Source organism: Hesperophylax consimilis, chromosome 3 (genome assembly GCF_061612785.1).
Source record: "Hesperophylax consimilis isolate HC1 chromosome 3, BYU_Hcon_1.0, whole genome shotgun sequence".
NCBI lineage: Eukaryota > Metazoa > Arthropoda > Insecta > Trichoptera > Limnephilidae > Hesperophylax > Hesperophylax consimilis.
Window position 1 is genome coordinate 37,279,649 of NC_142838.1, and position 72,089 is coordinate 37,351,737.

The 72,089-nt window shown below is 34.8% G+C and overlaps 2 protein-coding genes and 3 non-coding genes across 5 annotated transcripts; all 5 read left to right on the forward strand.

Annotated features, from left to right (window-relative positions):
- Nucleotides 1-588: 588 nt before the first annotated feature.
- Nucleotides 589-21,109, forward strand: LOC149425419 (myrosinase 1-like). Its single transcript, XM_089650779.1, has 8 exons — nucleotides 589-737; nucleotides 9,802-9,902; nucleotides 13,150-13,737; nucleotides 15,150-15,244; nucleotides 17,855-18,160; nucleotides 18,459-18,697; nucleotides 19,189-19,387; nucleotides 20,912-21,109. Exons 1-8 carry the CDS (start codon nucleotides 706-708, stop codon nucleotides 21,107-21,109), a joined length of 1,758 nt encoding a protein of 585 aa, XP_089506905.1. The 5' UTR covers nucleotides 589-705.
- A 10,368-nt stretch (nucleotides 21,110-31,477) lies between these two features.
- On the forward strand, nucleotides 31,478-57,888 carry LOC149425420 (myrosinase 1-like). Its single transcript, XM_089650637.1, has 8 exons — nucleotides 31,478-31,731; nucleotides 41,786-41,886; nucleotides 42,970-43,557; nucleotides 44,229-44,260; nucleotides 50,165-50,227; nucleotides 53,594-53,899; nucleotides 56,224-56,462; nucleotides 56,891-57,888. Exons 1-8 carry the CDS (start codon nucleotides 31,700-31,702, stop codon nucleotides 57,192-57,194), a joined length of 1,665 nt encoding a protein of 554 aa, XP_089506763.1. The 5' UTR covers nucleotides 31,478-31,699; the 3' UTR covers nucleotides 57,195-57,888.
- Nucleotides 38,430-38,548, forward strand: LOC149425421 (5S ribosomal RNA). The gene has a single exon (XR_016305762.1). It is a non-coding gene; the product is annotated as a 5S ribosomal RNA (ribosomal RNA).
- LOC149425422 (5S ribosomal RNA) lies at nucleotides 38,872-38,990 on the forward strand. Its single transcript, XR_016305764.1, has one exon. It is a non-coding gene; the product is annotated as a 5S ribosomal RNA (ribosomal RNA).
- Nucleotides 39,312-39,430, forward strand: LOC149425423 (5S ribosomal RNA). The gene has a single exon (XR_016305765.1). It is a non-coding gene; the product is annotated as a 5S ribosomal RNA (ribosomal RNA).
- Nucleotides 57,889-72,089: the final 14,201 nt, after the last annotated feature.

Here is a 72,089-nt window from a genome sequence, read left to right on the forward strand (position 1 = left end):
ATCACGATGTACTGTAATGTATTAAAAAGAAAACAAACTTAATGTAATGTAATAACATGTAATTGTAAATTTAATATTAAATAAAGAAAAAAAAATTCAATTAGGAACAAATTATAATAAAATCAAAAAACAGGTAAATTGGTCAATTTATAATATACGTGATTTGAATAAAAAACTTGTTATATTTTGTAAAAAAAAAAAAATTATTTATTAGGAAACTGCATTTAACATGATTTTAATAAATCATTGGTTTAGGGCCTGTAGTCTCGTTTTTAACACGATTACGAATAATTTGAAGACATTTTTAATAAATTAGCAATATTTTAAATAAGTAAGTTTTCACCAGGTCATTTTACATTTTGAAACGTGGCGGAAATATACTACAAGATTATTATTTTTAATAAATTATTTGCGAAACGACACAAATACTGCGCGGGTATTTGAACTCGCGACCTCCAATTTTATAGTCGAGAGCGCCCCTTATCCCTTGACCTGGGAAGCCATCAGTGATGCACTATTATACAGGTGTTAGTTAGTATAAAACATAGAATATGCAATTCGACAATAGTCAGTCCTCATGCAGTCGCTCTGCGGCAAAGAGCTGCTCACGCAGTTATTACTTTGCCGTCCTTATATTGGACTGTATAATCCTAATCCATATAAAATAAATACTATATTTAAGGAATATTCAAAACAAAGTGCACCATGAATTTTTTGAGTTTACTTGTGGTTATTGGGTGAGCATTTAAAAAAAATTATTCTTCTTTTAAATTAATTAAAAAAAACTTTGTTCATACCACTTTTAAATTTATTATTATTTAATTCAAAGTTTCTTATATTATTTAATTAATATGACACTACAGAGTGATTTTTATTTTATTGTACAAGTTATAACCATTTACTAGTTGTATATATACAATTTTTAATGTAAAACTAATGTTTACGAGACAGAGTTTTTACGCATAGCATTAAGGATAACATATCATATATTATAAGCAATAATTATTAGCCCGAGACACCTGTATTAATTTAAAAAATCTTCCAACATTCCGCTGACGGGATTTCAACCCTAAGGATTCTGATTACCGGTCAGGTGCTTTACCTATTCAGTGCGGGCTCAATTCCCATTGGCGTCATGAATTTTTGGAAGGTGTTTCAGGTTTAAGTGCTTAAAAATAATAAATTTGTTTATCATAATTCTTTGCTGGTAAAAATAATACTATCTTCATTAAGGCGAAGCTTAATGCGAAATAAATATTTTCGATTAATCTTTACTACGAAATAAAACACTATATATTCAAAATAATATATGATTAGGATTAATTGAGGCTTTTTCTATCGCTTAAAAGTAAAAGTAAAACTAATTAAATTACTTTATACAAAATGTAAGCATAAACTACTTAAAAAAAAGTATTTTTTTATTAGAAATCTATGAAAGCATATAAGAATCATCTTTAAAAAAATACAATTGCATGGCTAAGATTATCTGGGATAATTTCCTTTGATTCACTTTTTTTCTTTCTTATAAAATTTTTCACTAAATATATATATAACATCTTGACTGTTTTTCGACTAAGTTTGCCTAGAAATTTTTATACCCACTACCAAAATTCATGGTGATACAAGGAAAATTTAGAATACGCTCATTTTCGGCTTGGTTTATCTCAAAAGTAACAGCTGCGCGGACTTTTTCTAACAAAACAAAATTTAAAAAAAAAATACCCAACTAAACTGAATATATTTTTATTAATCGAATACAGCATATGTCAAGTAAGGATGTGAGTTTTTCTTTTCGAATACAGCATATATCAAGTAAGGATGTGAGCTTTTCTTTAATTGTAAGAGTTTTCTATTACTAAATATAGACCATTAAGGAATTCGATTTTTAAAAATATATTCAGTCAAGTTTGGTATTTTGGACTCAAATCCAAATTTGAGTTTCGACATTGTTGTAAATTAGGCAATTTTTTGTGAGTTAATAGTAATTATATTAGAAAATACTTTTGCCCAATGTACACGCAACTATAATAAAAAAATATTTACGACATATTCATGTTTCAGCGTGCATGAAGCGGTCGTTACTTATTTAAATGAATTAAAAACAACTTTATTTTTTATTTTTAACTACCTTTAAAGGTTATAACCATAATGTAATATATCACTGAAGAAGAATATAATACTAATAAATCTAAAAGAAACACGAAACAGAACAACACAACATTTCTTAAATGATAAATTAATTCAGGCTATGAAAATGCTATTTTAATCTTTTTTAATATTTATTTATTTATTTGATTATATTTATATAGTAGGAGAAGCAAAACTTTTCAAAAATAATTATCGTTAACTCACAAATGTTGCCTTAAAAATCATTAAAATAGAATTCTTTAATACCGCAACGGCAACTACCGGCAACACATGGTAACAGTGGGTAAAAAAACTAGGACAAAGATTAACTTAGTTAATAAGCTAGCGGGATCTAGCTGGGGATGTGACGCCAACACGCTCAGAACAGCATCCATTGCCCTGGTTTTCTCAACGGCTGAATACTGTGCTCCAGTATGGGCTAGAAGCGCCATGGTAGACGTTCAGCTTAATGCCACAATGCGAACCATCAGCGGGACTTTAAAATCTACTCCTCTCCCTTGGCTCTCCGTACTTGCAAACATAACCCCGCCAAACATCAGGCGAGAAATTGCAACACTGAGGGAATACAAGAAGGCGCTGCAAAAAAACGCAATACCTTTGCACGAAGATGTCGTCGCCCACCCGGTATGCCGCTTGAAGTCCCGAAAGCCCTTCTGGGCGGAAGGAGAGAGGCTCCTCCGATTACCTCTCACCCCAGAAGATAGGTGGAAACTTGAGTGGCAAACTGTCAATGTGGGAAATGCCCATCTCATACAGGACCCCACCGAGAGACAATCTGGGTTCTCATTGCCTCGCAAAACCTCGTCCGCCATCAATAGGTTAAGGTGCTCCCATAGCCGCTGTGCCCACATGATGCACAGATGGGGCATTAAAGAGTCGGCGATGTGTAAATATGGTGCGGTGGAGACTACCGAACATGTAGTCAACGAATGCCCGCTCCATTCATTCCCCGGCGGGATTGATGAGGTCCACATGGCGACGCCTGAGGCCCTAGACTGGCTCGCAGACCTAGATATCCCCTTCTGACCCCCCCACCATACGAAAGAAGAAGAAGAATCTCTATATCTGTTTGTGCGCTTACTTCATCTAAACAACGCGACGGATATTGATAGAGAGTTTATTATTTTATCACATTTAGGGAATTTCTTTCGAGAGGTTTATTTTTTTATTTGAAATACATACGTATAACAGATTTACAGAAGAAAAACATATGGTTCTAAAAACTAATTACAGTCAAATGTTTTTTTTAACGTAACTACCCAATCTAATAGAGAAAAAAAAGTAAGAATTTTTTTATGTAGCATGATAACAAAAGTATAGATATTGAAATAGACTAATATAGCAGTTATTAAATTATATACACAGTAAATGTAAATAAATTTAAGAATATGGATGTAATAAAATAAAAATTATATTATTACATTTTGATTAATAATTAGGAGGTAGGTTGTAAGTACATGGAGTTATTCTATTCATTTGGAATGTATTATAATACATGCATATTATATTTATAGAAAGTAGAGAAAAGTGAAACACAAATTAATAAAAAAAGCTCGCTTTCGTGATAGATAAACTTTTTGATTTAAAAAAAATAATTTTTCTTACTATAAAACTTGTATTTTTATAAATGCAAAAATTTTTTTTTTGTCTGAGTATTGAACCCTCCTCCCCAGGGACTGCAGTAAACTGCACTAACAACTGAGCCAAATCCTGATTTGTTAGGACGGACATTAATTTGGTATATTAAATGTCATCCAATTTTGAAAAAAGCTCTATTTCTTTTGACTACTAAAAACATGTAGAATGACCCCCCGAAGTTAGCGCACTTTACCACCGGACACCCTGTATGTGTCTGAATTTCACAAAATAAAATAAAACGTGTTTTATGCGATGTTCTTTTATGCTTAAATCAAAACATTCGGTTGGTGTTAACCAGGAATTTTAACCTTATTGCCATTTATTTAAGTTGTGTATGATTTATGTTGGTGTTAAACGGGAATTTCAATCTTATCGCCATCTACTTAAGGTCTGTGTGATTTCGGTTGGTGTTAAACGGGAATTTAAACCTTATCGCTATCTTACATATATTACTTCAGGTCTGTTATGCGGGAACTTCTGCCTTGTCGCCATCTACTTAAGGTCTGTGTGATTTCGGTTGGTGTTAAGCGGGAATTTAAACCTTATCTCCATCTACTTAAGGTCTGTGTGATTTCGGTTGGTGTTGAGCGGGAATTTCAACATTATTTTTCGCTTGGCGAGCATTATTATAGATGTTTTTTTTATTTAAGCCAAACGTACGTACGTGATTTAAACAACTAATAAAAAAAACTGTTTATTATTATGTCAGAACAACGCGCATCCAAAGACGTAAAATTATCCGTGGTTTGAACGAAATAGATATTAAAATGCATTATTTTCCATTTGCGGTTACAGAAATAGTTGATTGTCATTGTTATTAAACCGATACAAAAAACCGTGTTTTAAATTTCTTTTTTCTTTTTAACCGAGTGCAGTCATTCTATACAATAATAGTAATAAAAAGTTTTTTTTACGTTAGCTTTACACGGAAGGTCCAGAAGAAAGTAATTTCCATCAGGGCCTATATCATTGTTTGGGATGCTGTGTGGGTTTTTTTTTTACGTGAAGGAAGAGGAGGAAGATCTAGAAGGAAAAATGCGAGAGGGGTGGGTTGGAATCTGTTTGGTGTTTTTTTTTTTCATAAATAATCATAAATATATTATATATATTTTTTTTATGAAATAATCATAAATATATTACATATGTTTTTTTTTCGGAAATAATCAGAAATATATTACATATGTTTTTTTTCTGAAATAATCATAAATATATTACATATGTTTTTTTTGTTCAGTTGAGTGGTTTCGGTTTCAGTCTGTATTTATTGTTAGTAAAATATCTGTTTCTTATTTCCCTATGTTTAGTATCCAGACTTTTATTTGATATTTCCTACCAAAGAGGCAAGTGAAATGATAAATATTTTTTTTAAATATACCTTCATAGGTAATATACACCCATTTAAAAAAATAATAAAAATGTATTCAATAATGTTCCCTTTTATTGGAGCCCAGTGGGTTGATGGATGTTTCACAAGCCAAGTGGATCAAGTTAAATAATATTGTATTGAAGATTACTGCATGAAAGCTGTGCAATATGAGGCAACACAAGACTCTAATAACGGGTGTTTGCTCGAGGCTCACACTTTAATTAATTCCGACGAATTCGTATCGATAATAAACATATACATATGTTGAAGAAGAATATAATACTTATAAATCTAACCGAAACACGATATATAAATACAGGGTTTTCCAAGAAGAGGTGTTATTTTGATATTTAATCGTAAAAGATCAATGTTTTCGTTGCTTGTGTGGCACGTAGCGCCGTCTTGTTGAAAGCAAACGTTGTCCAGATCAATACCATCCAATTCTGGCCATAAAAAATCATTAATCATCTCTCGATAGGGCAATCCATTCACCGTAACTGTTGCTCCAGCCTCATTTTCGAAAAAGTAAGGTCCAATGACTCCGCCCGACGATAAACCACACCAAAAAGTAAAACGTTGAGGAAAAAGAGTCTTTTCAGCAATAACTCTTGGGTTTTCCGAGCCCCAGATGCGACAATTTTGCTTGTTGATGAAGCCACCGAGGTGGAAATGGGCCCCATCACTCAAGATGATTTGCATTTGATTCACTCAAGTGAATTTTAATCATTTTAATGCATTGTTGAAGCGTATATCGTTCCATTTTTTTTTAATGGCGTAGTTTCTTCTTGTCAAATGTCAAAAAATGACAGCTTCAAAATTAACATCTACCGAAATAACGGGCTATTAAAAATAACACCTCTTATTGGAAAGTCCTGTATATTTAAGATATCACTCTAAATATATACAGGGTGTCCGGGGTCAAAGTGCAGTAACTTCGTGAGGTGATTCTACATGATGGTAGGAGCGAAAAAAGATAATTAAATTTTTCCGAAATTCCAACTTTTTTTTCCATACAAAAAGAGATATCTACTAAAAATCCTCTGTGGAGGTACATACTTACCCGATAAATTCGCTGTGTGCTTGTCGAGCGCCAGACTGGTGACGTTGTTTATTATTTGCCAGTGACGCGAAAACCGAGAGTTCGAAGTTATAACAATGCGCTTCAAAATCGTCTGCTTTATGATGTTTTAAGGCGGGTTAAGGCGATGCATACGTCGTGTTATATTTTAAATTGAGCCGCTATCAATAACAACCCTTACGTAGATGGCATGGCCAACAAGTGCCTTTTATATTATATTGTGGATGTTCAGGCATAAATATTTTTTTTTCGTACATTTTATAAATAACTTATTTTGCCACATTATTCAATAAAATCATAAACGAAAATGGGTTCGTAAGAAGGAGATTTTGAACTTTAAAGGAGTTTTCATAGGCCTTTACACTATTTTTTTCTGGGCTTATAAAAAGATTTATCTAAAAAATACTCGATTATTTCAAAGGCCAAGATGTATTCTATTCGCAGTACTTAATTAAAGCATCTGAAACATTTCTAGGCGACCAAATTTTCAAACCAAAAACACTTGATTTTGCATTATTACGTATGAGATCGCCTTAAACCAAATTCGAAGAACAAAGAGAACTGCACAAAATTAATAATACGAATTTACACTTTAACGATAAAATATATTTAAAACTTATTGAAAACTTAACTAAAATCATCGCTTTTTTACTAATTTAACAGATTTTCAAAATGTCCACCTTCAGCTTGCATGCAAGTATGTAAACGTAGAGTGATATTATTTACAACTCGTACGTTGTTGCGTATTTTCATCTGCAGCTTCGTGAATACGTAACCGGAGTTCTTCGACAGTATTTACTTTTTTGGCGTAAACTTTTTCCTTCATCGCACCCCAAAAGAAAAAATCTAACGGCGTAAAGTCTGGAGACCGCGCCGGCCATGGCGAATGACTCCCACGTCCAATCCAACGATCTGGGTATTGTTCGTATAGGTATTGACGAACGGTCAGTCCGAAATGTGGTGGTGATCCATCCTGTTAAAACCACATTTCACGTCTTGTACGTAAATCAACGTCTTCAAAAAGTACGTGCAGATTGTTCATCAAGAAATTGATGTCCAAAGGATATTCCCAATGAAGTCGGGGTTCTCAAGTTGCTTACGAAGAAGCCACTGACAATATGCAATCCTTGATACGGGGTCACGTTTAAGAAAGCCTTGCACGCAACGATATTGTAATAGGTGCAGTCTATACTTCTTGAAAAGATCCCAGTTAGAACTCTTCGGGACACCAGTCATTGTAGAAATCCTACGAAGTGACAGCGTAGGGTCATTCACAATCGTGGCCATGATGAAGTCCTCGTCCGCCAGTGGTAAATTAGCAGCACAGAATGGGGATGTCTTGTCAAATACACTAAATACACGTTGTACTGGACACCTACGCCAGTGACATTGACTGTAAAAGTCCGGTTTCCTCTCGGGGGTACCTTATAAGGAAGGATTTGCAATTGAAACACAACTTCACGAATGTCATCGGACAACTGGCTGATTGGGCCAGTTGCTTGCATATTTATTGCAGCAATTATCCTTATCTATAAACAGGATGCATGAGAGCATTAAGGAACCAAGAATAATAACCGAAATTTAATTACTATGGTTAAATCCCATTTGTAAGTCTCATAAAGGATTCGGCGTCGTAAAATGTGTGATTACAGAAAATATTAATTTCCTTAATTATTTCAATAATTATTTACTTATTCACCCCCAACGTGAAAAAGTATTTTTCACCAAATAGTTTCCTCGGACAGTAAGGTATCTTCAACAAAGGGTTGAACACGATGGTTTTCACAGAAAGTGTGTTGGTGTCTTCCAACTGTAGGTATTCGTTGAAGTTTCCGTCGTTGACAGGTATGTTGTCGTAAATGTGGATTAAAAATCCTTATTTTTTTCACGGCATGAAACGATCATTGAAGTAATCAGCTTTCAGAAGAATGAATGAATGAATCTCTTGTTAAGTAATGGGCGGCCTTCAGGCACTCGTTATCGAGTTATGTAACCCACATGTATGGTAAGTACATGTGAGGTATTTGTTTACAATATTTCTTTAAAGAAAACAAATCACAGCTGTTCTGTTACCAGCGGGGGTAGCGGGTGTTAGTTCTAGAATCAGCCGGTCGATTTCAAATGATCCAAAAGCAATAATAATGTAGTACACACACGCCTGCGCAATTTTTCGTTTGTAGCTGAAAAGTACATCTAAAAGTTGAAATTTCAACAAAAGTTATTTTTCGTTTTTACTTCTACCATCATGTAGAATCACCTCCCGAAGTTACTGCACTTTCACCCCGGATACCCTGTATTTATTTAAAATGATCCCTGCGGGTATAAGTTATTTATATTAAAGATTAATAAAAATAGTATATACCATTAAAAATTTTTATGTAATTGATATTTTTGTAGCTGAAAATATATACATATGCCGATGCTGCGTTTTCCCAAACTGGAATTTATACATATGCTGACACTGCGCTTTCCCAAACTGAAATACATATATATGCTAATGCTACGCTTTCTCAAACTGTAATATTTACATAATATGCTAATGTTGGTACCTAGTATCGTATTACTTACACCTTTCTTTTTGATCTGCTTTATGAATATTATTGTTGCCCACCGACTCAATCCCTACATCTCCTATGCCGACTTAGTGTAACTTTAGTTCAGTTGAAAACTTCGTCCTGTCAACATCTTACCTGTGTTTGATTACGGAGCCCCCTTTTTCGACCGTGTCGAAACTTGAAAAGCCATCGTGAGCTCGCGCAATTTGGCGAAAATTGGTGTGTTGTGTATGAACCAGCACAAAGGATAGAAAAAAGCGGAAGAATAGAAAAAAGGTAAGTCGACGTATCCGAAGTTTCTATTCCTATTGCATTCCGCGGTGGGACGGTGTTTTTCCGTCCCCAACACTGCGCTTCCCCAAACTGGAATAATCCTGAAATTCTTGAAATTTTGAAAAAAAAAATTCTATTTGCTACAAGAACATAAAAAATGTCTTATTTTTCAATCATTAGCACTCTAACTCACCTACGTATTATTCATTTTTATGTTTTCTTTCCTGTCCATACTGTCTGCCCAATATGCACTACATTGAAGGCAACGTTTACACTAATAACTCGGGTAGATTGACAAGATCATAATTACAACGCACATTTCACCAACCTACAATGAAAACTACTTTAGGACAAAGAAATATGCAATATTTATATATAAACTTATTTAATATTCTCCCTCTTGCAATAAAAACCATGAAAAAGTTAACCGACTTCAAAAGTAGTATTAATATATGGATTATGGATACGGGAATGAAGTACATAGATACAATGTTATAACCTTACAAAGATTAACAATATGATTTCTTTTTCTAGAAACGGCTTTACAATTTTCCTCGTGTAATATTTTAATATACTTACTTACACAAATAATATTTTTAGAAAAAAAGCCTTCATATTTTATAATTTACACACAAAACCATGTACAATGTGGCCTTAGAATGGGGTACTCCAGTAAAGTGAAATCTTTTCGAAATTTGTAAAAAATAACAGAAAATAAATATGTGAATGTGTTTTGTCTGCAGGGTGACGTCAGCAACTCGGCGCTTACGGGAATTCCCCAAGAATTTCAAGTTCGGTACAGCCACTGCAGCATATCAGATTGAAGGAGCCTGGAATGTCAGTGGTGAGTTTCTGCACACTCATACGTACCATTCCTGGACAAACTGACCCCCTGATTCCTACCCAACCCTAGTTCCTTTTTCCTTCCCAAAAACCCCCCCACACAGCATCCCCAATGATCAAATAGGCCCCGAGGTGACTTATTTTCCTCAGGGCCTCCTGTATGGAGCTAATTAAAAAATGTAAATAAGTAAATATCATCATAACTTTACTACAAACCATGTATAACCCCGAGCAGCACCGGGTACACTTTAGCTAGTATAATTTTTTTATTAATTTTTCCTTTATTCAGTGTTTTTATTGGTTTTTACAGTTTTTAGGTATGTTAAAACCACCAAGCTATGCACATGCCCGTGTTGTGGTGGTTCATTAAATACAGTATAAAGAAAATAATAAATCAAGTTTGAAATATAGAAGAAATTAAAATAATTATAAAAAGTATACAATTTAAAAGAAAATAAAGAGTAAATAGTTTAAGATAGTATGTGAAATATATTAAAATAATTTGAAAGAATATAAAAAGATTGAAATATAATAGAATATTTAAAAATAGTATAGAATATAAGACATAGTAAAAAGTAAAGAATTTAAAGGAGAAAAAAAAATATTTACAAGAAGTTATTGAAATTATATACCTATAGCATCAAAATGAGTATGTATTACGAGGTAAGCAAATGTAAAAATATGGTAAACAGTTGATAAATATGTGCGAGTTACAGTGACATATATGGATACATTATTCTTCATCATTTTAAGTATAGATTTTTGTTTGAACTCCGGCTAACAATACTAGAGTGAAATTTTTTTTGTCACAATATTGTTCTTAACGGTTCCATGATAACTCAACACAGTGACAATTCAACACACTTTTAAAAAGTGATATAAAGTCATTAGAAACGACGAAAAAATTTTTTTTTAACCCGACCTAACCTAACCTAACCTAACCTACTTAACCCAGTTAATAAAGTTTTTGTTTAATCACTTTCCATGACTTTATATAACTTTTTAAAGATGTGATGATTTATCCGGTCACCGTTCTTAACAAATACTGAAGCGATCCTAAAGTACATGAAACATTTCAGTGGTGTCAAACCATTTTAAATAATTAATGCAAAAAATATTTAATCTTTCTGTTAATATTATGGTAATTTAAAAACGAAAACTTTTTGGGTGGTATGGATTCATTTTTTCCTTAAAGAAATTTCGCCCCTATTCAGATATTCATTTTTGGACACCGGTTTTAAATTGAGTAATTGATCTTGATGTTTTGATGTCTTTATTTAGTGCGATATATGAGTATTGTCTCTCTGAGAAGGTAGTTTTTTTTTTAGGAATTTTGCATTTTATATGCGTTGAGTAGCGTGTGGTGTATATCTTTTTGTGAAGAGTTTATCAAACCATTTTTCCAGATGTGGATTAGAATTGTATCGATGTATTGTTTGCGAATGTCTAGGACTGCGAGTTTCCTAAAAAGTGGCTCAGATGGATGAGAAGAGAAACTAAACGATTTTTTCAGATTCATTACTTGTATTAGTTAGTGAAATGTCTCCAATGTTGATCATATTGCTGGGTGTTGTCGTTTGTTTGAATAAAACTCTCTTTAAGTTTACCCGTTTTTTAAGCTTCCACCAGAAATTGGTATGCTCAACCTTTTGCTTCTAGGAAGTGTTTAAGCATGTCTTGGGTCTTGAATTAAACATAAGAAATTTTTATTTTTTTGTTCGTTTTGCGAATCTAAAATAAAGATGATTACTATTACCAAAGCAAAACAGGCGCATTCTATTTGTTCGTGAAGATAACGTCGAATTCCGCTACATGCAAAGGCTCCTGAAAAAAACAAGGGTTTTTAGGGTTTAGTTTGAAATATTTTAATAATTAATGTGTATTTCCAAACCTTCTAACTCAACAATAATTGAAAAAAGAGAAGCATTTTAATGCATCTTTTACCATCTCCCACGACATAAATAGTTTCTTGTAGTAATTAAGTTGAAACCAAGTGCTATTTTTTTTGCGTATTAAGCGTGCTTATACTTCCAACAACTGGTTATTTTTTTTATATATTATTTTATTTCTTTTTCGATTCATTAACTTGAAATTATTCTAAATTTGTTTTGTCAATTTTGCTTTTGCTCTTGTTATAATGTATATCATATGTTCGTAGTAAATTTAAAAGCCACAAAGCTTAATAAAAAAATGCTTTTCATATTTTCTATTGTATATTTTATTGTTCTTTATATATTTTATTTTTATGAACACGTGTCCGTATCGACATCGCGATAATACATCCCTCTTTTACTAAAATTTTAACAGGAAACCTATCAATTTGTTCGTTACGGGCCTACAGTCTCGTTTTTTACCGGATAACGAATGATTTGAAGAGATTCTTAACAAATTAGCAATATTTTACATTAGTACGTATTCTCCGCGTGTTCATATTTTCCAGCATCATACTATCTGAATAAAACGTTAAGTAATGCTGAATATATTATTTCAATAAGTTTGTTTATATTTAGTACTCCATAGGTTAAATAGTTGGCGATTGGTGCCATTTAGAATTTCCCTTATATGCAAAATCACTGTGCATTTCGATGCGATTAAAAACTGCCACATAAAAAGACGAAGATGCGAAAGTGCCATTCATATTATTTACTGCAATGTTTTGGCTAAGTCTCAGAAATTGATAATTCTTTTGATGTGTGTGAAAGTACGGAATAGAAAAATTAAAATTTAAAACAAAAAATTATAATAATTTACGAAACAAAGGAAAAACGTTATTATTCGTGACAATTGCAAGATGTGTAAAAGTGTAGTGGCAGATTTGCTTTTTTGCCCCGTCATATATGTTGTAAATATATATGCGCACTGAGAAATATATGGCATTGACATCATGCTTCTTTTAAACGTTGGCAGTAAATTTAAAAAATCCGATGTTAGAGTACAATTGTTGTTTAAAGCATGGTTTATTTGAAAGTTTTCAGAATACTGAAGTCTAGGGACGGGTTGTTTCGGAGTATTTGAACAATTCATCAAATTTCAACGTTCATTTTCAAGTTCTGTGAAAGATTTTTTCAAGTTCTGTTTTTATTTCAGTTCTGTCGTGCAACTAGCCTACAATGATATACTAACAGAACTTGAATTGGACTTTCACAGATCCCAGAAATGAACGTTGAAATTTGATGAAATACTTTGAAACAACCCGTCCTAACTCTTTATCATCAATTCTATTCAATAAAATTTCTCGATATTTTCAGACAAGGCGGAGCAGGTTTGGGACCACTATACGCATTATGAAAGTGAAAAGATCAAAGATGGTAGCAACGGAGACGTGGCTTGTGATTCGTATCATCTCTACAAGCGTGATGTTCAGATGTTGGTGGAGCTAGGAGTGGACTACTACAGGTTCTCCATATCCTGGAGCAGACTTCTACCCGACGGTTACGGCACCAACGTGAGCCAAGACGGACTTCGATACTACAACAACCTTATCGATGAACTCATCAAGTACAACATCACCCCGATGGTGACTCTCTTCCATTGGGATACGCCTCAGAAATTAATGAAGATCGGTGGATGGTCTAATCCATATATCATTGACTACTTCGAGGACTATGCAAAAATGGCTTTCCACCACTTTGGAGACAGGGTCAAGTCCTGGTTGACCTTCAACGAACCCTATAACATGTGCTTGCCGGGGTACGGAACCAACATTTACATGGTGCAGCTTGCCCCGGATCTGAACGTCCATGGAATAGGAGAGTACCTGTGCACACACAACGTCTTAAGAGCTCACGCCAACGTTTATCATCTTTATAACAATACCTTCAAGCCAACTCAACATGGTAACTATGGTTTTAAGTGTTTTAATTTTGCATTCGTTCTTTCTACTCCTACAGAATGACAGGTCAGTGCAATTGTTTGCACACGGATAGCGGAAACTATCACGTCTTCAATCATTACTCAGCAGTGTATAAATCAGAAACCAGCAAATAAATGCTCTCCAGCTTGCTACAAACTCCTGTGATTTATCTCCAGAATATCAGCAATATGGATATTTTAAAACATAATCTATGGCACTATTAGAAGCAGCTGGAGTATGAATGATTGCATAAGCTATAAGATTGGGTGATTACCGCTCGGTTGTCGAAGTGTATGGAGATCTATCCATACACTTCGACCATACCATAAATACATACATTCACACGAAATCGCCCGGTTCCGTACCGCACGGTTCAACCTAAATGCAATGTGGCCATATTGTGTGTACCAAAAGAAAGAAAGATCTCCCCTATTTCAAATACATTAATTTAGTGTCTTAGTCCAAATTCACCTGGAGCGCCGCGCCGCCCTATGGTGTCCGCAATTAAAAATATTAAGTACGTGTAAAAAGAGGTCTTTTACGTAGATCCGTACTTAAACTTAAAGAAGCCGTATCTCATACAATCGGTAAATTAAAGATTATTTAGGTTTGGAGTCAAAATTGTATATAGCTATAAAGTAAAAAGGTTCTATATTTTTTGGCGACAATGGCTGCCATTCAAATTTACATGGTAGACACTTGTATTATGTATTACTTATCATATTATTTATTTATTAATTTACGGACAATATTATATTACGAGTTAATTTTGTTTAAATCAAAGGCTTACAAATCTTCGGTGTCGCTGCTAGATAAAAAAAAAGAATTATATTCATTACCCAAGATTTTCATCGGCAGTGACTGAAGTTTCCAAATTTTGCATCGGTACATTATTGCTTTTGTACGCGGTTTTAATTCTTGTGAATTTTGTTTGGAATTTTTATTTATCAGTTTTCTGTACGAAAGCTCAAAACCCAGTTTCGCAGCTATATCAAATAAAACGATAAACGTAACAAAAGTGGTAGAGCGTAAGTGAAAAAGCCATGCACAAAAATATTAAATCCGCGGCCCGGCGTAATGGACGGACCTTCTGTCGAATTTTCCCTAGCAGGCCTAGAAGATTCCGTGGGGTTTATTTTAATTATTTCTGATGAACGTATAACTAAAATCTCAGACGTTTCTAGAGGAATATTTTGGGAAGTTACTAATTCATCGTCTATAACTATAACAATAAAATCTGATGCTTACAGCTAATTTTATAGCTGAAAAATTGTATCGTAGGTATCGGTCAAAAAATATATATTATCATTACCAATTAATTCGGAATTAATGAAAATGTAAGCCTCGAGCAAATTCCCGTTCTTGTGTCTCTTTAATAACGTTTGTATCTTTTAGGAATAATTGGCATGGCAACTCTAGTGCTTTGGGCTGAACCTGAGACAGATAGCGAAGAAGACAAAGCTATTGCTGAAAAGGCCTTAGAATTCCAGGTAAGAATAACAAAAAAATCACTTCAATAATTCAGAAAAGAAATAAGAGGCCAATTCAGTTTTTTAGATTTCACCAGGTTTACGTAGAATTTGCTCTTTTTAGCAAATTTATATTAATAAATGAGATTTTCTAAAATCGACAAATTCTTTCTTGAAACCGAAAGGTTCTTTTTGATTATTATTTTTTGGTAAACTAATGTTTAGGACAAGATTTTTTATGCATAGCACAAAGGGTAACAATTATTTTACAAGCAATAATTATTCGCGTGAAATACTCATCCACATTGAAAAATCTCCTGATAAAAGATACATGACGCCAACGGGACAAAAAAAATGTAACAAGCAGTAATTGTTGAATGAAACACTAGTATATATTGAATTATTTCGCGGAAAAGAGGTAAGCCGCCATAGCTCAGTGGTCAGAGCTGTCGACCGGAAATCGAAAGGACACGGGTTCGCGTCCCGTTGGCGTCATGTATCTTTTATCAGGAGATTCTTCAATGTGGATGAGTGTTTCAGGCGAATAATTATTGCTTGTAAAATAATTGGTTCTTTTTGAATTGGGAAGATGACACAATTTTGATGTAGCGTTGCAGCGGTGCCCCGGCAAGGCAAGGGTTCTGGGTTCGAGTCCTAGATGTGACCGTATCCTTTTCTGATTTTTCTGTTTCAGATTTTCGTTTAGAAATCGCTAATATTGTCTTCAATAATTAAATATTACAATTTGAGATTTACTCAATAAAGTTATTCCAAAAAATAAAAATTTGTTATCTCTTTCAAATATTTTGTCTCTGTTTAGTGATTGTACGTAACATTTTGTCTCTCTCTGTTTGTCTACATCAGAGGTTCCCAAAATAGTCTATATGGACCCCCAGGGGTCGATATCGGCTTGCTAGGGGTCTATGTCAGCGAGAAAAAAATTGGGGGTCCACGAGATTCAAATGGGGGTACATACAAGCGGACCCACATTTACCTTAAGTCTACATTTAGGAGTTCAATTATAGGAGTATTTTGGAGTAAAATTATACGTTCCTTCTCTCGTCAGTATTAATATATTGAAGCAAAACATTGCACATCGGAAGCCTCGAATTTTCCTAGATTCCCAACTTGTTTTTGAAAAACCTCCAGGGTAACAATGACGTTCAACATTTAAATGAACTTCACATAGGCTTCAAAACTAAATTTGAGGACATTTTGACTGTGGAAGTGGAATGTTGAAGAATCGGATATCATATGAAAAGAAGAACTGATCGGAATAAGCACTAACAAAGAACTTAAGGGGCAGTTCTGTAGGGCCAGCCACAGAAAAAAATTCCCGTTGCTTATCCTGCTCCATTTTAATTTGGTGTAATACCTCACAAGGGCGCCCCTGTCTGCACAATGTAAAGACAGAGGAACTATACCGCCACCCGGTTGTTGGACAGGCTAGAGAAGGGAATCTTTTTACGACAAAATAAACGATTATCACATGGGACTTTAACAGTTTTAGGAAAATTAAATATTCGGCAGGCGAAAAAAAAATTAGGCAAGTGGTCTTCGGGGCAAATAAGTTTGGGAACCTCTGGTCTACATATATATACTCCTTAACTGTCTTAGCGTTTATTTGTTATTATATCCTGATGAAGTTTGGTTTATGCGAAACCGGTCACTATTCCAAACATTTAATAAAGTTCGTGGTTTTATAGTAAGTATTAGTTTTATTTAAAAATATAATGCCTAACCACAAGGTAATTGCTTCGTACAAAAATAAAAATATAAATAAATTAATACGTAATACAATGATGTGACTGGTTTAAAACAGAGATGTTTAGCGACGCTAGCGACATCTATTGAATTTACTACAAATTAATTATACTGTCAATTAGCATTATCTTTGGATTTAGTTTTGAACCTTTTCAAATTTATACAATCTCTTCTAATTTTAATTCTGGTTCAAATACTAAATCTACTCCTTCAGTCAATTCTCTTCTGGAGTATTTTTGGTTGATCTTGTAATGACCATCATATCAATGAAGATTGAAAAATATTAAACATCACTGTACCGTCATTCTAGTTCTATCTTGCCGTACGGACAAAACAACCGCATTGAAAAAAAACTTTTAATGTTTTAAATCGATTATCGATTTTTATTAATGTTTACCACGTCCAATATCAATTTGGGAGGCGGGTTTGGGTATTGTCCTGGGAACCATTTATTGAATAACCAACACTCCTGCCAACACTCCCCAAGTGATTCGCTACGTTTGGTGACTTAGCAGGGGTGCTCGGGTTCATTGCAGAACTACTGCGTGGTGGGTCGTATCGGGAGATACTGGTTAAGGGAGACCTTTTGACTTCTACAGCCGGACTCTCTCTTGACCCATCGCATTGCACTGCAGAAGGAGGAATGGAATCATACGTCTGTCCTTCTGGACATATCGACCCCCAGATTCCTACCCATCCCTCGTCTTTTCCTTCCCAGAACCTCCTTTCCTTCCTTTCCCTAAAAAATTCTCCTACACAGCATCCCCGAAGATGGAAATAGATAGGATAGATGGTTTCCCATGTGGAAAATATCTAAAAATGTAAAAATATTTTGATATTGTAATAATTGAAGGAATATATTTTCAGACCGGCTGGTATTTGAATCCGATCCACACCCCCGAAGGTGACTATCCCAGGATTATGCGCGAGGAGATCGACAAACTGAGTAAGCTGCAGGGCTTCAAGCATTCCAGACTGCCTTACTTCACGCCTGAGGAGGTGGAGTCCTTGAAGAACACCGCTGACTTCATAGGGATTAACTACTACACCGCTGTGGTGTACCGCAATGACGGCAAGAGGGCCGACAGGCAGGTGCCTTCCTTCGAGAACGATATAGGACATACTGCCTACCAGCCTGAGAAGTGGGACAAGGGATTTTCTAGTTGGTTAAAGGTATGTTAAATAATTTTCATTCTTCAATAATATCTGTTAAAAATCACTTTGTTGCATTTCACTCTCTCTCTCATTATTTTCTCTCCACATGAGCTTAAAAAAAACCTCCCTTTAACTGGCGCTGAGGCAAAATGATCATGACTCCCGGCAGTTCTGGCTACCTCTAAAAAACGCCTCCATTCTTGCAAGTCTCCCGCTATTTTCCTTCAGTTTTCTATGCCTAAGGCTGCGATGTTTGCCTTCAAACCAAACATTTACTTTAGACAGTCTTAAACTTGTCGATGTTTTCTTACCTTAGCTCCGCCCTGACGGTCTCCGTGACACTCTGAACTGGGTAAAAAATAAGTACGGAGATCAGGAAATCTACATCACGGAGATCGGGTACTCCACAGGCGGGGGTCTCCTGGACGAGGGCCGGGTGGACTTCTTTAACAAGCATCTGGCGGCCACCCTCGATGCCATAGACGATGGAGTCAACGTAACCTGCTTCACAATGTGGAGTCTCATGGACAACTTCGAGTGGATGAACGGATACTTGTATGTATAGATTGATAAATTAAAGCTTCAAAGAATTTAGTTCCACTAAGGTTCAGCATTGGATTCGATCTCTAGCCACTCGCCTCCAGTCCTTAAGTCTTTCCATCCAGCCACAGTCAGCTTAACTCTTGTTTGGCCTACCCCTGAGTCTCTTCTACTCGGGCATCCACTTTGTTAATATTTTGGTGGTTTATTTTCTGCCATCCTATCCAAATGGCCAGCACATTATAGTATTCAGGATCTAGATATTATTATTTAGATAGCTTCATGCTCAGTAAATAGACAAATGGTTCATTCTAATTCTAATTCTAAAGCTTTGGTAGGACAAAGACCAAGCAATCGATAGCACTGATTTTTAATGATTATTGTGCGACTAATATGATTTTAGCTATAACATTATTTCCTAAATTCTCAAACGGTTAGTTCTGCTATAAAAAAATGTAGAGCTCGGAAAATTATTTGTCATTGATATATTAATTCCTTTCCCATAGAGACCATTTCGGACTTTACCAAGTGGACTTCACCAGCCCCCAAAAGACAAGGACACCGAGAATGTCAGCCATGGTGCTGCGAGAACTCTTCAGGACAAGAATATTGGATCCAGACTATCGTCCAGAATTTGAGCTCTCCATAGAATCCATTGAGGTGTTCTCCGTGCCCATCTTGCATATCACCCTCGGCTTATTTACAGTTGTCTCACTCATTCTATTAATTATTTTCTTTTTACGTAAGAAAAAAACAACACGATCTCCCATAGAAGAATGCAAAAACGGATCAACTTTACTGAATAAATAGTTTATTTATATAACTGTATGCTGTTTTTTTACATATAAAAAAGTTAGTTCACATAATATATAATCTACATAAAATATAAGTACTCAGTCAAAGGAAACATGATACGGAGAGAGACACACACACACACAATGTCAAGTATTATGTATGTATAATATTGATAGCCCAATAATTGTTTTATATTTTTTTCTTACTATTAAACATCCATTAAAATATCTACATAAGCACACTGTCATAACAGCATCATAATGCAGATCATAACATGCTAATTATAAGTTTTTTTTTTTTTTTTTTTTTTTTTTTTACAGTATTACCGCACAAGAGTCCCAACTGCTCCCGTCTGGAGCCAGTGAGACTATGGCATCCCCAATTGGGGTATGTTGTGAGGCTGAGGGTATTGGGGAGGGGAGGGAGATGGGGAAGAGGAAGGTGGGGAAGTACCTGGCTATTCAGATCTGGTCACCAAACACGGCTAAAGCCATTTCAAGCAACGTTTCAATTCTGAATGGTGGTCTTACACCAGGGCGATACTGAGAGTATCTTCCACTCTCATAAGTAAGAACTATTGTTGATAGAACGAGTGGATATTGTTTATGTCGAGAGGTGGCAAGAGAACGGGCGTCTATGGCGGGCACTCTGACGGAAACACCGAAGCGGGAGGGCTCTCGATCCGGTGGGTCCGCGATAGTCAATTGGACGCGTTTCTAATTAGGAAAAAAGTTTTAATATCGCGGAGTAGACAAAATGATCTAAACAGAAATACGCGTGGCTGTGGATGTCATTGTTTCTTAAAAACCGGGTATAGGAAGTGTAACGGCCCGTGGAGCCATGTTCCTATTGAATCCGTCGGTCGTGGCAAAATTCCGACGTTAATCCCGCCATCCTCGTTTGGATGGGAATGGCGGTCGCCGGCAAATAATCCATGAGTCCGTTATTTTTGGAGTAATACATTCTCCGGGCTCGTTATTCCGTAATACCGCTAAAATCGTGGTTGCAAACCACGTGCTTTGGTCCGCCTCCTGCCACCTCTAGCCACTCTACAGGACGAGGGGAGCTCATCGGTAACCGGACATGGAATGTCCTGTTTCCTTATGATTGTCCGAATGCCGTCTTCAGCCTTTGGTCAGAAGATCTAGTGGTTCACCTAATGTTACCCCTTGGCCACCACGCTCATCGGTGATGGGATTGAGCTAATAATACTGGGAGGAAAATGGCCCTAACTCCGAAATCGGGACCGGCGACCCCACGATATCGGTTACAATATAAGATATCGATTTGTTCTTCAGGTCTGCTGTTTCTACTACTCTCATTTCATTTGTGTGGTTAAAATTACGGCGATTCATCAACCATTTCTTCATCTAAATCTTATTTTTTTATATAATTGTACGCAAGAAAGCGCCAGAGATATCCCCATTTTTCCAGTTGATTGACGAGCACTTGGCTGCAAAATCAGTTTTACATTACGGCCGGGGCGGGTGTATAAAGAAGACACCAATTTTATCCCCACGGCCACTCTCCCTATATCGCCTTCGTTTACTGGGAGGTGTGCAAGGGCCCCCGCGCACTAAGCAGCCTGGATGCGGCAGCCTGTCAGTGGCAGCCAAAATATTGTGCAGCTAGTTTTAACAATCAGTCAACGGCCAGTATTTTGACGTCGAGCAATAAAGATATAGAAGATATTACAATTCTTTACCTTTTGTCTCGTAAGAAACGCAAAGCGAATATTCGATATTGGATTCATCACCTTCTTCTGGAACGGCAATCAAAAGGCTTATTTAATAATTATTTTAAGGATCTTCGTAACTACGCACATCGTTTTTTTTTACTATATAAAAATAACATTGGAATAATTTGTTGACCTCTTGGAAAATACAAGAAATTCAATTATGGGTACTGATTCTCTTGAGCGTGTATAATTCCAGAGGAAAAATTGGTAATTAATTTGAGGTGAGTACTTTTTATTTTTTTTTTATAAAAAGTTTACCCGAGTTTTGTTAACACTTCACTAGGAGAACCTGTGCTGAGGAGTTTGTATGTATTGGGAAAGTTTCATCATTGTTCGTTGTTCTTGAGGTACTCAAGGAGGATGCTGTGGTTTCTTCCATGGCGGCAGTAATTTATACGTATTAGTCTAATAGTTGTTACATCATAATGGTACATATTATATATGCATAGTTTCGTGAAAAGAAAAGGATACTACATGAAGTGTACTTAAAGATATAGTAAAGACGAAAGAGAATAAAACATAACAGAAGTAGATGATAAATAATGCAAGTATTTAAAATACCAACATTACCAAATTATAATACAACAATAATCTATTTAGTAGAACTAAAAACATAATATATATGCTAATTAAAATGTTTTGTGTTTGGTTTGGGGTGAGTATGTTTTGAAAAATTTTTGTACCTTTAGTTTTTATCCATTCTGTGATCTTTGTGTATTGGTGAGTTATAAGCAGATGGTTTTAGATTGGGTGGCAAGCAGTTATACAGTTTGATAAAATAGTACTTAAAGGATTTTGGCCCGTGGGTGGGGTGTTTTATCGGGATGTTAAGAGTTAGGTTTGTTAACTCTTAAACCCTACCACTCTGGGAATGTAATTATTCCTACCACGGGGTACTGAAGTACCCCGGGCAGAAAAAAATTAATAAAATAAAAGTATTTGATATTTTTTAAAATATTATTTGTATTATGGCAAAGTAATAAGAAAAGACAATAAAATTTATTAATAAAAACTAATAGACATTTTTGTCGTCACATGAAGGACAGATTTTGTATTGATGGTCAGCACAAATATGGCGGCGACAAGTGTTACAGACAGATCGAGATTTTCTGTCCTTTGTGCGCGGACAAAAACAGCAACGACCAGGTTTGAGATTATCAGGGACCGGCCTATGATCTTCACTATGAATATTCAAGACTGCACGTATAGTTTCTCTGATATCCCGGGTAAACTTGGCCATTGAAATTTTGTTCTCATATGAGAATATATTAGTGCCATTGACAAACTCTTAAGAAATTCACGCCGCTTAGTGATTTTCTCTATATCAATTTTTTTTTTTTTTTTTTTTACAGTATTACCGCACAAGAGTCCCAACTGCTCCCGTCTGGAGCCAGTGAGACTATGGCATCCCCAATTGGGGTATGATGTGAGGCTGAGGGTATTGGGGAGGGGAGGGAGATGGGGAAGAGGAAGGTGGGGAAGTACCTGGCTATTCAGATCTGGTCACCAAACACGGCTAAAGCCATTTCAAGCAACGTTTCAATTCTGAATGGTGGTCTTACACCAGGGCGATACTGAGAGTATCTTCCACTCTGGAACGTGCCGCAAATATACTATATATTATTTTAAATTAATTAATTGTGAAATAACACAAATTAATCAAATAAAATTTATTTGCGCACGCCGGGTTCGAACCCGCGACCTTCGGATCTGTAGTCAAAAGCGTATACCACTAGACCACGCCGGCCGTCAAAATGTTAGTTAACAGCTTGAATAAGACCCAAGAGTTGACAACAACGGCATTTAGCAACCGGTAGAAGAGACACATGGGCTACCTTTTGGTCTTCCTGGACGTTGAGTACTTCTTACAAAGTTGGTCGAACACATCCACCCCGCATTTGGTTTTATTATAGAAATGTATTATTTCTGGATGGTACACTTCATTATCCTTGTCAGGGCTGTCATGCATGGTGGACAGCATGATTACAGCTTTCTTCTTAGCTGACTTCAGAGGACAATACGACAAAAGTGTGAGAGATCCGTCGTAGGCAAACATTGAGGTGAATCTTTCTCAATTTTTAGTGTCCAAGTATACACGAGGAATTTCTCGTTTATTCTTCTTTACAGTTTCAACTAATGTTATCCATTTTTCCAGTAACTTCTTGGCCGTGGGTATAGACGTGAACCAATTGTTATATGTCAGGTTTATGTTAAGACCTTGTACGGGAGCAGTCAGTTCCATAAAATTATTATGACATTTTCTGTACAGAACTAATGGAGAATCTAGCACACGAACCAAGCGCCTATCTTCTTCATTTGTACCAGACCCATCATTGTCAGGCACTAAATACTCTTCATTTCCTTCCACTTGATCACCGTCTTCATGAGATGGGACTTCAGAATGGTCTAGAACTAGGTTTAGCTCTTCGTCGGCAGAAACCAACACAGCAGCTGCAATTTTACCCCTCCCAAGATTTCGAGTCTGGGATTCCATATCTGAAAACAATACAACACCTCATTACACTGCATACACTGTCATTACATTCATAACACATTATTAGTCCATGAATGTCTCGTTACTGGGCGCAGGCCCTCTCTATCAATACTGTACTCTAGCCATTATCACAAAGTAAAGTAAATCATAAATAATGTGTAAACTTACCAGAGAGGTGTCGAAAAACAACTTCAGTAATTCAAGTATAACTGGAAGGAAGAACTAACACTATTCCTACCACGGGGTACTGGGGTACCCCGGAACACCTGTGGACGCGACTGCACTTGCCGGGAGGTCACGGCTTACCGACGTACTTACGTGCCATTTATCGAGAGTAGATTAGCTAGAGCGATTTTTGCAACAGTGCAATATTGTCAAAATTGTTGATATTTTAAACACCAGGGGGGTACTCCAGTACCCAAGGTAGGGTTTAAGAGTTAAAGACCTGGTTATTATTTTAGAGTAAGATTGTAAGGGAATATGTAGTAATTTGAGAGGTAAAGAATCGACGCTTTGGCTTAGAGTTGTCTAATTGACCAATCGTTGAAGATATTTTCAGAGTCAGTGTCGTATGGTACTTGAAGAATTAGTTTAATAGTTAACTTTGTGCTTTTTCTAGCGGATCCAGGGATTTATTCGTTGCATTTACCCAAGACAGTAGACCATATGTGATTTAAGGTTGGAAAAGAACAAAATAAATCGATCTTAGTATTGTGCATTGGAATATATTTTTGAATTGTTTAAGAGGTACATAATTTTTTAGTTTGGATGTTAGTGTGGTCAGTCCATCGTAAGTTTTCATTAAATATGACGTCAAGATATTGGGTTTGCTTAAAATTATCTATGCTTGCGCAATGTCATGTTGAGGATGGGTGTGAGCAGTCATGTATTTTCAGAACAAAGATTCGAGGAGGTAGATCTCTTTGTGTTATAATGTGTGTCATAAATTTTTTTTTTTTTTTTATATATTCAGACTAAGTCAGCTTAAAGAAATGTGTTGAGCAATGTATCAGCTTGAGTAATACGCTATCATCAGCGAACGTCACAATGTTGCTTCCTGTAATTAGTTCGCAAAGACCATTGATGTAGATGAGAAACAATAGCGGACGTAGAACACTACCATGGGGCACCCCGTAACTGATCGAGAGGAGTTCACTTTTTACGTTGTTGATAATAACTTGCTATATAACAGTAAGTTAAGTTCGTTTCCAGTAATGCCGAGTTAAGTTAGTTTCTTAAATAGAATATAGTCAGATATTGTATGGAAAGCTTTACAAAAAGAAAAAGGAAGGCTTTGAAAGGTCTGAAGTTGTTGAAATCGTTTTTTGGTGCTGACTTTTGAGTGTGATAGAGTGCTAAGGTTAAAATTTTTTTTTAACCGGAGATGTGGGTCCGGTTTCGAGTTCTTGGGTACGAACTGTATGACGCACGGTTCCGGCCCCGATCTCGGTCCGGACCCGCACTGGTGAGTGTCACTAGTCACCGAGAGCTGGCACCAGTGACGCGAATGTGGGGGGATGCGGGAAGCCACACTGTCGAGCGCTGAGTACATACGAAGAGTCATTCGTGTCCAAGTTCGTATCCGAGTTCTCTGGGATTGGTTGATTTGAAAGAAGTAGGGGTGGGATTCACTTCCCGCAAAGGACTCGGGTTCAAGAACCTATTCCGGCTTAACCTAAACACCACCCACGCAACTTTTGGGACCTATTTATCAAACGTCATATTAGTAGACATCATACTTCAAATTCGGAACTAACACTATCATCTTGCAACTAATTTTTTGCGTATTTTTGGCAGCTAATTGTTTTGAAATTTGAATGTAAAATTTCTAAAATAATAATTGTTCAAAATAAGTTAATAAAAGGTTGTTCCTAATATATTTAAAACCAACTGAAAACATGGCTGAGCAACAAAGTCATAATCAACTTCCAAACGTTATGACAACAATTTAAAGACAACTAAGACGAAATAAAAAAATGTAAAACGATAAGGTCACCTCCGAATAAATAAAAGGTGGGGAGGACTGTGAAAACTGTGATTTAAAAAAATATTATGCTTAATAATTACATCATGTGCCTGAAAACATTGCCACAGCGATCATATTTATGCAAAAAAAAAACAACCTATTGCCAAAATACTTTTCGAATAAAATTAGATACAACAAGGACATTCACAGATATAACATAATTATATACAAGGACATTTACATACATAACAAATTTATATACGGAAAGGACATTTACAGACATGACAAAATTATATACTGCAAGGACATTCACAGACATAGCAAAATTATATAAAATAAGGATATTTCATTTACACACATAACAAAATTATATAACACAGGGACATTTACAAACATAACAAAATTATATACAACAAGGACATTTACAGACATAACGAAATTATATACAACAAGGACATTTCCAGACATAACAAAATTATATACAACAAGGACATTCACAGACATAACACTAGAAACTCCTACCAAAAAAAGGCAAAGCCAATACACAAAATAGTTTACTATACAAAGGAATGCAATACAGACTTATAATGTCTGTACCAATTGATAGATTCAAGCTGCATTTTAAAAGCCATGTGTGTAAATAAAACTAAATTAGACATTTGTAAGCTTGGATGTACAAATGGATAAAATAAAAAGACAATGTAAGCAATTCCTAAATGAATATTTGAAATAGAAAAATCAGAAAATGATACGGTCACATCTAGGACTCGAACCCAAGACCCTTACCTTGCCGGGGCACCGCTCTACCAACTGAGCTAATTGGACCCTTTTTCCTTCGGTCATTATTTAACCGTATCATACTTCGAATAAGTACCTACTACCGACATTTTTCTCACTACAATTTTTTATTGGCTGCTATCTTTATGCATGATCGCAAGATTCAACTCGAACTAAATGCAATCAAGACAGTGTCTTAGATAAATATATCTTATTGGAATAACTTAGTGAGTAAAACCTCAAATTGTAATATTTGATTTTTCTGTTTCCAATATTCGTTTAGGAATTGATAATATTTTATTCAATAATTAAATATTACAATTTCAGGTTTTACTCACTAAGTTATTCCAAATAAAATAATTAAAACATAATTAAATAGCTTAGCTTATAAAAAGATTTTAAATGATAGTTTTTGACATTTTATTGTCTAATATATATCCTGGGACCGTTACTGTTTATCATTTATGTAAATGACATATTCAATCAAAGATTAAATGGAAAATATAATATCTTATGCTGATGACACTGTCATAATAATTGAAGGTACTGATTGGAATAATGTTAATAACTTAGCAAATACTGATATTAATATACTGAAAAATTGGTTCGATAAAAACCTCCTCTCATTAAATACTGAAAAAACAAAATGTATCCCATTCTCTATCAACAAATTTAAATCAATACTAGAATTAAAAATTATAATACATCAACTTAAATGTAACAGAACTAATTGCAATCAAGAATGTTCTATACTTAGTCTAACTTCTGAAATTAAATATCTTGGTATATATATAGATCAACATTTCAAATGGAAAAAACAAATTTGTGAACTTGTCAAAAGAATTAGAAAATGTATTTATATATTTATAAGGCTTAGAAATATTCTTAGACTAGAAAACCTAAAAAGAGTGTACTATGCAATTTTACAATCTATATTACAATATGGTATTATTGGCTGGGGAGGAACTTATAACAATATATTAAATCCACTTAAAATAGTTCAAAGATTGATAATTAAAGTAATATTGAAAAAACCATCCAAATTTTCTACTGAGATTCTCTTTTCAATATTCAATGTACCCACAATAGACAATATATATAAAAAATATTCAATTCTACAAATTTATAAAGAAATACAGTTAAATAACTTACAATTCAATTCATCAGTAAGATATCAAAAAACTATCAAAATCCCAAAACTTAATACAAAGCACACACAAAATACCTATCTCTATCTAGGTATAACATATTTTAACATCCTTCCATTATATCTAAAAAATATTGAAGATATTCAGGAATTTAAAATAAAATTAAAAAATTACCTAAAACTACTATAAAAGTCCATATCTTACTTTTATTATTATTTCCTTCAAATCTTGAAACTGTATTATTGATAAATCTTGCCTATTTCTTACTTATCCCTTTGGTTTTGCAAATATATTATTTACTTACTTACATGATTCCATATAATTGAGCTAGGATTCACTCACCAAACACAAGAGCCTTGTCTCTTTATGGTGAGGAAAAGCTATTATTATTTACCTTGATAACACTGTATAATATGTATAATTGTATATTTATTGTAAAAACATACAAATATTAAATAAAAAAAAATAAAAAAAAGTATACCACAAGAAAATGCATGTATAATGGAGCTAATTTGTATTAAAAAATAAAAATATTGTAAAATGATGACAATAATACAACGGAACAGAAAATAATACAATAATAATTATTATTCGGGCAGCTGTCCATTTATTGGCGGCTAACAGATTTGGGTGCCTCGATATTGGTAAGCAAATACAGAAATGTAATGTTGATTCTAACTAGTAACCAGGGTGATACTGAGTACCTACTAGATTATGGTGTTGATAATCTCAGATAATACAGTGTGTCCGGGGGTAAACTTCGAGGGGTAATTTTACATCATTTTAGGAGTAAGAAAGTAAAATAACTTTTTTCGATATTCCAATGGTTTAAGATAGTTTTTAGGTAAAACAAGTTGTTTTGTTTGTATGGGATAAGAAATATTATTCAATGGAAAAATATATTTTAAAGGAAAATGAACATAAGAATTTATAAAAAAAATAGTTATCTTTTTAACTTCTACAATCATGCAGTCAAATAAATCACCTCCCGAACTAAGTTCCTCTTCATGTGGTCTAATTGTCTAATATATACATGCATTTTAAAATTTTAATTTTAATTAAAATCAATTTACACTTGGCTTATTTAAAATATTCATTACATAAGTATATAATTTTAATGTAGGCAATTTTTTATGTCAATGGGAACTAAACTATACATTTCGATGCTTTTGTGCAATATATTGTATGTTTTAATGTATTGATTTGTTTCGTATGGTATCTCTAATTTGGTAGTAAATTGTTAAAAAACTTTGTGGTTAAAAATTAAACCTAGGCATTGAAAATTCTTAGTTTAACACTCATTATATCTGATTCCTTGTGCACTTAATGACATCGTTTGACAAACTGTCACACTGTCAAAAACATAAATCTATTCAAGAAAATGGTAAAAAATTCCTTACTAGCAGAGAGTGGTGATATTGGGTTGCCTATTTCGTGGCTTTTGTCATGAATCACCTTAGGAGCCCCATCTCCATGATCCATCTGTGTATGTGTTATGTGATTTACTTATTTGATTGAATATAATTGTAAAGCTGCTCATCTCAACACAAGAATTTCCCTAGTGAGGTGAGCAGCAGAAGAAAACAAAATACTTCAAGGCAGTTTTAAGTATAGAACGGTATTGGTCGCATTTTTACATATTTTCTATCGTACTAAACAATAATCATAATCCAATGAAACATCAAAACAATATCTATGAGGCAAGTGACTTGCGCATGTATTCTATGTGTGTCAAATGCATAAAATATCCGACAAGAGCGCCACCAGATAAAAGGCGGTCTGCATAAAATGAGGTCTATTTAAAATGAGGTCTACACAGAAGACGGTCTGTGGCAGGACAACGTCTGCCCGAGCCCACTAATTTATTACGTATTCCAAAAATAAAATAAATTTATTGCGCTTAAAAATTGTCTAATTGCTCATTTGGGGTTATTTTGAGCTACCTACACTATGTGCGGGGCAACGATCTGTCCATATAAATAAAAATGTAAATGTACGTTTGCACAAAATTTTAAATTTCCAAAAGATCTTCACCGATTACTTTGAAATTTTGACACATCGTTGCATTTAAGTTTTTATATACCTTTTTATATATAATAATAATAATATTTGGCTAATTTATATAGCGCCGTTTTCGTGAGAAATCACCTCAAGGGCGCTGTATAGATGTCACAGATGATATAGATGTCACCTGCGACAGGTAAAAAAATGTTTTTTTTAAACAGACAAAATTGTTTCTCAATCTGCACAGACAAACTGAGCCAGAGCAACACGTGGCGGGGAACAGCTAGTTGTTTTATAAATTTGTAAAAACTCGTTTTATTAAATCATTACATTTTGTTTTTCTTCCCTCGTCCTATTTGGGTTTTGGACGCTTGCCACATACGGCACTAGTCGGGAGATTGGAAAACATGCTTCATTAAATATTTTCGCTAACGCCTAACTAGAATGTTTTTTTTATATAATAGCGCGCTCCCTCTTACTCCTCAAATATTCGTATTTATATATATCTCCCATTCAAACCATCTTTAGTAATCTTCTTATTTTCTTTGAACGCTTACTTCAGTTATTATTATTATATTTCATAAATCATACACAAATTAATTTTCCTCACGGCCTGTTTCATCTTTTCGGATGCTGTGTGGAGGGTCTTTTTAAGAAAAGAAGGTATGTGGAGGACGTTCTGAGAAGACAAAAGGTATGAGGGTTGGGTAGGAATCTAGGGGTTCAGTGTGTCTAGGAGTGATGGGGGTATGAATATATTCCTCCCACTGCGGCAATGGATCAAAAGGCAAAGGGTTTCCCCAAAACAAGTCTCTCCCGATCTGGCAAGCCACTCAGCTGGTGGGCAGGCGCATCCTGAACACACCTCACTCAGATACAATTTAAATAAAAACATTCCTCAACATATTAATACTGAAACGTGTAAACTGCTTCCTGCGGCTTAAAGCCAATGAATCCATATGCGTAAATGCGAATGCGAATCCATAATCCGCAAAATGTCGAATGTTGCGGCACACTTACTTGAGAATAAACACTCGTTTGACAAGGATAGAGATGTAAAATTTTTACATACCTGCGACAAAAGTCATAAATTAGATAGGCTAGAGTCATTAGAGATAACCCGCCTAACTAAAAAAGTAAACTCCAACAATGCTATGAACACAAATTAGAATTAGTTGCTAAATCTCCGTTGCTATACCCATTATAATCAGTGTGTCACCTATCCTAAATATGTATTTGAATTATATAAAATCCATTAAAAAATATGTTTCCTAACCACACAATAGATTACCGATAACTTTATGTTGGGTAAATCCTAAAATTGATAGCCCTAATAGGCATAATTATCATAGTTCTACAGATAAATTCATTTGATTTTAATAACAATACTTATTTGGGAAATATCATATTTCACAAAAAACCCCTCATAATTCAAATCAACCTACTATGTTAACCCCTCCCCTCAATGTAATTTGCCTATGTATATAAACCCTAGTTTAAGACAAAAATTGTACCAGTCTGAAGATGGCCCTAACAGGCTGAAACCGGTCACGGTCAAATAAAAACAAGTGGAAAAAAGTTTAAAATTGTGTTCTTTATATATATTTATAGTGGAATTCCAACACGAAATAACAGTTTAAAATATTAAAATATTAATGAAGGTTCTATAAATTTGGTACATTATGACAAGCGATCGTTAAAAACGTTTTTGCAAAAATGCCATAATATTCCCAAAATCGCTTGAGTGGTTTGTCTGTGTTTATTCACCTGCATTGTTTTCACTTAAGTGAGATTCTCCCATTGCGGCCCTGTGGGGTGCGGACTGCAGGAAGGAGTGCGATACACTGGACGCATTGAATGATGGTCTATTGGTACCGGTGTCGCTTTCAATTACTATGATAAAAATGCATATGAATTTGACCAATATTCAGTCCACGGACACACTCTCTCAGGCAAAGGATCTCTCTTACTGTAGCCAACAGTTAGTGCTTACTTCAAGTTATTGAGTAGAGTTATTGGTTCCGCAAGCTATTTTTAATTCATATTAGACTATATTATTCTAAAATAGAGAATATTAAAAACAAAGTGAATCATCATGAAGCTTTTCAGTTTACTTGTGATTATAGGGTAAGTAATTTATTTATTTATTGTTATGGAGTTTAATTTGTAGAACTCCATTCAAAATTCAAAAAAATGTTTATTGCACAAAAAGAGTACAAAGGGTATAACTTATAGGTTACATCCTATTTCTTCCAGCTAACCCAACAAATACACATTATATCACATAACCCAACAATTACATGTTAACAAATAAATAAAAATAAATAACAGTAAATAAAAAATAAATAAAAACAGAGGTATTTAATACATGTAAGGTATTCATTCAAGGTGTAGTGACATTTGTTTAAAAGAATTTTTTTTAGTGTTGATTTAAATTTAAGTGTGTCGGTTATTTGTTTGATGCTACATGGAAGGTTGTTATATATTTTAATGGCCATATAGTGTGGTCCTTTTTGAAAAATAGTTTTGTTTTCTTTTGGGATTAATAGGTTTTCTGTGATCCTTGTAGGTCCAGCGAATGTTATGGGAACTTTGGGCTCCTGAAAAGTGCACGAAAACAGAATTGTGCTTATATATGACAGAGGAACTCGGACATTTTTATGTTTATTTTTAATAGAAAAAAATCATGTTTAAATATGTTTAAAATTTTTAAAGTAATATTTATTTCAAAACAGGATAATCATTAATCAATTACATTAATAAGTTGTTCAATGTAATTAATAAATAACATTTATACGTTGTGGAGAAAGACTTATGCCAAGAAGGCCAGACCGGAGTTATATGCCACTGGGCAGAGCGCAACTAAGAAGGCCAGACCGGAGTTATATGCCACTGGGCAGAACGCAACTAAGAAGGCCAGACCGGAGTTATATGCCACTGGGCAGAGCTCAACTAAGAAGGCCAGACCGGAGTTATATGCCACTGGGCAGAGCGCAACTAAGAAGGCCAGACCGGAGTTATATGCCACTGGGTAGAGCGCAATTAAGAAGGCCAGACCGGAGTTATATGCCACTGGGCAGAGCTCAACTAAGAAGGCCAGACAAGGGGTTATATGCCACTGGGCAGAGCGCAACTAATAAGGCCAGACCGGAGTTATATGCCACTGGGCAGAGCGCAACTAAGAAGGCCAGACTGGAGTTATATGCCACAGTTAAACATACATAGCAAAAGCAACTCGTCACCTCAATTGGACAAGGTACTTACTATCTTTTTATGCAAAACCGTTACTATTGCTCATTTATTTTTTATGTGAATACTGCACAAGAGTCTCAACTGCTCTCAATCGTCTGGAGCAAGTGAGCAATAGGGGTATGTTGTGAGTCTGATGGTAGTGGGAAGGGAAATATATGGTAAAGAGGAAGACGGAGGAGTACCTGGCTATTCAGATATAGTCACCAAATATGGCTAAAGCCATTTTAAGCAACGTTTCATTTCTGAATGGTGGTCTTACACCAGGGCAATATTAATTTTCTAATTAATATTTATTTTCATATAACATATGTACGAGTATAATAATACCTAAGCTAAAAACCAAAAGAATAAGTACCACCTAAGAAGGTCACAATTTTTGTTTTCGCATGTTGTGAACACGCATCATATGGGACCATACTGAATACGATTGTTAACATATTTAATAAATTTGCTCGATACACCTGTTTCGTAAAATTGTTATGCGTCGAACATGCGCAAAGTGTACATAACTGCAAAAAAACAAATAAAAAAAGATCTTTATTAATCGAAACGGTAAAAATAATATTTGTCCAACATATTGTTGAAACGTCGGCAAAATCTATAAGTAGTTTTTTTTATTATAGCGACTATTTAAACATTGTGCATACAAAATATGATATGAGAAATATATATAGTAAATTCTTAGTTCTCCTCACTAGGGTGACCTGTGCTGAGGCGAACTACAGTTATTCATTTCTGTTTTATTAGTTTTCTATGTCGTTTTAATGTTTTTTTTCGGATTTTTTTCATTAATCTCTTTCAGCCAGATTTTTAAAAATTTTCTATTCGCTTTGTATAAGGGGGAAGGATGTTGTGGAGTTTCGTCGAAAAATAAATATAATATCTTTGTCCGAATGTGGTTTTATGACCTGGCATATTTTTTAGTCATTGTGATTTGACCTAGTTTGATGAATACGCGGTATTGTAGACGATTGAGTATTTTTGAATAGTATCAATAGTATATTTTAAGCATATATTTTTTGTACATTTGGTACATAAAAACTATTGAAAATTTCATTCGAAGGCCTTCTTTTGGGTACTTTCTGTATGGTCTTTATGATTGCTTTTTGAATTGCGTTCAAGTTATGAATATACTGGATACAGCAGATTCCCATCCCATAATTTTATATTCAATACGAGAAGCGTAATAGATTTTTTTCATATCCTTTTTATTTACCACATTTCCTAGATATTCACAGAAATATTTGTGATTTTTCTATAACTGGGCATTGACATTGAACATTATTTCTATGGCATTCGTGTAATTTTAGTTCGAACGATTTAACTGGTTGGTCCGTTGAGTTTGTTGTAAATGTTATATATTTAGTTTTGCTTATATTAAGGGTAACTGAGTTAATTTTCTGCCAATTCTGAAGTGTACTAAGCCCCCTGTTCAGCCACATAAAATGTTTCCGTCCAGTTTTCTTCTTGAAATAATGTAACGGTATCATCAGCAAAACTGATTATGTTTCCTTTTATGTTAAGGTTAGTGATATCATTTATATAGATAATAAATAGAATCGGTCCAAGTGCGCTTCCTTGGGGGACGCCATAGTTTAATGGCAATAGTTTACTATTTTGTTTGCCAATCTGTACTTGTTTTTCTCGCTCTGTTATATATGTCGTCAACGGGTTCATTGTCGTTTCGGCCATTCCTATTTTTTTTTAGCTTAGACAGTAATATTTTATGGTCTATTGTGTCAAAAGCTTCCTGGAGATCTATGCATAAAGCCAAATAATTTTTCCCATAATCTATATCCTTTATGGCTATTCTTGTTTATTTTTTTATGGCATCAATGGTACGAGTACTTAGATTTTCCCGAAAGCCATATTGGGAGGGTGATAATATTTTGTTTTTTTCCACAAATTTAACAATTTGTTTTTTCATGACAGTTTCCAATATTTTTGAAAAGGAGCTTAAGAGACTTATAAGTCGGTAATTATTTATTTCTATTTTTATTTATGGGTATGTATATATTCAGTTCTATTAGGATGGCTTTCTTCTAATATCTCAACATTTTTGATTCCAATATGGTGTACATATTTGTGTGTGTTTTTTTATATATTAAGCTCATTAGAAAGCCTTTCAAGAAATGGATTAATATCTGTTGTTGCTGGTGATCTATAAATAGTTAATATTGTTGTTTCATCACCTACTTTAATTTTCAAATAGTTTTGCATTTGTAAATTTAATTTCATCGACTTCATTTTTAATGTATACTATCACACCATACTTTTCTGTATAATTCAATTGCAAAGGAGCTGTAACCGTTAATATTCAGGGGTGAATATTTATCCTTTATCCAGCGTTTGAAGTTCATCAAAGTTTATGTTGATACTTCGTATATTTTTATTATATTAAAATTGTTTTTCAGAGTTGACAGTATATCTGGTTCATTTATGGTAATTTTTTCCTTATAAATTTTAGGAGTAGTTGAGTACGGTTGGTTCAGTTAGGTATTTTGTTAGATTAATTTGTCCACTGCCAGTACATATAGGCCACCGTGGTTGAGGGGTAAGGCTCTCGACTAGCAAGTCGCAGGTTGAGGGTTCAAATCCCGGCATGCGCGAGTAAATATTATTTGATTAATCGGTTTATTTCACAATTTTCTCATTTAAAATAATATACAGTATTTTCTAAGAAGTATAAAGTACTAAATAAGATAATACTTTCAGTGTCGCTCCGGTGGAAAACCACCATTTAGAATTGAAATGTTGCTTGAAATTAATTTGGCCGTGTTTGGTGAACAGATTTGAATAGCCAGGTACTTATCCACCTTCCTCTCCCCCATCTCCTTCACCTCCCTACATCCTTCAGCATCACAACTTACCCCAATTGGGGATACCATAGTCTCACTGGCTCCAGACGATTGGGAGCACTTAGGACTCTAAATAAATATGTATGTATATATTTATGAGTGAATCCATAATTGAAAAGGGCTATGGGTTCTTCGGAAATATCTTGGCAGTGGTCGAATTATTCTAAATACGGCTTTTTGCGAATATTAAAAATGTATTTATAACCACTTTTATGACGTGTACAAAAGGCTAAATCCACAATCTCAAAAAATTAACCGGATTTCTCGAATTCTCATTGACGAATTATCCTCGACTCGTGTTGTTTATACAAATAGCTTTTCACTTGTTGTACACCTGTTTCAAGAAAGATTGCCCTTGGCAAAAAGCAATCAAATTAAACCGTGAATTGGATTACAAAGGCTAGGCTGAAATGATAAAAACATTGCGTTTTTTTCATTATTTATGTAAACATGTGTATTTAATTACCAAAATTAACAAACAAATTCAAACAAAACAAATATTTTAGCATTCAACGAACCCGTGACCTTAAAAAAGAATTTGAAAGCTGTATGACAAAATTGTAAATGTCAGCCTTCGTCATGGGCAAGGCCTGAACTTCAGGTTGAACAATGAAGAATTTACTGACAATTAAGGATAACCCTTACCGCGGGTAAGCAGTGACCTTCAAATCGGCTAACCATTATACCGATAAGCGATGAACAGCAAAAAGGGACCGGTACCTATCACCGAACTTGCTTGCAAATAAAACCATTGAACGAAGGTATGACGTGTATTTCAGATTTGATAAGGAAAACTAAGCCAACCAAGGCAAGCCGCGAACTTCATAATAGATTACGAAAACTGAACCGATAAAAAATATACAGCAGTCATTGATTACGAGGGGTTTGCCGTGAACTTCAGATTAGAATAGAATATCAAAACGTTTCGGAATGCAATAAAACTTAACCGTTACGGTGGGTAGCAATGACTTTCGGATTGAAAAGGTTTGATACCATTAAAACTTACGAAAACTAAACTGATATACAATTCGTGGCAGCTATAATCATGGGCTTGCCATCATCTTCAGATTTGATTACGAAAGATAAACCCAAAGCGGCAAACATTTCCAGTGTCTTGCCGTGACCTTCAGATTGTAATGTTTGTAATACAAAAGTTTTTCACAAAAAAAAATCCACAGGCCAACTTTGACCTACAGTTGACGATGTTAACGCTTAACCGTGTAGGCAAAACTTTTCCAAGGGCAAAACGTAATATTAAAATAAGATTACGAAAGCTATAAAAAATATATAAAATAAAGGCCAACCATTTTCAGGGGCTTACCGTGAACTTTACCGCTTAACAAATAAGGCCAATTTTTACATGAAGAGTTTACCCCTAAACGACAAGGTTAAGTGAATTAAGACTTTTTAAAATAGTTTAATTAGCAGTGAATTATCTCAAGTGTGACTTAAAATCAAAAATAGTCAAATACCCAAAACTGGGCTACAACAATACTAATTTTTGTTTCTTAAAAAATTAAAGAAAATAATTACGAATGTAATGCTCTTCATACCACATTTTTACTTTGACGAATAACTTTTCTACAACGATTTTAAACTAGTAGTTCCGTGAACAGTACACTTCGCGTAACGTATAGTGAAATCTCGCGAAAAAGAAGACATCATGAAATTACAAATCTCCAAGGACAGATTATTATGCAGATCTTATAAAAACATTGACAATTTGATTTATAAATGCTTTAATTTAAAATATCGAACCTCGCCAAGGTTTTAATATATTGAGAAACCGTTCAAACATAAAAGAATGCGTTTACCATTTTTGAGGGGCAAGTCCTTTTCCACGTGTGACTAACTAAAATAGTTACTCGTATCTATCATGTCCGTCGGTGTTTTCATTAAATTTACAGCGTTCATCTTCCCGATACCATAAAAAGAAGAAATCGTGTTACATTGAATGACAGCATGGGCAAATAAAAGGAGTTTTATTTGATTACCTTACTTATGTACCATAAACTGAGCAGAATAGACCGTACACACTGGTTAGTGTTGGAAGTGGCAATTGAAAAAACGAAGCAAAGAAAACCAGCATAATGATACATGCCATGCTGGTAGATCTCTGTCTGTTCCTACAACCACTTCAAGAGATTGGGATATAAAAAAAAAAATGGGTGTGTCAAGCCTACGCAAGACAGAAGTGAAACTTCTAGTATTCTTCTCTCTCTCTCTTTTCATTTCATTCTCTCTTTTTTTCTGTCTATTGACATATTTATAAGTAGCATGTGATAAAAAAAATTAAAAGTTATAAAAAAAGAAAAAAAAAATTAGTTAAAGCGGGGATCGAACCTCGGTTCTTCACGACCACAGTCGTGCGCTCTGCCTGTAGACAGCGAAGATGAGTTAGGAGAGTGAGTTAAACTAGGTATATAATATTAGCTAGGCTCCTATAGCGAAATGATCCCGTTTTTTCGTCACGGTCATGAGTCGGTTTTACTCCGGTCCTCGAAATTGCATGACGCGCGTAAAGAAGTTTCACTTCAAAAAATTCCTGCAAAGTTATGGATGTAATTACGATCTTTTTCAAGCGCGTATGTAATGATTATTTTTATCAACGTCGCATACACCTTGCTAATGTTTTCAGTATTATTAGGGCTTTTTTATACTAATTTTCATATATTTATTGGCAGGTAGAGTAGAAATTAATATTGTTTAGCGTTTGCCAACGACCATACCATGTTGAACACACCGGTTCTCGTCCGATCACCGAAGTTAAGCAACATTGGGCGCGGTCAGTACTTGGATGGGTGACCGCTTGGGAACACCGCGTGCCGTTGGCCCATTTTTTATGGTAATTTCATGTTTTTTTTTATTTTTTTATCGTTACTATCATTAATAATATCATAAAATTCTTTAACTTTTCAAGTATGCTACAGGCCTAAAATATTACTTAGTGGATTGATATTATGGTCAACCATTGAAAAAAAAAATTCCTGCAAAGTTATGGATGTAATTACGATCTTTTTCAAGCGCGTATGTAATGATTATTTTTATCAACGTCGCACACACCTTGCTAATGTTTTCAGTATTATTAGGGCTTTTTTATACTAATTTTCATATATTTATTGGCAGGTAGAATAGAAATTAATATTGTTTAGCGTTTGCCAACGACCATACCATGTTGAACACACCGGTTCTCGTCCGATCACCGAAGTTAAGCAACATTGGGCGCGGTCAGTACTTGGATGGGTGACCGCTTGGGAACACCGCGTGCCGTTGGCCCATTTTTTATGGTAATTTCATGTTTTTTTTTTTTTTTATCGTTACTATCATTAATAATATCATAAAATTCTTTAACTTTTCAAGTATGCTACAGGCCTAAAATATTACTTAGTGGATTGATATTATGGTCAACCATTGAAAAAAAAAATTCCTGCAAAGTTATGGATGTAATTACGATCTTTTTCAAGCGCGTATGTAATGATTATTTTTATCAACGTCGCACACACCTTGCTAATGTTTTCAGTATTATTAGGGCTTTTTTATACTAATTTTCATATATTTATTGGCAGGTAGAATAGAAATTAATATTGTTTAGCGTTTGCCAACGACCATACCATGTTGAACACACCGGTTCTCGTCCGATCACCGAAGTTAAGCAACATTGGGCGCGGTCAGTACTTGGATGGGTGACCGCTTGGGAACACCGCGTGCCGTTGGCCCATTTTTTATGGTAATTTTATGTTTTTTTTTATTTTTTTATCGTTAACATCATAAAAAATTTTATATCATTCTTTAACTTTTCAAGTATGCTACAGGCCTAAAATATTACTTAGTGGATTGATATTATGGTCAACCATTGAAAAAAAAAAAGGCGTTAAAAACAAAAAAATAATGTGCGATGGCCGAGAATCGAACTCGGATCAACTGCTTGGAAAGCAACTACGCTGACCATTACACCACCAACGCCAGTTGTCGAGATGAGCTAAGAAGCATTTATATTTTACTTCAAAACTTTGACTAGATCAAATGAACTTTAATCGGTCCCGCATTTTCGTTTCGGTCATGAGTTCGTTTTACTCCGGTCCTCGAAATTGCATGACGCGGGTAAAGAAGTTTCACTTCAAAAATTTCTACAGAATCAACATGCTCTCTTCTGGAAGATATTATACACTGGCTGACATCTTTGAAGGTTACATCTTCCGAACCACTCTTTTCTCTTCACTTGTGCATCGTTGGTGGATATTTACTTGATTCCCAAAACTTAGAGTACGCGAATGAGCTACATAACATTGAAAGATGGAGTGATGCACTATGCAGATAATTCTTCCCATGGCATGAGATATGCTAGGACTATTTAATGTTTTTTACCATAACATCGGCATTGTCTAACAATAGCGTAATTTCAAAATCTTTATCGTAGGAGGCCCAGCTCTTACATTAGAGATTAGAGATTTTGATATTTGTCGCCTTCACAATAAGATGAACAAATGCCTAATGACGACAACCCTTCAATTAAATGTTTATATCCTTACATTATTTGTAGATATAAAAACAATTTTGTCTGTACCTGTTGATGACAAAAAAGACCTAGGCCCTGCAGATGTTATTAGGGCGTGGTTAATTTATGAAGGTCTTCTTGAAATATCAGATCCATTATTGTTCAATCTCTACTTTGTTACCGTTCATGTAAACAGATTTAAGGTTTCAGGAACTAAATCATCACCCTCGCTATTGATTTACGATACTCCAGGTGGCTTTAACCATCATTTGGCCATTTTTATTTGTGATTTTTTGGATCATGTGCGTTTAATCACGCCATTACACTTATGTTAAAAAACCGATATATTTATAGTTCTTACTCTGAATTTAATAACCACATCTCACATTAGAGATAAGAGAACTTTAACACCGCGATCCCGACCGAATTAAGACATTCGTCTAATTAATTGATAATCTCGTTGACTGTGCTATTTTCGATGTTTACCCGTACATCGAAAATTCCAGAGTAAACCATTGCGGAAACGGGACTCCGCTCGCCTCGTAACTTCAGTGTTACCCTACTCATCCCACTGATTAATTAATTAATTAATTAGGAAATAATTATCTGGTACTTAACTGATGCAGATTGTACTGCGGTGGGTCCTGTTATAAACCAGTGTTTATTCTACCACTGTGAGTAAATAACAATTTTAACACTGATTCATGAAATTTAGTAGTTTGGATATTATGAACTAATTAGAGATATAATAAATAGTGTTTTTTTCTGAAATAATCTGTGGTCTAGAAGTGGGAACTTTAGATCACATATTTTTTGGTTGTCCCTCTCTAAACAAATATCCTCTATTCTATCAAGCCTTATCTAAAATTGCCTCCCCTCCATTCAACATCTCGTCTCTTCTAAGTCTGAACTCGACTCCAATTTTCATTATAATTTTGAAATTTGCCTATTTAAATAAAATTAATATTTAAATTCACCTTTCATTTCTCAATAATTTTAAATGATGGCCAAGAACACCCTTGAAGGGTGAAAGCCAGAAATAATGGAAAAAAAATCACATATTACAAAATTTAATGGTTTAAAATTAATTTAATTTAATTTAATTAATCACATATTAAACACCATTTAATGGTGTTTTTTTTTGTTCAGTGATTTCGGTTTCACTCGGTATTTGGTTTCAATTCAATATATATTTCTGATCTCAATATGTTAATTATCCAGATTTTTATTTAATATTTCCTACCAAAGAGTAGTATGTATAAATTTATGGATTATTAACCCGGGAAGGAAGAATATAGATTCAATGTTACGACCTAACAAAGATTAACACTATGATTTTAGTTTCTAGGTAAGGCTTTATAATTTTCCTGTTGTAATATTATAATAAACTTAACAAAAACTTACTTAAAGTAATTAACATTTTTACAAAAAAACCTTACCTAATTAAAATTCACACATAGAACCATGTACAATGTGATTTTAGAACGAGGTACCCTAGTAAGGTCATATTCTTTTCGACATTGGTAAAAAATAACCTTTTTTTTTAAATAAATATGTAAATGTGTTTTGTTTGCAGGGTGACGTCAGCGACTCGGCCCTTAAGAGAATTCCCTAAGAATTTCAAGTTCGGTACAGCCACTGCCGCATATCAAGTTGAGGGGGCCTGGAATGTCAGTGGTGAGTTCCTGCACATCATTTTCACAAGTTACTGAACAAACTGAAAGAATTGTGAAAACCTTCATACAAAACATTGAAGTCTTGAAAGAAAAAAGGATTTTCAGCCACAACAATCTTGCAACTGTAGCTCACTGAAAAGTCACGGGCCGCCGCTGACGTGAACGCATCTTTATACGGGAATTTTTCTTATCAGTTTTTCCATGAATCAATTTTAAGTCAATCATCAATTTTGGAGGCGGTTATGGGTACCGCCGCCCCGGGTGTCATTTATTGGATAACCCTTTGCCATAGGTCACCCCGAGTGGTTCGCTATGTTTTGTGATTAGGGGTGCCCGGGATCATGGGAGTGAGGTTTGTCCGGGTCGTGGCGGCGGATTGAATTTTTACCTCATATGGGTGTTTAAAGTGTTACCTGGCTATTATAGACTTAGAGTCCCACACGTCCCATATAGATGTACATATTTTTATTTCAATTAGATGCAAAACTGCCACATTAAAAGTCGGCGATGGAAATTTCCATGGTTCATATTATTTACTCCAATGTTTTGGCTAAAACGCAGAAATTGGCAATTCTTTTCTTGTGTAAAAGTACAGAACAGAAAAAAAGTAAATTCTAAAACAAACATTTTTAATAACTTACGAAACAAAGGCAAAAAACGTTATAATATTAGATGTGTATGTTATATTGTGGTGAAATAAGAACACGATTATAATTGTGTTGAGTTTAATCAACCATTCTTGTTGACAATCGTTTTACAAGTGCTTGACAGGAAGAGGTTCCGAAGCAAAGACAATCTTAGGCATAGATAATATGTAGGCATAGTGTTAGTATATCCAACAGTGTAAAAGTGTAGTGGCAGGTTTGCTTCCAAGCCCCGTCATATTACGATATTATGTAAATATATATGCGCAATGAGAAGTTTATATCATTGACATCATGCTCCTTTTAAATCTTGAATAAAAAAAATCTTATGTTAGAGTACAAATATTATTGAAAGCATGGTAAATTTGAAAGTTGGCAGGATACTGAAGTCTAATTCTTTATCATCAATCTCATTCAACCAAATTTGTTAATCTTTTCAGACAAAGCGGAGCAGGTATGGGACCACTTCACGCATTACCAGAGTGAAAAGATTGAAGACCATAGCAACGGAGACGTGGCTTGTGATTCGTACCATCTCTACAAGCGAGATGTCCAGATGTTGGTGGAGCTAGGAGTGGACTACTACAGGTTCTCCATATCCTGGAGCAGACTTCTACCCGACGGTTACGGCACCAACGTGAGCCAAGACGGACTTCAGTACTACAGTAACCTAATCGATGAACTGATCAAGTTTAACATCACCCCGATGGTGACTCTCTTCCATTGGGACACGCCTCAAAAATTCATGAAGATCGGTGGATGGACTAACCCAAATATCGTGGATTACTTCGAGGACTATGCAAGATTGGCTTTCCACCACTTTGGAGACAGGGTCAAGTCCTGGTTGACTTTCAACGAACCCTATAACATGTGCTATCCGGGGTATGGAACCAGTATTCACATCGTGCAGTTTGCCCCAGATCTGAATGTCCATGGAATAGGAGAGTACCAGTGCACACACAACGTCTTAAAAGCTCACGCCAACGTTTATCATCTTTATAACAATACCTTCAAGCCAACTCAACAAGGTAACTAGCGTTTTATGAGTTTTAATTTTGTCAATTTACATTAGTCCTTTCGACTCCCACAGCACGACAGGTCAGTGAAATTGTTTATGTGCTCAAGAAAGAATTCAGATTTTGTACAATGTTTGTACACGGACAGTAAACACTCCCACATCTTTAATCATAACTCTGCAGTGTATAAATCAGAAACCAAAAAAATATGCGCTCCAGCTTGGTATAAATTTAGCTTGATTTACCATCAGAATATCTAAACAGTTTAAAGATCCATATGCATTATATGCAATGGCAGACGTATTCGATGGTGGTAGAGCACATATAATATTTGATAAATACATATATATGTAGACAAGTTGGAATCTTAACGACGGACCTACTGTCGAATTTAGAAAATTGAACTTTCCTTGGGGTTTGTTTTAATAAATGTCTGATGAATGTATTATAAAATCTCAGATGTTTCTTGAGGAATACCATGGGAAATTACTAATGCAACGTCTAAAAAAATAAAATCTGGTGCTTTCAGTTAATTTTATAGCTGAAAAATGGCATTGTAGGTATCGGTCAAAAGATTAAAACATTATCATTACGAATTCTTCGGAATCAATGAAAATGTAAGCGTCGAGCAAACCCACGTTCTTAAAGTCTTGTATCGCTTTAATAACGTTTGTATCTTTTAGGAATAATTGGCATGGCAACTCTAGTGCTTTGGGCTTGTGATGTTTGGATACTCACATAAAATAAACGAGACAAACATACTCCAAAAATTTTTTTGTTTAGAATATGAGAAGATTTATGGACAGACAGGCCTGGAGTAAACAGATTCCCACGGGAAAGGAGAGACCGGAGCGACAGTCAGGTTTGGAACTTGAGTGCGTTGACAGCTCCATGAAATCTATACAAATCAGAAGTGTTGTTTGAAATTACAGTTAATTATTGAATTCAAATGGTATTAGAGAATATTGCGGAATATTGAACTAAAGTGAAATATTATTGAACCGGTTTTTGTGCGAAGTGAAAGTGGATGGACTCAGTGAGAAAACAATTAATAATAATGACAATAATAATAATTGGATAATTTGTAGAGCGCCGTTTTGTAAAAACCCACCTCAGGGGCGCCAGGTGTTGTGCAATCGCGATTGTGTTATAAAGTTGTGTTGATTTAAACGTGATTTCGTATACAGTTCGAACTAGATTGCTTGTCTCAAAAACATGAAAATAATAAAAATATTGATTGCGTTTTAAAATAGAGTGAATGTACTTAAAGGCAGGAAGTGTTTAATCGGGCTAAGTTATTGATTTGGCGAGATGGCATTCTATCCACGGAGACCGAAAACCAGAGAATCAAATAGATTATTAACTGTGGGTTCGAATCCTAACAGATTAGGGAGGTACAATTTTATTTACAGGAATATTTAATTACCCTTTTATAAGCGTAGGGAGGAGGTCGAAAATTAAAGTGATTTAGCTATATAGTGTAACCAGGTAAGCTTCACGCTGAGAATGAGAGGTGCCTAACTGGGTGAGTTTTTCATATTATTTATTAAATTCCAGAGGACCCCCTTTAAAAGACGGATACAACTAAGTTTACGACACCTGCCGCCCAAATAATGTTATCATTAAAAGGAATACCCTAGACGGATTGTCAATCAGCTGTGAGTGAGAGACAGGCCAATGACTTTTCATATATAGGCCGAGAGGCGCGGAGTACAGTCAGTCAAAGGGGAAGTTTTGCTAGCGTATGCCGTCCCAAATTGAAAGCGTTCGGATGCAACCAGACGGAACAAAATGAAAACTTTTCTTCTGTTATTTCACTTTTCTAATTTAATACTTTTCATCTATTGTTTGACTTTCTAAGTTACGAATTGGGATGCACGAAAACAAATCTAAAGACGAAAGAGGGAGATGGTAATCTCCGAAATAAAACTACCAACCGAACAACTTTTCTCAACAGGTATCTTTCGAGAGGTAGGCAGCCTCTTTAAATTAAATGCAAAACATCAAACCAATTATCCGTTTATACCTTACCTGAGAGGATAGGTATTCAGTAGAAGTTACCCATACCTAATACACGAGGATGCTAGTAACCTCATAAAATAAATACTGGAACCAAATATTAAAATACAGACAGTCCTCATCCTAAATTTGGCATTTCGAGTAGACCTTACATATATCTCACATGATAATTGGCTGAATGGGTAGGCACACAACCTATCGTTAATAAGCAGGCAAAATGTCGACAAGATCGTCGTGTGTTACCTATGTATTGACCTAGAAAGGGATGTAAATCCCCGACGACGTGGGAGTTACAACGTTTTCTAGAGGTGGCACGTAACTTAGGACCTTACGTGTCACATTTTCGCGACTAGATTCGTGATAAAGGGATGTTATGGTTTTCCCCTTCTACACTCAGTAAAGTAGTTTATCCTGGAGGTGTTTGAGATTGGGGCAATTCTGAAATTGGTGAAGAGACCTGGTTTTCTTTATTCTGGCGTGAAGGTTGCCGATTTGGAACAAGGGGAGACCCGGCCGGTTGTGATATCCAGACACGCAGATATCGATCGCCTTGCTCAAATTATCATCCATCAGTTTTGTTTGGTAAGCGGAGGAGCCAATCTTAACTTGAAAAAAATTCATTTCCTTTCCTCTCCTTCCCCTCACAAAATATATACATGGATGGCGCCGACAACTAACACCATAAATTTATCGTATGTATATCACATATATAAAATCTAACACTTTATTAATTCACATTACCCTACGATAGGTAGAATCGAGTAGCTAGGGGGGGGTGAGCAGGCGACTTAGAAGATAAGGTTTATGAAATGGTTTTGAAAAACAGCGGTAATGGATTCAACTCACTCTATCTCAAAAGAACCAAGGGATACCACACAAAACATAAATAACTAGGTTTCTAAACCGAGAAACAAAAACCCAACACAACGTTCGGTGAAGCCTTTTTATACTGAACCGTCACGTGAAATGAGTACGTTCAAGGTCGTACGTCACGTAGACAAACTAGGATGTACACACTTGAAGGGGTGTGTAATAAAGAAAAGACGGCAGGGAGGACCTTCCTACCCCGGATATATATATAACCAAAGCCTTATGGAAAAGTTACCTACGGGACTTAAGGAAAATGTATCGTAGAAAGAAGAGAAGGAAAAGTTTGAAGTAGAAAGGGCGAATCATTACATCTGGTGCCGTGACCAGGAGAGATAGATATAAAGCTGGCTTGAGTTCATTACTGTTGTTGAGAAAAAAAATGGATTTCATAAACCTTATTAATTCACATTAACAGCAAAAGAAATGGTACCTATCGTCAAAAATGATAACAGAGACATCGTACTTCAAAGGCAAAATAGAATAAACAGACAGACCCGGAAAACATTGAATTCATTGTGACGACAAAAAACATCTAAAATGTTCATAAACAACGAAGCCAAAGGATAAACAAACATCGAAATCGGATTAATTATAACACAAGAATAAGATAGCTGGGACAAATCTAAAATAAACATTGCATCGGATATCGTGAAGTATATGGCATATTTTATACCATTGATATTAGAATAACTGTAAACAATTATTGTTTATTCCAGATCTAAAAGGCAGAGAATGTTTAAGTCATAAATAACACAGACGGACAAAAAACCATCGGATCACAGCCGAGGACACAAAATAAATCAACATGAAAATAAATAACACTCGAACATAATACAAATAACGCATTGAGATGAAAAAAACACAAAGTTAAGTCAAGTACTGTTATGTAATAAACAAAACTCGGAGTTTAAAATTCTAAAATAAACAAGTGTGACATGACATATTGAATTTCTACCCATAGCGACACGAAACACTTGAAAAAGCTGAGGGCGGGAAAAAACTCACCAGCAGAACAAGCCGATAATCACGGGAACCAAAAAATAAACAGATGCTAGGTTAGAAACGAAGAACAGGGGCGCTCAACATTTTGGAAGAATTAAAATAAAATTTAAAATAAAAATAAAAATAAATACAGAGGTATTCGAGAAACGTAAATTACCTATAGTTATTTCTAATCCCATCGACTAACACGAGGAAGCGAGATTACCCGCTGGGCTTAGAACTAAAGGGAGGCTGTGATGTTTGGATACTCACATAAAATAAACGAGACAAACATACTCCAAAAATTTTTTTGTTTAGAATATGAGAAGATTTATGGACAGACAGGCCTGGAGTAAACAGATTCCCACGGGAAAGGAGAGACCGGAGCGACAGTCAGGTTTGGAACTTGAGTGCGTTGACAGCTCCATGAAATCTATACAAATCAGAAGTGTTGTTTGAAATTACAGTTAATTATTGAATTCAAATGGTATTAGAGAATATTGCGGAATATTGAACTAAAGTGAAATATTATTGAACCGGTTTTTGTGCGAAGTGAAAGTGGATGGACTCAGTGAGAAAACAATTAATAATAATGACAATAATAATAATTGGATAATTTGTAGAGCGCCGTTTTGTAAAAACCCACCTCAGGGGCGCCAGGTGTTGTGCAATCGCGATTGTGTTATAAAGTTGTGTTGATTTAAACGTGATTTCGTATACAGTTCGAACTAGATTGCTTGTCTCAAAAACATGAAAATAATAAAAATATTGATTGCGTTTTAAAATAGAGTGAATGTACTTAAAGGCAGGAAGTGTTTAATCGGGCTAAGTTATTGATTTGGCGAGATGGCATTCTATCCACGGAGACCGAAAACCAGAGAATCAAATAGATTATTAACTGTGGGTTCGAATCCTAACAGATTAGGGAGGTACAATTTTATTTACAGGAATATTTAATTACCCTTTTATAAGCGTAGGGAGGAGGTCGAAAATTAAAGTGATTTAGCTATATAGTGTAACCAGGTAAGCTTCACGCTGAGAATGAGAGGTGCCTAACTGGGTGAGTTTTTCATATTATTTATTAAATTCCAGAGGACCCCCTTTAAAAGACGGATACAACTAAGTTTACGACACCTGCCGCCCAAATAATGTTATCATTAAAAGGAATACCCTAGACGGATTGTCAATCAGCTGTGAGTGAGAGACAGGCCAATGACTTTTCATATATAGGCCGAGAGGCGCGGAGTACAGTCAGTCAAAGGGGAAGTTTTGCTAGCGTATGCCGTCCCAAATTGAAAGCGTTCGGATGCAACCAGACGGAACAAAATGAAAACTTTTCTTCTGTTATTTGACTTTTCTAATTTAATACATTTCATCTATTGTTTGACTTTCTAAGTTACGAATTGGGATGCACGAAAACAAATCTAAAGACGAAAGAGGGAGATGGTAATCTCCGAAATAAAACTACCAACCGAACAACTTTTCTCAACAGGTATCTTTCGAGAGGTAGGCAGCCTCTTTAAATTAAATGCAAAACATCAAACCAATTATCCGTTTATACCTTACCTGAGAGGATAGGTATTCAGTAGAAGTTACCCATACCTAATACACGAGGATGCTAGTAACCTCATAAAATAAATACTGGAACCAAATATTAAAATACAGACAGTCCTCATCCTAAATTTGGCATTTCGAGTAGACCTTACATATATCTCACATGATAATTGGCTGAATGGGTAGGCACACAACCTATCGTTAATAAGCAGGCAAAATGTCGACAAGATCGTCGTGTGTTACCTATGTATTGACCTAGAAAGGGATGTAAATCCCCGACGACGTGGGAGTTACAACGTTTTCTAGAGGTGGCACGTAACTTAGGACCTTACGTGTCACATTTTCGTGACACGTAAGGTTCGACTAGATTCGTGATAAAGGGATGTTATGGTTTTCCCCTTCTACACTCAGTAAAGTAGTTTATCCTGGAGGTGTTTGAGATTGGGGCAATTCTGAAATTGGTGAAGAGACCTGGTTTTCTTTATTCTGGCGTGAAGGTTGCCGATTTGGAACAAGGGGAGACCCGGCCGGTTGTGATATCCAGACACGCAGATATCGATCGCCTTGCTCAAATTATCATCCATCAGTTTTGTTTGGTAAGCGGAGGAGCCAATCTTAACTTGAAAAAAATTCATTTCCTTTCCTCTCCTTCCCCTCACAAAATATATACATGGATGGCGCCGACAACTAACACCATAAATTTATCGTATGTATATCACATATATAAAATCTAACACTTTATTAATTCACATTACCCTACGATAGGTAGAATCGAGTAGCTAGGGGGGGGTGAGCAGGCGACTTAGAAGATAAGGTTTATGAAATGGTTTTGAAAAACAGCGGTAATGGATTCAACTCACTCTATCTCAAAAGAACCAAGGGATACCACACAAAACATAAATAACTAGGTTTCTAAACCGAGAAACAAAAACCCAACACAACGTTCGGTGAAGCCTTTTTATACTGAACCGTCACGTGAAATGAGTACGTTCAAGGTCGTACGTCACGTAGACAAACTAGGATGTACACACTTGAAGGGGTGTGTAATAAAGAAAAGACGGCAGGGAGGACCTTCCTACCCCGGATATATATATAACCAAAGCCTTATGGAAAAGTTACCTACGGGACTTAAGGAAAATGTATCGTAGAAAGAAGAGAAGGAAAAGTTTGAAGTAGAAAGGGCGAATCATTACAGGCTGAACCTGAGACAGATAGCGAAGAAGACAAAGCTATTGCTGAAAAGGCCTTAGAATTCCAGGTAGGAATAAAAAAATCATCAATAATTCAGAATAATAATATAAGAGGCACTGCTTTGCAGGTACCTACAAGCAATCACAAATTACTGTACTAATATGTCTGTGGCTTCCTCCTAAAAGGGGCAATTGTCAGTTTTTCAGATTTCACCAGGTCTACGTAGAATGTGCTCTTTTCAGATATGTTAGCGTTCATTCATTGAACTCTAATAACTAATTTAACATCATTGGCACCCGAAAACTGAAAATCCTTCTTTGAAATCGAAAGGTTTTTTTAGAATTGGGAAGATGACTCAATTTCTAAATGAAATCGCTAAAACATGTAGGTGTATATATAATATATTTTTTTAATTATTGATACATAAGCAGTTATTTAAAAAAAAAAAGTTTGTTAATGTGAGCCTTACTCATATGGATAACTTGTTATATCAAAAAAACGACAAGCCTGGGTGCGAATTTGAACCATTTGTCCACTCGGCTACTAGATAGTTGCTCCCCCCACCCTCCCCCAACGACCCCTTGGATACTTTTGCTGACTCTCTTTGGCTTGCTTCCGAAAGCGGAAACATTTAGTAACCGAGTGGAAAAAATTGAAAGCGAAACCGGTCGATATGAAAAATAATAAATAAAGTTCGTGGTTATAAACTAAATGTTTCATTTAAAAAATATAATGCGTAACCGCAAGGTAATTGCTTCGTACGAAAATAAACATAATAATCAGTATATAATGCAATGATATGACTCAGTGTAAGACTGAGATTTTAGCCCCGGTAGCGACATCTATCGATTATACCACCAATTTATTATATTGTTATTGAGCAAGATCTTTGGATTTAGTTTTGAACCCTTTCAAATTTATAAAATCTATACAAATTTTAATTCAGTTTCAAATACTATTTTTACTTGTTCAGTCAACTCTCTTCTGGAGTATTTGTCGGTTGATCTTGTAATGACCAATATATTTGTTGGTTGATCTTGTAATGACCAATATATTTCAGTTTTATAGCCTTTATATTCTGGAACATGAGACTACTAGATATTTTCACTTGGCAACATTAATTTTACATCCATATTTGATACATGTCATTGTTCAGAGCTCGCAGGTTCAATAATTATCTAAACAACTTAATCGAAAACTACAGGGTTTTCTAATAAGAGGTGTTATTTTGAATAGCCCGTTATTTCGGTAGATGTTACTTTTGAAGCCGTCATTTTGATATTTGACAAGTAGAAACTACGCCATTAATAAAAATGGAACGATACACTCTTTAACAACGCATTGAAATTATTAAAATTCACTTGAGTGAATCAAATGCAAATCGTCTTGAATGATGAGGCCCATTTCCACCTCGGTGGCTTCGTCAACAAGCAAAATAGGGAATTCTCTTCACACCAAAAAATCACTTATTATTAATTATTCACATGTAGAAACTCTTCAGACACAAGAACACATAGTTTTTATAATTTTCAAAAATCATTTATTAAAGTTATAATGACTTTAAAAACAGGCGCGAACGAAATATTTCAATGCAGCTAAAAACGCCCGGTGATTGATCGCGTTCAAGGGCGAACGATGACGTCACTGTTGACCGGCCTGAGTAGATCCTGCAAACCGATGGCGGCGGCGGCGGCAAAGGTGTGACGTAGCACTTGTGACGTAGCGGTCAAAATGGCGCATGACCGTTTTCAGAGCCGAAATAGCACGCAATTTTTAAAACAACTACAAAAAATTGAAAATGCATTAAAAAAAAAGAGGCACATAATAAAATAATTATCTTTATTGAAATAAATTATTTACAAAATGCACGAGAATTCCCTATTGTCGCATGTAGGGCTCGGAAAACCTAAGAGTTATTGTTGAAAAGCCTCTTTATTCTCAATGTGTGTCTGTTTAGTGCGGTTTATGGTCCGGCGGAGTCATTGGACTTTACTTTTTCGAAAATGAGGCTGAAGCAACAGTTACGGTGAAGGGATTGCGCTATCGAGAGATGATTAATGATTTTTTTATGGACGGAATCGGATGTTATTAATCTGGACAACGTTTACTTTGAGCAAGACGACGCTACGTGCCACACAAGCAACGAAACCATTGATCAAAATAACACCTCTTATTGGAAAATTTTAATCTTTATAAAAATTTTAAATTTTAAACTCGGTATTCCCATTGAAAATATAAACTATAATTACTTGATGAAAAATCTAAATTTATTAAAACTCTCAGATCGAAGAATTATATCCGACTTAATATTTATGTTCAAAATTGTAAATGGTAGTATAGACAGTCCTGATTTAATTAACCTCATTAAATTTCATATTCCCACGAGAGCTACTCGTTCTAAAATTTTGTTCAAATGCAACAATATCAGGACTGAGTATTCCAAACACTCGCTTGTACCTAGGTTGCATGAAGTTAGTAATAGATACGCAGATGTGGCAGATCTATTTAACTGCACGCAAGGTAGGTACAAGAGGGCTATGCTATCAAATCTTTTCAATCAATATTAATTTAATCTAATTCTATCTTATTTGCACTATAGAAACTTATGTACTTATATCTCTTGTTTACTTACTTACTAACTTTCTAATGTCATTTCACAATCAAATGCCACATATATTTGTAATTCTTTTTTTAAATATTTCTACGATTTTAACTGTGACATGTTATTATTGTTTATGGTATATTTATAACGTTGATATTAAATAAATAAATAAAAACCCTGTATAATATCAAAGAAGATTGAAAAATATTAAATCGTCATTCTAGTTCTATCTTGTCGTAAGGACAAAACAACATTGAAAAAAAACATTTAATGTTTTATATCGATTTTCCATTAATTGGAACATTATTAATGTTTATCACGTCCAATATCAATTTTGGAGGCGGGCTTGGGCATTGCTGCCCTGGGAAACATTTATTGGATAACCAACACTCCCCAAGTGATTCGCTACGTTTGGTGACTTAGCAGGGGTGCTCAGGTTCATTTCAGTGAGGTTTGAATAGGTTTTGACGGCAGATGCCTTTGTGCACTGCGTGGTGGGTCGTATCGGGAGAGACTGGTTAAGGGAGACCTTTTGACTTCTCCAGCCGGACTCTCTCTCCCCCCACCCTATGCACAGCAGAAGGAGGAATGGAATCATACGTCCGTCCTCCTGGACATATTGACCCCCAGATTCCTACCAATCCCTCATACCTTTTCCTTCCCAGAACTTCCTATCCTTCCTCTCCATAAAAAGATTCTCTACACACCATCCCAAAAGATGAAGATAGATATGATAGATGATTTCCTGTGTGAAAATAATATAAAAAAATAAAAAAATTATCATATTTCAGATTTTTTTATTACCTGGAAATTGTATGAATATATTTTCAGACCGGCTGGTATTTGAATCCGATCCACACCCCCGAAGGTGACTATCCTAGGATTATGCGCGAGGAGATCGACAAACTGAGTAAACTGCAGGGCTTCAAGCACTCCAGACTGCCATACTTCACGCCCGAGGAGGTGGAGTCCCTGAAGAACACCGCTGACTTCATAGGGATCAACTACTACACCGCTGTGGTATACCGCAATGACGGCAAGAGGGCTGACAGGCAGGTGCCTTCGTTGGAGAACGATATAGGACATACTGTCTACCAGCCTGAGAAGTGGGACAAGGGATTTTCTAGTTGGTTAAAGGTGAGTTAAATAACTCCCATTATTCAAAAATATTTTTAAAATCACTTTGTTGCATCATTTTAATGAATTGAACATAATAATATTTGTTTCAAATTCACTGAGAAAAATGAGTATTGCAGATTTTTTTAAATCCTGGTAAAAAGGGATTGTAGACCGTTTCCTAAAAATTTTTTAGTCAATTCGTAATATACCGGAACACGTGTTCGTGCATCTGCGTTTGTCCTGATATTATACAATGACGAAAAAATTAGAATTTGTATGAACACGTTTTCCGACATCACAATAACACATTCGTGTTTTACTGAAAGTTTATTAGGAAACCTATCAATTCATTCGTGAAAATCTGAAATACGTTTTCAACAAGATTACGAATTCTTTGAAGAGATTATCAATCAATTATATAGTCTTAATATTCCGAGTCAGCCTTCAATCAATCATACACTAAAAATACATTCTTGTAGAGATAATTACTCTAGTTGTCTGTGCAATCCACTAGAACGAATAGATTCCATTAAATATTTGGGTGTAATAATTGACAATAAACTACGATGGGAAGATCACGTAATAAATGTTACAAACCGTATACGGAAACTGGCATATATCTTCAGGTCACTACGAAATATTCTAAATAAAAATACACTAAAAACGGTACACTTTTCTTTATGCCAATCAATTATATCTTACGGTATAGTAGTCTGGGGAGGATGCTCTAACACGATATTAGAGCCATTAATTAAAGCTCAAAAATTGATAATGCGGACTATTTACAAAGTACACTATATTCACCCCACGAAGGACTTATTTAACGACTTCAAAGTACTCAACATAAATCCTTATACGTCAAAAACATATCCTCCTAATATAAATTCAAACATACGAAAAAAAATATTTTTGAATCGACCCATAATACAAGATATTCCAACAAATCCAATTATACTATTCCCCCAATAAAAACCTCAATGGCACAAAGACAATTTAACTTTCTTGCTCCAAAAATATTCAATAATTTAACGTTAGAAATAAAATCAATAGCCAAATACGACAGTTTCAGGAAAGCGCTCGGGGATTTTTTGATGTGTGATTGTTATAGTGTTAGTAGCCTATTCCAAGTACTCAGATAGAGATGTTTATATGCGTGAGGATGCGTCATATGGGTGTATGTATACATGTGTTGTTATATGTATATAGGTATGTCTGCTGCTATATACACATGTGTGCTTGCATGCACACATATTAAAAATTATATATATAATTGTGTACATTTTTTAAATCTAATGCTAATTTACTTCTTTCTCCTTTCTAATTTCTATCTTCTACTTTTTATAACATTTTTTCTAAAATTTTAGCTTCATCTATAGTTACTAATTTCATATGTTTACACTAGATTTCATATTTCATACAAAGTAATTACACTCAATTGGTCACCATGAAACAGGCAGCCGCCTAGTATGGTGATACATTATATCTACTTTATGTAAATTTCAAAATAATGTAACATGTATTAAATAAATAAATAAAATTGCTAATTGGATACATTATGTCAGGAAGATTATTCTGTGTGGGAGGATTCAATTTCGATTAATTTGGGATGCTGGTATGGGTGCTCCCGCCCCGGGAACCATTAATTGGATAAGCAACACCTCTGCCATATATCACTGTTATGGAATGATGGAATGTAACATTTAATTCTGAAATACGTTGAAAGTTTTTTTTATAAAAAGTGGCATAAACGAAGATATTTGATTTTATTTAAATCTCATTGTCTTCTCTCCACACGAGCTTAAACAAATCCTCCCTTTTACTGTCCCCAAGGCAAAATGATCATGACTCCCGACAGTTCTGACTACCTCTAAAAAACGCCTCCATTCTTGCAAGTCTCCCACTATTTCTCTTCAATTTTCTAAGCCCAAGGCTGCGATGTTTGCCTCCTGTTGTGTTCGCACAAACAGTCTCCAACTCGTCTTCGAAAGATTTTTATAAATAATAGGTTCTTTAATATTAATCAGCGATTTATTAATACTCCGCGTATTATATTGGTGACTCGTTAGTCGACCTAACTAGAAGCTTGATAATTGGAATCTTGGCCAGTGAGATTATCTGAGAGCTTTCGCACTGTCCATGGCGACAACTGGCCACTGGCTCCATCTTGCGGAAATCCTCGCAAGCTCTACGCACTGCCATCTGTGCGTGCATCTACAAAGCTTCCTAACAGCCTCCACACCAAACATTTACATTAGACAGTCTAAAACTTTTTGATAGACCACTTTCTTCATTTATTGTTACATGTTTGCTCGTTTAACTGACAGGATGTTTCCTTACCTTAGCTCCGTCCTGATGGTCTCCGTGACACTCTGAACTGGGTAAAGAAGAAGTACGGAGATCAGGAAATCTACATCACGGAGATCGGGTACTCCACAGGCGGGGGTCTCCTAGACGAGGGCCGGGTGGACTTCTTTAACAAGCATCTGGCGGCCACCCTCGATGCCATAGACGATGGAGTCAACGTAACCTGCTTCACAATGTGGAGTCTCATGGACAACTTCGAGTGGATGAACGGATATTTGTATGTATAGATTGATAAATTAAAGCTTCAAGAATTTAGTTCCACTAAGGTTCTGCATTGGATTCATCCAGCCACAGTCAGCTCAACTCTTGCTTGGCCCACCCCTGAGTCGATTTTACTCGGGCATCTACTTTGTTAATATTTCGGTGGTTTATTTTCTGCCATCCCATCTAAATGGCCAGCACATCATAGTCTTCAGGATCTAGATATTATATCGATAGCTTCATGCTCAGTAAATAAACAAATTGTTCATTCTAAAGCTTTGGTGGGACAAAGATCAAGGATTTTTAGTTATTACTGTGCTACTAATAAGATTTTAGCTTTAATATGAATTATTTCCTAAGCGCTCAAACGGTTAGTTTTCCTCTAAACAAATGGAAAGCTCGTAGAATTATTTGTCATTGATGTATTAATTCCTTTTCCCATAGAGACCATTTCGGACTTTACCAAGTGGACTTCACCAGCCCCCAGAAGACCAGAAAACCGAGAATGTCAGCCATGGTGCTGCGTGAACTCTTCAGGACAAAAATATTGGATCCAGACTATCGTCCAGAATTTGAGCTCCCCGTGGAATCCATTGAGGAGTTCTCCTTGCCCATCTTGCATATCACGTTTGGCTCTATTACCGTCATCTCACTCATTCTGTCCATTATTTTCTTTTTACGTAAGAAAAAAACAACACAATCTCCTACAGAAGAACTCAAAAACAGATCATCTTTACTGAATGAATAGTTTATTTATATTAATTTATGATGGGTTTTTACAGACAAAAAACCAGTTAGTATCCACAATAAACGCACTAAATAATGACATCAAAAGATCCAGATCAATTACTCGATTTAAAATCGATGTCCAAAAATGGATATCTGAAAATGGGCGAAATATGAATCTATACCACCACTAAAAGTTTTCTTTTAGGAACATATAAATCTATACCACCACAAAAAGTTTTCGTGTTTAAATTATTATAATATTAGCAGGAAGATTTATTATTTTATGCATTACTTACTAAAAATGGTTTGACACAGCTGATACGTTTTAGGATCGCTTCAGTATTTGTTAAGAACAATATTGTGACAATTATTTTGCACTTTAGTATTATTAGCCGGAGTTCAAACAAGAATCTATACTTAAAATGCTGAAGAATAATGTATCCACATATTTCACTGTAACTCGCATGTATTTATCAACAGTTTACCATATTTGCCTACCTATTAATACATAATCACTTTGATACTATATGTAAATAATTTTAATAACTTCTTTTATATTGTTTTCTGTCTTTAAATTTTAACTTTTTACTATGTCTAACATTCTATTATTTTAAAATTCTTTTATATTTCAATCTTCTGATGTATTCTTTCGAATTATTTTAATGTATTTCACACAAACACTAACTCGCACGTATAAGATATCAACAATTATTTTTTTCTTATTAGTAGGTACATTGATTTCTTAAATTGAATTTATGTGCATATATATTTAATTGTATATAACATATATTTTCTTAACCTATATACTCCTTATTTTCTTTTAAATTATATACTTTTAATTAATTAATTTCTTCTTTATCTCATACTTGATTTATTATTGTAATGTACTGTTTATATGTGGGATCTTGGTAGTATGACAATGAAAGATAATGATGGTGTTGTGTCACAGTGTTTATTTTGAGTTAGTTAATTGCGCTGTTAGGAGATGGCTCTGGACCGATGACGATGATGACACCAGGTGTAGACGGCGATTATGTGGTCGAGGCGCGGGTCAGTGAGTCGACGCCGCGTTGATGGAGTGATGGAGACAGGACTCGTGGATGTGTCCAGCACTGGTGAAAGCGTGGGGAATTCCGTGTACTCCGGTGTGAACGAGGTAGGCGAAGGTGCGATGGACTGGTCTGCAGATGAGCGGGAGATGCTGGCCGGGGACGATGCCGCGAGGTCGAGGCGCAGACCGGCGAAGTTATCTCAGGGTCTAGGCGCGTGAGGTCAGCGCTCGCCAGAAATGATAGCCGGGGCCAGGGCGCTGAGGTGAGTCCCAAGGAGTCCATGGTTGTAGTCCGTGCAAAACCGGGCGTAGGTGAGTAAGTCCTGTAGCGATGAGGTGTAGAAACTTCTCGAGTGGAATGATGTAAGTACTTAGGTTCTCCTCCATTTATATAGGTGGCGCTATACAAATTATTATTATTATAATTTCCCAATAGAATATTAGTCAATCAGAATATTTTAACAGGTGTTCACGCAGATGTACTTTTCCGAATAAATATAATAGACGAGATGCGAAACTATTATTATTTGGAAGATCACGTGTTCCGACTTCATCTTAACAAATTCGTGCTTTACTGAAAGTTTGTGATGAAATTTGTCAAATCATACGATGTAGGCCTCCAGTTGCATTTTTAACATGATAATGAATAATTTTACCAGATTTTTAATAAATTAACAACATTTCTCTATCAGTAAGTTTTCTCCGTGTACTATTACTAAATATAATACCGTTAAATATGCTCACTTACTTATTTACTTCCATACATAGTTAAATACGAGTATACCTGCTTTCATGAGTATCGTTAGTGAGGGAAAACCACAGAAAACCAAAAACACCACACAAAGATACAAATAACGTATTTTTTTCTTGGAAAATAGGACATTTACAGTGACACTTTTCACATCATTGAACGTAATTAATGGTACTTGCTTATAGCGCTCTTACAACTACATAATAATTTTATTATTTAATATTCATACTTATTATAATACATTTAAAAATACAGATAGTTAAAGGCTAATACCAAAATGCCATATATTTAAACCACCTCTATTTATGCCCCTTGACAGAAGTATTGCGTTTATTTTTAATTTTTTGTATATAATATTCTTTACATTATTTGCAAGGAAGTCTTTGACTGTCCAACTAGGAAGGTCCCGTCTTAGGATAGTCAAATTAACAGGTTTCAAATTATCCTAGAGGAATACAGGATTTAAGAATAGAGAAAATAAGTATGTAAAAACGGAGATACAACTAGGCGTTCGTGATAAATAATTATCAGATTACATTTTTTAGTAATGTTTCGGAATCAGTCCTGCCTAGATCTAATAACCATTTTGTTATTTTTTGAGCGACGGATGACAATTCACACAGTTTCAGCTGTAAGAAGATTCTGTTATATATTTTTGGATCAAGAAATGAGAATAGTTTTTGAAACGCCGCTCTGTTGTTTGTTGTATCGGAAAGGTAATTTCTTCCCTTACTTCTGTTTTGATGTTTGTGTTCGGCTGTTTTCATTTTATTTTTATTTTTGTGAACATGGATTACTATTTTTTTTATATAACACTGTCGGACATCTAGTACATTAAATTCCTTGAAGAAAGCGTCGCTCGAATATCAGAAAGGTTTCTTCATAATAAAATAGATTTATTTACCTTCAGTAACGGGTTTAATGCTGTTCTTCCTGTACCTCCCCACCCAATGCAACCTTAGGTTATGATTGAGTTACACAGCTCGTAGTATATGTTTGTATGAAATAAATATGTGAATCAGTGTGCGCACTCTTTTAGCTACATTTTCAATCTGGTTTAGCATAGCATAGTTTATGAATGATGGTACCATTCTGAAGATGGCCATAATAAACTGAAACCGGTACCGATCAAAAATACAATAAATGCAAAAAATATAAATTGATTTATTTTTATGGTATTGTTCCATGATCTCTTGCTGAAGCCCACGTTTCGGACAGCATTACAGTGTCCATCATCAGGCATCTGCCCTGAGAAGCTACATATATTTTTATTCATTTATATTCTTAACAGACAGATGGACTGAGGATTAAACCTTCCCCTCCAGAGACTGGAGTCAAGTGAGCGAACAACTCAGCCAAATCTTGTTTGGATCCGAAATTTTTTTCGTAAATTAACTGCTGGATTCATCTAATGTCAAAGAAATGCTTATAATATTTCCGTGAGCGGGAACGCGACAGCCACAAAAAGTTAATAGAATGTAGTGTCATCGACAACAAGTCTACATGCCGAGTTACAGCTCGATCGGATGTAGGAAAGTGGGTTAATTTCGGCTTCCAAGATTTACATTCTTTCATTGCCGAAAACGAAAGTGAAATTGCAATGGATGTATTTAAAAAAGTTGTTACATATAAGATTTGTAACATGGTGTGTGTGCATCACTTTACTTACATCGAATCTATTGGCTTGGTGTGTGGGATCTTTAAGTACCTACACATTGTCATTTAGCTATTGGTCAAATTGACAGCCCTGTAAATCTGACTTGGAGAGTTGCCAAACCTGAGGGAGCAAGGATCTGTGATTTGCATTGGAAGCAGTAGCCATTCTTTGATCGACAGCCCAGAGCAGAGGGCATTTCCTCTTGGCTGAGGTTCGACGAACACATTTGCCAATTTTTGTGAGCATCAGCTTTGCATATGGAGCATTGACCATTGGATTGATGGAATCGGATGGCATATGCCGATCCTCATTGGTTAAGAGGGACCATTTTGTAGACCAGCAGCGTGAGGCTGTTTTGCATTGGACTACAAGACTATTTTTTGGATAAATTATAAACTGGGAGTTGCTGTGAAGAACCGGAATCTACTACTTCGTATCAAGAACGAACTGGTATCACACCTTCATTTTACCTATGCAAGCCCTTTGCCAGACAGATTATATAGTAGGATGCTAATTAATTTATTTTTTTAATTATTTCTTTTTTGTGGTAATACATTTTTAGTATTCTTAAATCCTTCATCCTTACTTTTATTTGTTGCCACTTAATCCCACGGTAGCAAAGTTCCTGCATTATATACGAGTAAATGACATAACTGTAAAACTTATTGAATTTTCAATTTCGATGTTCTCATAAGTCATACCTTTGCTGTAGGTTTTAATTTTCTTCAAATTCTATATAAATGACTTCTAAAACTGACTGATATCTTTTAGAAGTAAGCCACAGAGATAATCATCAATTTGGAAAAACAGATTGCAATGTTAAGCGCATTCAATAGTAAGAATTTCAACTATCCGCAATGATTAGATAATAATAATAATAATAGAATGTGATTGATGAGTTATTATTTTCCTTGTTATTTTCTATTGAAAAATCCACAAGTTATCCCTTCCTTAGAAAATTGAAAAACCGTAACGGTTCAATAATTTATCAGTAATAAAGATGTTTTTTTTATAATTTTTCCTGTTTTACAAAACTCTATACGTTTTTAGTAGGTAGTACTATCAGTATTTCCCTAGTGAAAGACCACCATTCCAGAAAAATTATTAGTTCATAGAAGTTTTTCATCACATTTCCCTTTTCAAATACATCTAAGAATTTGAATTGAGGTTTTGTTTTCATGGATAAATGTATGAATGAAATGGAAATTAACCAACTTTCCGTTATCCGATCAAGCTGAAACTCGACAGATAAACTTGTTGTTAACGACAGTGCAATCTGTCAACTTTTGGTGGCAGTCACGCATGCAAACGTGAACATATACGCATTGAAATTGGATGACATTATAGCAGTTAATATTGATCCTACCCAATTGGAATTTGGTTAAGTTGTAAGGGCGTTTGACTCCAGTCACCTACTGGCTGGTCGTGGCCTAGATTTTGGGAATTCAAGAGGAGAATAGAAAGGTGAGGAAAAATTACTGACGAAAAAATTACCTGAATTCTTGACACACCAGGTCCAATTTTGAAAATTATTAATTTCCATAATAATGTTATTATGTATGTAAGTAGGTGCATATTTTATAGCTTGTCTGAATTCTTGACACACAAGTTCTAATTTTGAAAATTACTATTATAGTTTTGTTTTATTTATTATAGTTTTGGGAATTAAAGAGGAGCATAGAAAGGTGAGGAAAAATTACTGACGAAAAAATTACCTGAATTCTTGACACACCAGTTCCAATTTTGAAAATTATTATTTTCCATAATAATATTATTATGTATGTAAGTAGGTGCATATTTTATCGCTTGTCTGAATTGTTGACACACCACGTCCAATTTTTAAAATTACCGTTAAAATTTTCCATAATAATGTTATTATGTACGTAAGTAGGTGCATATTTTATAGCTTGTCTGAATTCTTGACACACAAGTTCTAATTTTGAAAATTATTATTATAGTTTTCCATAATACTGTTATTATGTATGTAAGTAGGTGCATATTTTATAGCTTGTCTGAATTCTTGACACACAAGTTCTAATTTTGAAAATTACTATTATAGTTTTGTTTTATTTATTATAGTTTTGGGAATTAAAGAGGAGCATAGAAAGGTGAGGAAAAATTACTGACGAAAAAATTACCTGAATTCTTGACACACCAGTTCCAATTTTGAAAATTATTATTTTCCATAATAATATTATTATGTATGTAAGTAGGTGCATATTTTATCGCTTGTCTGAATTGTTGACACACCACGTCCAATTTTTAAAATTACCGTTAAAATTTTCCATAATAATGTTATTATGTACGTAAGTAGGTGCATATTTTATAGCTTGTCTGAATTCTTGACACACCACTTCCAATTTTGAAAATTACATTATAGTTTTATGTTATAATATTATTATGTATGTGAGTAGATACATATTTTAACGCTTGTCTGAATTATTGACACGATCAGTTATGGTTTTGAAAAACGAGATATAAATTCAGAACAAATCCGAATTCTTTAACCAGAGTTACAATCACTCACAGACAGACGAATAACCAATTGGAAGCACACTGTATCCAATCTATGTGAGTAGGTACCCACTGAGTTCACGCAATTCTAATTGCAATACCGATACAATTTTTTTATGATAATTTTCTTTTTTCTAAAGAAACACAAAAATTAGCGAGTGACGAATCTGGCAATATTTGAAAAACTCCTACTCAGAATATAAGGAGAATGTTAATTGCGCAAATATGGAGGACTTAGTCAGTAAGGGAATAATTGAATCCTCGACGCCTGTGCGGTAACCCGACGCAACTGTCAACTCAGCCACAGACCGGTATTTCTGTGGCTCTACGATGTTCAGTGACCGCAACTGATTAGCTATGAGCCTTCCTCGTCCATAGTTTCTATCAGCCTTTTAATTATTACCGGTGTTAAAACTGTTAACTACTAGAAACAACGAAAAAATTGCTTTAATTGAGAATTAAAATTACAATTTGGGAGGCGAGTTTGGGCCAACACCACTCCTATAGGTCACCCCAAGTGGTTCACCACGTTTGGTGATTTAGCAGGGGTACCCGGGTTCATCGGGTGAGGTGTGTTCAGGACGCACCTGCCTACCAGCTGCGTTGTGACTCATATCGGGAGAGGCTGGTTTGGGGTGATCCTTTGACCTCTCTAATCGATCTCTTGACTCCGTCACTCCTGGACATACCGATCCTTAGATTCCTACCCAACCCTCTCACCCTTTTCATTCCCAGAACTTGCACTCCTTCCTTTTCTTAAAAAAGACCCTCCACACAGCATCCTAAAAGATGACCTAGACCCTGTGGGAAATTATTTTCCTCAGGGCCTTCTATGTGGGGTCACACCGACAGCTGAAAACCGATTTACCTTAAAATAACACCAATTTGTCTATGGTTATATAACATCAACAACTGTAGAATTTGATTAATTATCGATAATTAAGTAATAACTGTTTTAAATCAATTTTGACGGTTCCATGATAACTCAACGCAGTAACACATAAACACACATTTAAAAAATTGTATAAAGTCATTAAAAGCGATGAAAAAAACCTATAAACCTAATTTAACCTAATTTAACCTGAAACCTAACCTAACCTAAGTTAAATTAGTTTTATGGGAAAAAAACTTATAAACCTAATTTAATTTCATTTCCTCTGGTAATTTTAATTAATGTATAATTTCGTAAATATTTTTTATGTATATGTATGTAAAAGCCTTAATAGGCGTGAAATAAATAAATAAAATAAAATAAATAAAATAAAATAAATAAAATAAAATAAATAAAATAAAATAAAATTCGCCAAACATCTTCATTGATCCGTACATCAGCGTCAACGATTCAAGGTATTATATATAAATGAGAGACTTATTTGATTTCTTTTCCTCGTCTAATGTATGAACTTGTGCTGCAGGTTTTCAATTTTTCTCAGAAATTCAGTTGATGCAGGCCATTATTTACTTTGTAGATTAAAAATAAAGCATTGACGTAAATGATTTGTTTAAATTACGATATATTTAACCCCTTCAACATTTCCTTGACTTTTTTTTTGGTTTTTCAAAGTTTTTTATTCCAGAAAAAAGAAAATTACATTTCCACGTATTTAACTAGAAATAACTAAAATAAATACATTTTCAAAATTACATTACACATAAATACATAACATAACAATATTGTTCAATTTCAGTGTTTTGCTGATTGGGCATAAAAGTGAATAGTTTTTTTTTTAAATGTACCTTCAATATGTTCATTTTTTATGTTGTCTAGAAGGCAATTTTATATGTTGCCCCCCTCGTAACCAATGGATTGCTTGCCATAGTGAGCATGTATTGTTGCACACACACTTTACATGTTGCCATGTAAAGTGTGCGTGTGTGTACTTGGGACGTTTTAATGAATTCTGTATTTGGTGTTCATTATTTATTTCGTATACAAGAAGATATGTTTTATATTCATATAGTTTTCTAAATTTTAACAGTTTTGTTTCCATATATATATATTTTTTTGTCTAAGAAAATAATGCTGCTGAAATAATATTATTATTTTTATAATATTATTTTTTGTGTAACAAATAGATTAAATGAATTATCTTAAAGGATTCTGTGTAAAGGGTATTTTTTAAGAAAAGATACAAAGTTGTGGAAAGGAAAAGGGTATGTAGTGTGTCCAGGTGTGACGTTTGACGTGACATCTGACATGCAAGGCGATGGATGGAAAGGTGAAAGTCATCCACGCAGTCAGGATCAAAGGAATTACTAATCATTAGTTTTTTTTAAATAATTAATTACCTGATGTTGATCACAGATTAGTAAAGTGAATATTTTTTTATTAATCTATTTATATTGTACAAAATATATATGGTACAAATCAGTATGTCGGTTACAGTGAGAAACAGTTAGCAAATATTAAATTCTAGCGCAGACCCGTGGTTTGCAAAGCTGAACTATTTATTAAAAAAAAATCTCGGGATGGATCAGGATCATTGCCTTTCAATAGAAGAAATTTACCTTTCGAATGTTAGTAAACTCAAAAAATGCCTGTTAAACATTTAAACAAAAGAATTACACATCTTGATATGTAACAATTCAGCCTGCGTATGTTCCTGCTCGCAAAACTCTAAAAGGAGTGTTAAGGGAGTGGTACGAATGGTAGAATAAGTCGTAGACGCCCGAGGAATACTCAACGCAATATCTCTGCATCTGATATTTTCTAAATAACAAATGTAGATCCTAGGAAATAAATTGTACAGCGCCCTTGAGGTGATTTTTCACAAAAACGGCGCTCTAAAAATTATCCAATTATTATTATTATTATTTTTTTTTTTTTTTTTAAACTTCCGATTTAGTTGTCCGGGTTAAGTCTTCCCCAAAGGAAAAACTTAACCCTTCCACTCACTTTTCCACAAATGATCAGCTAGTCAATCAACACTATGTAAGTGCATTATATAAGTAAAATAAATACAAAACAATACAAGAACAACAACACGTCAACTCACCATATATCAAATGGGAAAAAAATTCACCGTCTCCAGATATTTTCATATCAGAGGGTTCGGTAGAACTTCTAACAGGGTCTATAAATCCTACTGATCCCTCAACATAAATATTTAAAAAATCTTTTGTTATCCTACATGTATTCAAAATGACCGACTTTTGCATCTTTATATATAATTTTTTTGATAAATCTAACACGCCTAAATTTTTAATTAGAGAGCTAGGTATAATGCCAGTAGCCGAAATAACGAATGGTAATATTTTTATAGTCTGAGAATGCCAAATTCTTTTTATTTCATTTCCTAAATCTGTGTATTTTCTTATTTTTTCGTTAACAGATTTTTGAATATTACAGGAATTTGGTATAGCGACATCAATGATATAAGTTATTTTTTTAATTTTGTCATGTAAAACTATATCGGGTCTATTATGACTAATCGCTCGGTCTGTTAGTATAGTTTTATCATAATATATTTTATAAAATTCGTTTTCTAAAAATGAATTTGGTTCGTATTCATAATATGGTACTATTATTATGGTATTATTATTATGATATTGAGATACGGAAAACGCATTAGCAATAGTGAAACATTGCAAATAATGATTATTAATAAGTAGTTATTGTAAAAATATTGTTAAAATATATTGTCAAATTACCCTCTGGTAACTCGTCGAATAAATATTTTTTTCTTTCTTTTTGAAATATTTTGTGTTTGTATGTAGTACAATTACTTTATGTTTGTGATTACTCTATGTTTACTTCACCCCAATGTAAATTGTTAACCTCGATACAGGCTTAGTCCTAGTGAATCCTTAGTAAGGTTGAATTTTATGAGAAAAAACGTGATTTATGTATAGTGAGATGCAATAAATAAATTGCGGGTTCCGCTAGATTCAAATAAAGAATTATTAATCAATAAAATAATGTAAGTACTTACTTTTTCATTTGTCTGATATGATTTGTACTTATCAGTTCTAAATTTAAAAATTAAAAGTGCATTGAACTTAAATAATTTTATTCATTTTGCGGTAATTCACTTAAGAACTTCACGTCCGCACAATAACTGAAAACCGAAATTAGTTAATTATTATAAATGGAATGTAATTTATTTATGTAAAAATAATATATGTATAAAATTCACGAATAAAAAAAAAAAATTAGGTGTAATAAATAAACGTCTATTGATTTAAAAGAACTAAGATAATCTTAATCCATAAATGGCACATATCCTACCAAAATTAGCCAAGACTTGTGTCTTCTTTTAACGCTTTTGTTAGGTTATTATAAAGTTTTTGCCCTTCATAAAACATGCTGTTTTGTGAGCACGAAGCCTATAATCTCGACAACTTAGCAATGTAAGATATTTGTAAATATGTTCATGTTATATAATATTAGTTTGCAGATATATTATTATAATGGGTTTTGAATATTACTCTTCCGTGGAAGCGTTAGCTTGTGGTTAGCAGAGGAGTGTACAATACATTACTGTAGTTATTTATAAGTAATTACTGATATGATAGATACATGTTTTATGTGTTGTAGTAAGTAAATTGCTGTGAGAAAGTAAAAATAAATACATTACACGGTTGGTAAATAATAATAACAATATTTGGCTAATTTATATAGCGCCGTTTTCGTGAGAAATCACCTCAAGGATGTTGTACAAATTTATTTCTTAAATAGTTAACACTAGAACTACTGACATAAAACTAGTGACTTACGTCTGAGACTTATATCTAGAGACTTACGACTAAGACCTATAACTACTATCTTAATAAAATATATATTTACATATATAGTGGCATTGACCACTTAGCTCTTAAATGGATAGAAAGCTACTTAACAGACAGACCTCAAATTGTAAAATTAAACCAAACCTTTAGTACACCACTTACAAGTACATTTGGCATTCCTCAAGGCACGGTCCTCGGACCATTACTATTTCTAATGTATGTAAATGACATTTTCCAACAGAAAATCAAAGGTGAATTAATCTCTTATGCTGATGATACTGTTTTATTAATAAAAGGTCAAACATGGGAACTAGTTAACAAACTTGCAAATGAATGTATTAATATCTTAAAATCATGGTTTGATAATAACCTACTCACACTTAATGCCAAAAAAACTACATATGTATTATTTTCACTACAAAAAATACCTAAACACAAAGTAAATATCATAATCCATGATGAAAATTGTGACAATGTCAACTGTAAACTACTTAATCCTATTTGTACTGTAATCAACTCTTCTTCTGAAATTAAATATCTTGGTGTGATCATCGATGAAAATTTGAAATGGAAAAGCCATATTACGGAGTTAGTAAAGAGAATAAGGAAATGTATATATATATTTGTTAGGTTAAGAAATATTTTAAATGTGAAAATACTAAAAAATGTATATTATGCTCTTGTCCACTCCCTGCTTATTTACGGAATCATAGGTTGGGGAGGATCTTATAAAAACAACCTAAACTCGGTAAAAGTCGCGCAAAAAATTATTATAAAGGTAATACTTAAAAAAAACTCTACTTTCCCAACAAAATTGCTTTTTAAAATATTTCCAGTACCAAATATTGATGATATATTTAAGCAAACTTCAATTATAAAAATGTGTAAAGAAAAAAATAACACAGAATATCAAGAATTTTACAAACTGATGAGAAATGGAAATCAATTTATTACGCCAATCTTTAAAACAACTCAAATGCAAAACCATTATATTTACCAAGCCATAAAAAACTACGATAATCTCCCTTCCGAATTGCGCTGTATTACGAACCAACAAGAACAAATCAATAAAATCAAACTTTTTTTCAAAAAAAACTTATATTAAAAAATATATGGATATATTATATTCATATTTTACACATAACATTGAATCACTGAAGTAAGAATCGTGGCTCCCTTATCAGGCACAAGAGCTCCTCTTTTCTGATAAGGTATACATGAGCAATTATGTACCTAAATATTATATTTTACAAAAAAATGTATGTATTAATGTAACTATGATCTATATTAAAAAAAAAAAAAAATAAAAAAATAAAAAAAAAATATGTAGAAACTTATAACTAAAATTAACATTAACAATCTAATTTTACGAAGAAGGAGGAAGTTTTATTATATTAGGGTGTTTTTGATTTTTATATTATTAATAAATTTATCTAAACTAAATGAAGAGAATGAATGAATTTTTTGTTATTTGTTTTTGGGGTATTATGCCGTGTTGCGCTAACTCCTTCTTTAGCCAACGTTTCGGACAGCATTGCAGTGTCCATCGTCAGGGCAGATGTGTTATTTGAGGTTGTGTTAAAATGTGAGCTTATGTATGAGGTTGTGATACCGTGTTGCCAGCTCCAACCCTCTGAGCTAATATTAACGTATCATTTTATTTTTTTAATTTTTTTTATTTAAAGTGGTTTTCTTCGTTTAGCTCTGGTGTATCCGTCAATTACCGGGTACCAAGAACTATTAAGCTTAGCTCCATCGTCTCTATTAATGTTTACGGGATTTTTATGAATTTCAATGGCCTCCGTAATCAGCCGTGCTCTATAAGTTTTCGGTCTCCCCAGGATTTCAGGAACAAATCCAAAGTATATTCCTATATACAGTATGCCCTAGGCTACCATCGTGTTTCCGCATCACCTCCACATCTAAAAAGGGCAGGATTTTATCTTCGTTTTCCAGTTCCATTGTGAATTTAATTTTGCTGTGGAGAAAATTAAGATGATCCAGGAATTCGTTTAGTTTCTCCGTTCCATGAGGCCAAATGGCGAAGACATCGTCGACGTAGCGCCACCATACTTTAGGGACAGCCGAAGCTGTGTCGAGTGCCACTTCTTCAAACTTCTCCATAAAAAAGTTGGCTAGTACTGGCGATAACGGACTGCCCATCGCAACTCCCTCCAATTGCTCAAATAGTTCACCCTGAAACGCAAAGTAACCCGTTTTGAGGCAGTGTTAAAAAAGTTTGCAAATGTCTTCCTCATATATCTCCCTTAGCATTGTCATGGAGTCTTCTAGAGGCACATTTGTGAAAAGTGACACGACGTCAAAGCTGACCAGAATATCTCCTTCCTCAGTCTTAACTTTCTTGAGCTTACTAATCAGATCTGTTGAATCCTTAATCCACGATTCGGTTTTTCCAGTTTGCATCTGCAGTAATCTCGAGAGGTATTGGGAAAGTTTGTATGTAGGAGCACCAATAGCACTAACAATCGGTCTCATTGGGATTTCCTTTTAATGTATTTTTGGGAGACCGTACAGGGCAGGAGTTCTAGAGGCTTTTACAAAAAGCTTAGACCAATCCTCTTTCCTGATGCTAGAAGCTTTTACTAGTTCCCTCGTCTTTATGTCAATCTTGTTGGTGGGGTTGTTTTTAATCTTCTTATAGGTGCCTGAATCGCACAAGAGGTCTTCCATCTTCTTTGTGCAGTCTGCCGTATTAATCACGACAGTGGCATTTCCTTTATCGGCTGGCAGAACCAAGATTTCCTCATTGGCGCGTAATTCTTTTAGGGCCGCAAACTCTCCTTTCGTGATATTGGGGCGGGGTATTTCAGCTCTTTTCAAAATATGGCAAGTCTCTTGCCGGATGTCCTCTGCTTGCACCTCTGACATTTTGTGTACTTTCATCATTGTATGTAGTGCAGTCTCTACACCATATACGATGAATTCCACAGGTATCTTTTTAGGGGCCACTGCAAAATTCATCCCCTTTGCCAGTACAGAAGTTGAGTCTGGGCTCAACGCAAGGGTCGAAATGTTGATGACAACTTTATTTTGATCGAGTTGTTTTCGATCACCTTTTTTGTCTCGGTTGAGTCTTTCAAACTTTTGTTTCTGTCTCGCATCTGTTGACTGTTTAGATCTTACTGCTTGTTGGTAAGTCATGTTGTCAACTTTTCTCCAGTCTTCTTCGGTAAGGGTTGCACTTAAGTGCAGATGTAGAGCGAAAAGGTCCCGAGATACTCCATCCAGCTCGCCTCGCACATTGTGGATCCTCTCCCTTAATAGTGCAGCCTCCGCTCTTTGGAATACTCTATCTGCTTTCCGGGATGTGATGTGTCTTTTTATTTGGATGTGTACTGGTACAATCGATTCTTCTTTACACCTCTTGAGAAAAGCAAGGCTCCCCAATAAATGGTTCCTTTTCTTTCTCAGATTCTCCAATCGTCGTACCAGAGTGTGAACTTCCTCCCCATAGAGGTTCGTCAAATATGATTTAAGATTTTCACGGCCAAAAGTATTAATAAAAGTAACCAAATATTATTAAATATTATTATTATTATTTTTTTTTTTTTTAAAGTGAATACCTCACAAGAGTCCCAACTGCTCCCGTCTGGAGCCAGTGAGACTATGGCATCCCCGATTGGGGGATGTTGTGAGGCTGAAGGTAAGTGGGGAAGGGAAAAAGGAAGGTGGGGAAGTACCTGGCTATTCAGATCTAGTCACTAAACACGGCTAAAGCCATTTGGAGCAACGTTTCAATTCTGAATGGTGGTCTTACACCAGGGCGATACTGGTAGTATCTTCCACTCTGGAACGTGCCGCAAATATACTATATATTATTTTAATTAATTAACTGTGAAATAACACAAATTAATCAAATAAAATTTATTTGCGCACGCCGGGTTCGAACCCGCGACCTTCGGAATGGCAGTCCAATGCGTTACCACTGGACTATGCCGGCCGTCTAAAAGTAACCAGCCGTAAAAAAGTAAAATTAAAAGTAACCAAAAAAAAAAAAAAAAAAATGATACGTTAATATTAGCTCAGAGGGTTGGAGCTGGCAACACGGTATCACAACCTCATACATAAGCTCACATTTTAACACGACCTCAAATAACACATCTGCCCTGATGATGGACACTGCAATGCTGTCCGAAACGTTGGCTAAAGAAGGAGTTAGCGCAACACGGCATAATACCCCAAAAACAAATAA

Bases quoted from the DNA above. Each gene is read 5' to 3' on its own strand.
- LOC149425419 (XM_089650779.1), top strand. From the start codon at position 706: ATGAATTTTTTGAGTTTACTTGTGGTTATTGG. The intron at 738-9,801 runs GTGAGCATTTAA...TTTTGTCTGCAG, and splicing joins AGTTTACTTGTGGTTATTGG to GGTGACGTCAGCAACTCGGC. The intron at 9,903-13,149 runs GTGAGTTTCTGC...CGATATTTTCAG, and splicing joins AGGAGCCTGGAATGTCAGTG to ACAAGGCGGAGCAGGTTTGG.
- LOC149425420 (XM_089650637.1), top strand. From the start codon at position 31,700: ATGAAGCTTTTCAGTTTACTTGTGATTATAGG. The intron at 43,558-44,228 runs GTAACTAGCGTT...TGTATCTTTTAG, and splicing joins CTTCAAGCCAACTCAACAAG to GAATAATTGGCATGGCAACT. The intron at 44,261-50,164 runs GCTTGTGATGTT...GAATCATTACAG, and splicing joins TGGCAACTCTAGTGCTTTGG to GCTGAACCTGAGACAGATAG.